This window comes from Urocampus carinirostris, chromosome 7, assembly GCF_059441175.1.
Source record: "Urocampus carinirostris isolate Australia breed hairy pipefish chromosome 7, RoL_Ucar_1.0, whole genome shotgun sequence".
Lineage (NCBI taxonomy): Eukaryota > Metazoa > Chordata > Actinopteri > Syngnathiformes > Syngnathidae > Urocampus > Urocampus carinirostris.
In genome coordinates, this window is record NC_142355.1 from 29,067,352 (window position 1) to 29,122,265 (window position 54,914).

Below are 54,914 nucleotides of genomic sequence, written 5' to 3' on the forward strand. Positions count from 1 at the left end.
GTACTTTGTGGAATTTTCCTGGGTCCTGGTCCCCTTTAACTAGGATACATACGGGATTACAGTATCCTACTGAAGCAGTAAAACACAGAACATAACGGTACACAAAGTACTGTACACTGAACATGATATGGAAACTACACATTCAGCAGGTGGGCACTTCTCCAGTGATTATTCCCCAAAAAGTCCAATCAGCACGTTTTTAGGAACCCTTTTTTTCCCGGCAGGAACAGCAGCTGGGAACGCAACACCTGTTTGAGCGGCTGGTATTTATCGGGCCAACGGTGCAGCCGACACTTCGTTTTAGTGATTTAAAATGAAGACGGGAGGATTCGGGGGCCTTTGGGTGCTGCTTCAGCTTCTGCTTGTGGCACAGGCCGAAGCCCAGCGCGTCTTTACCGGGTAGGGAATGTCGCGACTGCAATTTCCAATACGCTCGTTTCCCTTCTCCGTGACCTTTCCGGGACCCGGTTGAATGTGTGATGATGAACCCGGCTCATTTCAATGATTTATGGATCGGAATGGTCTACCGTGTAATCAGCCAAAGAAGATATCGTGATAAAAGGCTGAAATCGAAGAGACAAAAGGCAATCAAAATGTAAATTTATGGGTTAAATTATTCCGGGAACCAGAGTACTCGCTCCTGACATTTGACCAAAATGTTTGATTACGTGAAGTTTAAGAAATGCAATGGATCTGATTGAAGCAAAAGTAAAAGGTTAGTTTAGAATAATAACATTAAGGGTGATCAATGAGACTCGAGTCATAATATGAAAGCTCTTTTTTTTTTTAATTAAAGAAATTTTTCATCTATTGGTATAGTGTATTTGTTGAAACTGTATGAAATGCAAGCTTTTTGTGATTTTTCTTAATATTTTGTTATTACTATTAATATTGGTGGTTATTTTACTACTAATAATACAATTACTCTTATTATTACAATGATATAAAATAGTATTTGTGTATGGATGGTGCCCCTAGAGCAGGCGTGTCAAACAGGCGACAACGCTCGGAGAAGCGCGAGAGAAAAACGAGCTACAGGTTGAAATATGTCCACTTGATGTTGCCAAAGCCAGATGCCTCTCACAAACGCTGTACTTGAGTTTCTTTCTCTCTCTCTCTCTCTCTTTCTCTCTCTCTCTCTCTCTCTCTCTCTCTCTCTCTCTCTCTCTCTCTCTCTTCCTCCCTTTTTCTCTCACTCTCTAGCTTTCTCTCTTTCATTCTCTCTCCCTCTCTCTTTTTCTTTCTCTTTCCCCCTATTTCAATATTTCTGTTCTTATCTATTTGTTTCTCACATTCTCTCCCTCTCTCTTTTCTCTTTTTCTCTTTCTTTTTTCCTATTTGTCTCTTTGTGTCTTTTTACCTTCTTTTGCTCTCGCTTCCTTTGTTCCTTTTCTCTCTCTTTTGTCTCTCTGTCTTTTGACCTTCTTTTGCTCTCGCTTCCTTTTTCCTTCTCTCGCTACTCTCTCTCTCTCGCGCGCGCTTTCCTCTTCTCTCTTTCTCCCCTTCTCTCTTTCTCTCCTCCCTTTTCTCTCCTCTCTTTCTTTCCCCCTCTCTCACTATTTCTCTTTTTATTTATTTTGTTTCTCACATTCTCTCTCTCTTTCTCGCTCTTACTTTCTCTCTCTCTCTCTCTCTCTCTCTCTCTCTCTCTCTCTCTCTCTCTCTCTCTCTCTCTCACTTTCTCTCTCTTTTGCTTTCTCTCTGTCTCTCGCTTTCTCTCTCTCTCTCGCTCTCTTTTTCTTTGTCCCACCCTCTCTTTTTCTTTCCCTCTCTTTCTATTATTTTTTCTCTGTAATCTACTAGTCCGGCCCCCGAGAGAATGTTTGTTCTATCGTGTTGCTCCCGAGTTAAAATGAGTTTGACACCCCTGCCCTAGAGATTAGGGGATCGGACCAACCAACATGTATTATTGTGCATTTGTTTATTTGTTTTTTAATAAATATTATTGTTAATATTTTTTATCATTATTTATTAAAACTTGTTGTTATTCTGATCAAATAATGATATTTTGTATTTGTTACATACTAATATGATTTTTATCGTCTGAATTTTTGGGAGATATTAATTAGTTTAAAATATTTAATCATTACAGTACTGTAATAGCTATCTTACTGTAATACTTAATCAGTAGACAATTTTTTTATCATTACCATTGTTAAAAATATTAATGTCTGTACCCTTTGTTACATATTACTATGTTTCATACTGTAATATTGTTTGAATGAGGAAAACATTTTTTTTTTAATTTTACTATTTTTATTGTTACCATTAGGTGTAGTAGTAGTATTAGTTGTCAAGAATCCGAACAGGAGGAGAACCCAAATGCGTGACGTTTCTCACACAAGCTGTTATTTTACGGGTAATGGGGCAGTCATGCACGTTAACCCAAACGCCAGTGATTCAGTGATTGTTGGGCGGAAGACGTAAGGCAGCCGTCTGCCGTGGAATGACAAGAAGCCAGAGACTGACGAGATCAATACCATTTGCACGAGCAAATATATGACAGATGGGGTCGATACAGGACAGGAGGGGACAGACAGTATGATATCAAAACTGGATATCAAAATTAAACAGGACAAACTAGACGGGAACAAAATTGCTGATCGATATTAAACAGGACAAAATAGACGGGGACAATACCGGACAGGATACACAAGCAGGAAACCGGAAAGAGTCAAAACCCACGTCTTGTGGTTGCAGAGTTGACGGACTGACAAATGGTGAGTGAGAGCACTGAACTTAAATAGAAGGGAAGCCAATCTGTCAACGCGCACATGGGCGGGGCCAATTGGGCGCCATGGCAACCGTGACACATTATCCATTTTTAAAGAATAATGATCCATCCTATGGAAGTATTTTTTCTATATTCATTGGTCGTACGGGCGCTTGAATTCCTTGAAAATTCTTGAAAAATGTTAATGTTGCTTTTCAAGGATGAAATGGAATGAAAATGACTTCCCAAAGCGCTTTATATTGTGCTTCACATTTCCCAATAGCGGCCGTGATCTGTGCAGCCATGTAAGGCGCTAACCTGCTTATTGTGGGTTCAGTGTCTTACCCAAGGACACTTCGGCATGTAACACGGACAAGCCGGGATTCGAACTGGGATCCCTTAATCCTAAAACGATCGCTCTACCTCCTGAGCTACTGCCGCCCCATAGGATTAGAAAGTGCTGGAATTTTGGGTGAAGTGCATGGAAAAACTATACAATCTGCCATTTTTCTCAACAAATTACTTAAAAATGTCACAGACAATGCTCTCTGGTGGCTTCGCTTTGCCATTGCATTTCTTCTTCCTGTGTGATTAACTGTAGCTAGCATTAGCATGTGTAAATTGTTATGGGAAGAACTTCCTGCAACTTAAAAAGTAAGCACCCAACACCTATATGGGGAAGGAGTTGTCTCGAGAACATATTCACAAATTGCCCAAGATCTAAAAATGTTGTGTCTTGATAAATGCACACGCAAAATTTAAAATCGTGTATGTAAATCGTGGATATATTTGCGGCTCTGCAAAATCCATGATTCACATGTCAAGACCAGAACGGAATCAGGACCCAATTGCGTTACGTTTGCCACAAGTTTTATTGAAAGAAAGACGAAGGGCTGCGTCCATGATCCGGTGTTCGCTGGACGCGGGAAGCAAGTCACTCTCGCCCTTGTGATCCGAATACGGAAGGGATCTTCCGTAGCGAGCGATGGCGGTGTCAGGGACGGAAGAACAGGTCGGTAGCCTAGACAGGGAGAGCAAAAACTTGGTCGGGGTCGGAAACGAGTCGTAAGCCAGGAGGGGAGAGTAGACGTAGTCGGGATCAAAAATAGGTCGTAAGCCGGGACGGGGGAGCCGACGTGGTCAGGATCAAAACAGGTCGTAGCCGGAGACAAACAAAAACGGGCAGGCGTCAGGGTCAAAAAAGGCTTGCCTTGTATCAACAGAGGTTCGCAGACGGACTGACAACAGGAGAGTGACAAGACTGGGTTTAAATAGGGACAGGGAGCCAATCAGAGCCCGCAGCGGTTGACGCCAAATGAGCGGGCACAGGTGATTCACATCGTGAATCATGACGTCACACCATTTTTTGCTTTAAATGGGACTGGAAAACTTGGAAATTTGTCTTTAAAAGTCCTTAAAAAGTGCATGAATTTGGCCTTGAAAAGGTGTATAAACCATGAATACTTATTATTTACGTTATTTCGTTGGCGCACCTAATAAAGTGTATCTAACCATCTCCCTGTTTGCAGAAGAAAATTGCTTCACGGTCGAAAGCCTATTTAATGTCGCGCACACTTTTTAAAAGTGCCTCTCAGTTGCCATCTGTTCAGGGCAAAAGGTAATTACATCAAGACTAATTACAGCGAAACAAAGCAGTAATTAGCCAGTCATAACACCGTACTGTATTCAAAGCGCTTCACATCATCGTATGCCTTTTGATTGCGACAAAAACAAACAATTCCAATCACCCGCAGTGATCAAGTCATTCGGGTCAATGTGCAGTCGCAGGAACAGATCCAACTCCTGCGGGCGCTGGAGCTGGAACAGGAGGTGTGCAAACACACACACACACACACACACACATACACACAAACAAACACAACGAGTGTGCAATTTGGTCGCTCCTGACTCCACTGTGGGATATGCCAGCTGGACTTTTGGCTCCATCCAGTCTCCGCAGACAGTCCTGTGGACATCCGAGTGCCTCCTCCGAGTCGGGACGCCGTTAAGGAGTACCTGGACGCCCACGGAATCCCCTTCGTTGTCATGATCGACAACCTCCAGGTGGGTCCCGCCCCTTCTTGGAGTTAGATCGGCCAATCGGGGTATGATGCTTTAGAACTGCAAACTGCCTAGCAACAAGTCATCAGCAATGACAAGGGAACTCTTTTAAAACAAGAGCTACCATATTTAATCATGTTTAACACTTTTTTTTAACTTTAAAGTACTCGAAGTTTGGGTGCTCCATATACACGTTTTTGGTAGTATATGTAATATTTTGATGAGGCATATGGCTTTGTCTTGCATTTATTGTTTGGCAGGGCAGCGTTTACAGACCGTGTTCGTCTCCCCCCTAGAGGCCTTACGGCACTCCATTTTATACTGACAGGTACGACTGCCTGTAAGCAGTATCTGAAACTTATGACAAAAACGTTAGCGGGCAGACAACTCTGAAAAGTTCCAAGAGTTCCAACTTTTAGAGTTGTCTGCCCAGCCATAAAGTTGCCTGCCCCATTTTTCACAACTTGAAATACAATAAGACGACTCATCACAAAAAAAAAAAAAAAACATTGTTCCAAAGTATTAAAGATTGATCATCGGAATATATATCAGAACAACACTTTAAAATAAGGTTTATTGTAAATCTACTTATAACATTAATTGCATGTATATGGCATCGCTGTATTCCATCTGCCATCACCACGTACCTGTATTTACTCATCATCATTCATGCAATGTTTGCGTTGCGTCGTCTTCTACAAGCCATGTGAATTCCTCTTTACATGATGCTTTAAATGTACGTTTACGTTTTGTAGCAGCATAACTTTTGTTAGCTTCTTTTGAATCTTTCTTCTGGGGCTGAGGTTTTGGCTTGATTCCTAACCACTTATCCATTTTGCTTGTGTTTTCTGTGCGTCTACTTTGGAAAATTATAAGCAAATGCATTACCTTCTAACGCTTAAAGTCCGGAAGCGTGAAGTTATTCAATGCGGGCTTCTGATTGTCTGCCGCAAATTGCTTAACGAACCGAAATTCAGAAATTTCCAAACCGAACGAAGATTTCGAAATCGGATCAAAGCAAACGTTTGAGTTGAAAAAAAGATAAAATAAAAAGAAAGATTTTTTTTTTTTCTTGAAAAAAGTTGTCGGCCAACCAGGCAGAGACATTGTGTAAGATGTACACCTGAGGTAAGAGATGTCCACCCCTGGCGTCCGGGCAGACGTTATTTCAGACACTGCTATAAGGTACATTCTCGTGACCGTGCTCTATAACACAAAACATTCGATACATAAATTATCTACAACAATATGACTGTATGTTATCTTATGTGTGCAAGGATTGATCAGTCAAAAAATATTGGAGACCTCAATCATAAAACACTGGATGCAATAGGAATCGAACCTGGGTTGCGGCAAATTTATTATAATTTTTACATTATCATATGCTTTAAAAGGGAGTCTTTCATTCGTCATTGTGTCTGTGAGTTTGGGCATTTTCCTAGCAACAACGAAAAAACTATCAACGTACAGGGAATTAGCAAAGAAACATTTGTTTTTCTTTTCTTTTAGGATATTGTGGGAGTTTTTTTTTTGTGTCAACTGTTTTATTATTAACAGACCTGTTCTATTAAGGAGCCTTTATTATTGGTCTTTGTGGTGGTAAGGTTAATCATTCTGCCTAGCAACAAGGAAAAAACTAATAACTAAAAAAAGAAAGAAAAATGCCAAGAAAAATATTTTTGGGGGGGAAATATTTCCTTTATTTTTTTCCTGAATCTTTCAAAAAAAATACGTTTTTTTATTTTATTTTGTGATTATCTGATATATCCCTAATTACCAGTACTCTAAATCCATTATCACTGATATCTCCCTCACAACAGGTGAGTGGATAAATATGTGTACTGCAGAGGTAAGAAACGTTTTTGAAGATGAGAGATACTTTTTTGTCACCGGTAATTGCAAATGGCCACCGGTTTTAAAACAAACAAATAGAATGTTATAACTTTGTTTTTACTATGTGTTTTTTAAATGATTTAGAGTAATCGATCTTGAAGAAGACATTGATCATAATGACTTAGAAATCCAATATCCAAGAAAATCGCAACGACCCATCACTGGTGAGATACTTTCAGGAACCGGTCTCCAGGCTACTTATGAGTCCCTAGGAGCTATCTGGGGTCCACGTCGGTAACCCCTCCTGTATGTGATATACACAAAAATGGATGTTTAAATTTGTGTTTCAAGAAAGGGGATATTTTATCATTTTTGGGTGGAGTATGTTTTTTTTTGTCTGGAAAAAAATCGTTTAGTACAGAATGTCCACAATCAGGATCTTCTCGACTCCGAGAAAGCCGAGATGCAGGAGAACCAGAGGAATGAGCGTCGTACCGGGAGCTTCAACTTTGGGGCCTATCATCGTCTGGAGACGGTAGGCTTAATTTAATAAGTGAATATGCCGTATTTTTAAGATTATAGGGCGCACCTAAAAATCCCAAAATAGGCCAGAAATTTGAAGGTCCATGTCACGACCAGAAAAAAAGGGTTGACCCAGTCGCGTACCGTTTCTCACAAATTTATTGAGATATAGAGGAAAGGCAGCGCCTGCGATCACATCTGGCGCGGTTGCCATGGCGCCCAGCTGGTCCCAGCCGGGTGGCACTGGATTCTGGCGCGGTTGCCGCGGCGACCAATAGGCCCCGCCCATGGACACCGGCTGAGGTGCATTGACTGATTGCTCTTTTGGAGTACTTAAACGCGTTCCTTCTAACGGTGCTTTGCTGGAGCGTTTGTTATACCTGACTTCTGTGAGATTTCTGCAAGTTCTGTTCGACTCTGAGAAATGCCTAGTCTGTAAATTTGCCAGCGTTTGATCCTGTTTTGTTTTTGGTCTGATCCGTTTGTTTTTGGCCATTCTTTTCTTTAAAGTGGATTTCTAATCCACTCCTGCGACCATCGATTCCCGGATCGATTGTGCGCCCTCCTCCTCTTTCCCCAATGAATTGTGAGTACCTCTACGCGAATGGGTCCTTGTTTCCTGTTTCCCGCTCCGTTTCGTGACAGAAACAAGCCGCTCACGGGATCGTAGCGTGTTCCGAATGTGCAAGTGGATCTTTCGGAGCGGAAGATTGTGGTGTCGAAGACGGAAAAAACAGGTTGATAGCCGTGACGGGAGAGCAAAACGTTGTCGGGATCAAAAACGAGTCATAAGCCGGGACGGGAGAGCAAAACGTGGTCTGGTCAAAAAACAGTTCGTAGCCGGAGACAAACGGGGAACTCAAGGATGGGTGGAAACCGGGTGAAAAAAAGCGGGACTGACGGGAGTCAGAGTCAAAGTGCTTGCCTTGTAGAAACAGAGGTTTGCTGACGGACTGACAACAGGCGAGTGAAAGGACTGACTTAAGTAGGATGGGGAACCAATCAGGAAGCCAGCAGCGGCTGGCACCAAACGAGCGGGCACAGGTGAAATACAGTAATCCCTCGGTTATCGCGGTTAATGGGGACCAAAACCACACGCGAAAAGTGAAAATATATATATATATATTATTACTATTACTTTTTTTATTATTATTATTATTTTATTCTATTATTATTATTTTTAGACCTGCGAAGCTCTGAACCCGTGTGATGTCACTGTTCTGCCTTTGAGAAACATAAAGAGTGGTCTTGGAGTCCCCTTTTTGGTTAACATGTTCATTTTTTTTGGCTGAATAAAAAAAAGAGAAAAACGCAGAACTTGGAATGCAGCACAGACTCCGACTTTTGAATACAATCGCTCCCCTACTTACGACCGTTCGAATTACGAAAAACGGTAGATACGAACATTTTTTGGGGGAATGTCGAAAAATATCCAGACATTGCTGTAAATTAGATTTTGTATTGTGTGCACATTTTACACTACAGTACAAGACAGTACTGTAGTGCTTCTTTACGCCCCATGGTGGCGCTGTGAGAGGTCATCCAGCAGCCACCCAGAAGTAAAAAAAATTCTCTTCCTCTTCCTAGTCTGTGTGTAAACATCTCTCCTTTACCTGCTCGTAATCCCACCGCTGCCACCAATGTCGCGTGTCGTTTTGTGTGGGTAATGGATTACTCCTCGTTCATGAGAAAAATACATTTACGGTCTCTTTGGAGAGCGACAACCGTCAGCACCCGTCTATTGTAAACACACCGAACTCTCTAACAAAACTAAACTCTCCCGCTCCTCGACATTCGTCGCCCTCCTGACATCATTCATGCCCACCTCAAATTCTACGCCAACACTATCTCCAGCGCGCTGAAAACTTTGACATTTTTATTGTTTAATATCTCGTGCATTCTTTCCATATGGTTGGTATAAAGTGTAAAGAAGAAGCAAGCCGTTTCTTGTGAAATGAAAGTGGAATAAGAAAGCTTGATCCGGTTGAGAAATTGGTCAGAACGCTTATTTTCGGCCACTTTTTACCACGGAGGAGGACCTCTTTAACCGCATCTCCCAAAACTAAGTTAAACTGAACGTTATTTATCTTTATAGAGCATATTGTTTTATGAAATGTTTATTTGTTTAGTACAAAACAATACAGGTTACTTATGCAAGCCCTAAACATACAAAATATAGCACTGAAGCAACTTACGAACAAATTCAACTTATGAATGATCGTGCAGCAAGACTCGTTTGTAAGTCGGGCAGCGTCTGTACTCGTTTCTTTTTTGTCGTTGCACGTTCCAGATGTAATCATGTCAATTTATGTTCCATGAAATAAATGATTTTAATTTAAACATATTTGTTTATTTATGAAACCTTAGCTTTTACTGTAATTCCATCCATCCATTATCTGCATCGCTTCTCCACAGTCGGGTCGCGGGGATGCTGGAGCACATCCCAGCTATCTTCAGGCAGTGGGCAGGGGACACCCTGAAATGGTTGCCAGACAGTTCCAGGGCACACAGGGACAGACAATTCGCTCGTTCATTCACACCTCGGTACAATTTGGACCGGACAATTAACCTAACATGAATGTTTTTGGAATGTGGGAGGAAACCGTAGTGCCCAGGGGAAACCCACGCAAGCACGGGGAGAACATGCAAACTCTGCACAGGAAGATTGGTAATTGCATTCAAACCCATGACCTCAGAACTGTGCGGCGGATGTGCTAACCCCTCATCTGCCCGTGCCGTTTCAATTCTTCATGTCTTATATATGAAAAATATATCATAATTGCCTATTTTCAGGGGGTTGCGCTCTATAATCCAGTGCACCTTATAGTGCCGAAAATCCGGTACACATTTCCCCATGTATCAGCATTAGAATTAGCTCATGCACAAGCCTTGTGTATAACTGTTGATGTTGGTGCACAGATCTACAACTGGATGGACACGTTGGTGGCCCGCTACCCTAAATTGGTCACTAAGGAGCTGATCGGAAAGTCCTACGAGAACAGGCCCATGTATGCGCTCAAGGTAGGATTTTTAATGTCATTTGTTCTAAAAAAAATGGTTTCTAATTCTTTGTACAGTTTAGCACAGGCGGCAACAAGCGTCCTGCCATATGGATCGACACGGGCATTCACTCGAGGGAGTGGGTTTCTCAGGCTACTGGTTTGTGGACTGCCAACAAGGTAAAAAAAATACAAATATAGTTGACACCTGTGATATGACATCGATCCATCTTGAGGTGGGGATGGCAAAGGGACATTGCTGTATGGAGGGTGTCAGGACCAGAACGGAGACAGCCGGGACAGGAGAGCAAAAACGTGGTCGGGGTCGGAAACGCGTCGTAAGCCAGGAAAGGAGAGTAGACGTGGTCGGGGACAAATAGAGGTCAAAATCCGGGACGGGAGAGTAGAAGTGGTCAGGATCAAAAACGGGTCGAAGCCGGGGGAAAGACAGGAGCTAAATTAACAGGGTGCACACACTCCTTTTCCCTCAGCTCCATCTGCACTGAAGGTAGATATGATATCCCTCATGTTTGCAGTATTTTGTGACATTTTTTTACAAAAGAACTGTGCTTGTACCTAGTTTCGAAAGCATTATTTAGGACAAAAATGACTGTCAAAATGAGCCTCGACTGCGGGAGGGAGACACATTTCAGTGGTATACTTATATGGGACACATGCTTTGGCATTATTATTATTATTTCATACATATTATCAAATCATCAAATGTCGCACAGTGGAATAAAATGTGCAACAGAATTAGCTTTCGCCTAGAGAGCGGGATTACCTGTCTTGTTGAATTTTGTCTTAAATATATATGGTGTGACCTCCTCAGATAAAAAAAATCAGTATATTTGCTGCTTTATAGTCTGCAATCCACTCGAGTGCTCGCAATAACTTTTGCTTTTTGTCCAGATCGCCACCGATTACGGTAAGGACGCCTCTGTGACGTCCCTGCTGGACAGGATGGACGTTTACTTGCTGATCTTGGCCAATCCTGATGGCTACGTCTTTACACACACCAACGTAAGTTTTCTTAGTTTTTTTCCCCAATATATTTGCATTCATTATACATATATCAGGGTTCGTACGGGTGCTTGAATTACTTGAAAATGCTTGAATTTATTTAACGGCAGCTGGTATTAGTCTGTATGGTATTGTCTTGGGATGTGTTATCACCCCCATCCGCGTTGCGCCCAAAAGGACAGGTGAAAAAATCATGTTGCTGGGTACTGGAGAAAATGGAAAATTTGTTTTGTAAGTGCTTAAACAGTGCTTGAATTTGGCCATGAAAAAAGTGTACGAACCCTGTAAAGATGCCGACTGGCAGGGTTGCTCTACTCATCTTAGGTATCAATTTTTTTTTGTGAAATTATATTTTAATACATATATTTTACATTTTTGTTTTCAAGGATTGAAAAGTGCTTGAATTTTGGCTGAAGTGCTTGTGGATGCCTGGAATTGCTGCTATGTTTCACAAGTCTGCTTAAAAATGATATGGACACTGCTCTCTGGTAGCTTTGCTTTGCCAGTGCATTTATTCTTCCCTACTGACTCACAACAGCTGGCATTAGTCTGTATGGCATTGTCATGGGAAGTGTCATCACCCCATCGGGATTGCGCCTAAAAGGACACGTGCTTGCTACACCAAAACAGGGCACTATGAAAGACTCTAACCATTTTCTGTGAGAGAAGCCTTGTATATAGCTCCTTCCAACTCCCCAGTGATCATGGCAGTCCCTGCTGAAAAACAGCAACCCCAGAGCAAGTTTGAAAATGGGGATGGTGTTTTCAGGGTGATGTGCAGTGTTACTCTTACACCAAACGTAACTCTGGATTTAGCCCAAAAAGTTCAATTTAAGTCTCATCTTACCAGAGCACCTTGTTCCACATGTTATTTGTGTCTCCTATGTTGCTTCTTGCAAATTCCAAACAGGCGTTTTTATGGTACTCTTTCAGAAAAAGAATTCTTCTTGCCACCCTTCTATGAAGGGCATATTCATGTGGAGTGCAACTTATGGTTGTCTCATCTCATCTCATTAGCCGTACCGCTTATCCTCACTAGGGTCGCGGGGGGCCTGGAGCCCATCCCAACCATCTCCGGGCAGTGGGCAGGGGACACCCTGAACTGGTTGCCAGCCAGTCGCAGGGCACACAGGGACAGACAACTCATTCGCTCATTCACACCTAGGGACAATTTGGACCGGCCGATTCACCTGAAATGGTTGTCTTATGCACAAATTGCCAATATCAGCTGTCAATGCCTGCAGGTCATCCAATGTAATCATGGGCCTCTTGGTGTCTTCTCTGATTAGTTTTTTCTATTTGTTTAGGCAATAAGTTTAAAGCAGGGGTCAACAACCTTTTTAAGGCCCAGAGCTACTTTTTGTAACAAATTAGCACAAAGGGCACTCAAATAAGATATCCATTGATAAAATAACAACGTATCATGTTATCACTATGTTTCACTATGTTTCACTATGTTACTATTATGTTAATATAATACCAGGTTAATTATTGGAAATAGGTTCGAATAGACTCAGTTAACCACAAAAAAAATAATTTTACTAGAAAGTGACAATGACACAGAACTGGTGAGCTATTTTCAGAACGGCTCCACGGGCCCCTCAGCTGTCCTTCGGGGGAACCCTGTTGCCCGTGAACCCCACGTTAGACAAACCTGGTTTAGAAGGACTTAGTAGGTTTGCAGTGGTTTATTGCTTCCTCCATTTTGATTATATTGCTCCCACTGTGCTCCGGGAGATGTGTAAATGTTGCAAAATCTACTTGTATCCTATTCCTGCTTTAAACTGTCTATTCTCCAGCGTCTCTTTTCACAGCTCTCAAAGCAGGTGCATTTAGACGGAGACTTGTCATTGATAGTCATGTAGGCCGACATTGGATAATTCAAAGGTCATTAAGAGAACGTCTGGAGTCAGTTGGCTGAGCTGACAAAACAGTTTTCTTCGTTGTAAATACGAATGAAATGGTTCAATAATTTGGTTCCACTTCACGACTGTGCCTCACATGTTTTTAAATCTTAGAAAATATTTTCAGTTTTCTAACTTTGAAGCCTGAAATGCGGCAATATTACTTTTATTGGGAGGCCATTATTTTCGCTGGGGACTGTAATTGCGTTCCTGGAACATGTTCGTGCCAACACTGCCCTTGACCTGCACTTTTCCAAATGAATAATTCACCAAGCCTAAAATTGTCATCCGCACAGGATCGAATGTGGCGCAAAACCCGCTCCAAGAACCAAGGCTCCTTCTGCCGCGGAGTGGATCCTAACCGCAATTGGGACGCAGGCTTTGGCGGTCAGTAAACATCTCAGAATCCGTTTAAAAGGAGAGCTCCTCACAAACCTTCATTGGCTGGCAGGCCCCGGGGCCAGCAGAAACCCGTGCTCTGACTCCTACCACGGCCCTTCGGCCCACTCGGAGGTGGAGGTGAAGAACGTGGTGGACTTGATCAAGAATCACGGCAACTTCAAAGCGTTTGTGTCGGTGCACGCCTACTCGCAATTGCTCATGTACCCTTACGGGCACTCGTGCAACCCTGTGGCGCACCAGGCCCAGTTGGTAAGAAGTAAACAGCCTTATCTATCTATCTATCTATCTATCTATCTATCTATCTATCTATCTATCTATCTATCTATCTATCTATCTATCTATCTATCTATCTATCTATCTATCTATCTATCTATCTATCTATCTATCTATCTATCTATCTATCTATCTATCTACCTATCTATCTATCTATCTATCTATCTATTTATCCATCTATCTATCTACCCTGGTCATATCCCTTCAGAGGGGTGACCGACAGCAAGACAAACAAATACGCAAAAACAAAGGGAAAAAAAAAGGAAAAAATTAGCAAAAAACACCAAAAATTTGACCATGGCCAACCCAAATGCCAAAACACCCAAACAAATGAAGGACCTCGGCACCCAAGTTGGTCATGCTTTCGTCCCTCCAGATGAAACGGGACACAAGAAAGCGGCCGTGTCACTCGGGTCAGGGTGACACAACACATTCTTCTGTTCAACAGGAGGGCCCAACAACTTTCACTGGTTTACCCCTGCCGTATCATACAAGTGCCCTTTGAACGCGTCCAAACATCCCACTATCCTTTCACAACACCTCTCCACTCATTCCTATCACCAATAAGAGCTCTAGCTTGCACTACATTTAGACCTCTTTCCTCCAGTGCACTCAAAACAACATCCATCCACGTCAATCACGGCCTTCCTCGTGGTCTCCTTTCATTTACTTCTGCTCTGTAGATCCTCTTCAACATCCGCTCCTCATCCATCCTCTCCATGTGTCCAAACCAACCGAGTACTCTCTCATCCACTCCATTCCACCAACTGCAGCCACATTACAATCCAAGTACCTAAAGCTTTCAACTTCTTCCAACGCCACGCCACTCCATCACGTGAACACTTCATCACTTTACTCTTCCCAACATTCACACATAACTTACGCCTATCACGCACTCTTCCAAACTCCATAAGAATTGTATTATATTACCCTAAAAAGACGTCTTCAAATTACAGGTACATTAAAATAAGAATTTCAAACCTTGTTTATATATACATAATGCGCTGATAGACTACTGTCAATCATATTTTCAATTCCTCACTGAAGTCACACGAAGTGCTCGTGTATCGTAGTGACGTCTGCGTCTGTTGCGTAGATTGTACAAATTGCATGTTTTTCAAAATGTATAGCAGGTAAAGGTACTTTTCTTTTTGTTTGTATTTTATTTCTCATTTTGTTGAATGGGTTCAAGCCGGCACTTTCGTGAGGCAGAGTGTGCGTGTTGCCTAGTGGTGCATATTGATACATTCAAGGACATTTAGTAAATTTGAGTTTTTTTTTTTTGCATTTTGCAGTTAATTATTGTTTTGCATTTTCATCACTGTATTGTTACCCTGTGAGAATGTTTTAATTAGTTTAGTAAATCGGAATATTTTCATGAGGATTGGCATCCCCACTTTAAACAGGTAAAACTGTTGAAAACAATATTGGGTTCTTCATTTCTTATCTTCCATGTGAACGAACATTTTCTATTTATTTATAGTTGGCATTAAAGTAATCCAAAAGTAATCGTAAGTAATCAAGTTACATTACTTTAACATTATAGTATAGTATTGTTTTTAACAGACTCATAGGTTTAGAAATGTATGAATTTCTCACACAAGACATGAAGCGGACATGTTTGGCTGCCATCTTTTTATACGGAAGCCCGAATGACTGTTTTGCCAAGGTAGCTCGTCCAGGTGGTGCTATTAGCATTTAACGGCCACTTATCTTTTTTAGGCACGCAAAATATTTTTTGTTGATGTCATACAGTGAGGAAAATGCCATAAAGAGGGGTTGAAAAAATATCTTAGTCATAAGGCAGGGACTACCCTGGGGTTCCACTGTACTTTATATTTCTGCATGAAAAAACTATCACGTACCAGGAACCCAGTTGTGTTCGTTTTACTCAGTTTTATTTAGAAGGAGAAAAGGACTTGCAGCCACGATCCGATGATCGTCGGTCACGGGTAGCAGATAGCTGGAAAGCGGAAGTGGCCCTTCTGTGTCGAGCGAAGGTAGTTGTTGACAATGAGAAAAAACAGGTCGATGGCCGGGGCAGAGGAGCAAAAACAACAACGGGTTCAGAAAAAGGTCGGGAATCAGACGGAGAACAGGGCAGAATAGAGTCAGGAGTCACAAAGTTTGCCTAGCGTGTAGCGTAGATTCACAAACGATCCAACAAATGTTGACAGAAAAGCGAAGGTTTAAAAAAAAAGAAGCAGCCAATCAGCGTCTGCGGCTGTTGGCGCCAACGGAGCAGACTCAGGTGCCCCGCATCAGTAATCATGAGCGAATGTTGCTGTAGTATTCTCAGATTTCATGTGCTTCCTATTTAGGATTCCCTGGGCAGAACTGCTGTGCAGAAACTGGCCTCACTTCACGGCACAAGATACAAGGTTGGAAGCATCTGTAGAATCATCTGTAAGTATTTTCCTTTAACTTTATTTTCTTAGACAGCAACCTTTAAAATGACACTTACCAACAGCTCAGGCAAATTTGATATACAGTCCCCCTTGCTTATTTTTGTGTACTTTTGCACATTTTATAGGTTTAATATCACACAGAGACAGCCCAAGGATATACAAAAAACTGTTTTGAAATGTTGATTCTATTAATTAAGGCACACAAAAATCAAAACCTCTTTGGCCACCTTTGGCATCGATAACAGAAATTGAGCATTTATGATAATTGGTAATGGGCCTTCCACAACAACCACAGCAAGTCGTCCTGGTCCTGAGACAGCAAAGCGGCCCAATACTATCATACTGCCATCACCATGCTTTACAGTTGGTATCATGTTCTTTTTGTCAAATGCTGTGTTGTTTTTATGCCAGATGTAACAGGGATCACATACCTTCCAAAAGGTTCAATTTGTTACTCATCAGTCCATAGAATGTTTCTCCAAAAGTCTTGAGGATAATTAAGATGTTTTTTGGAAAATGTGAGATGACTCTTTGTGTTTCTTTTGTGATAGCAGTAGTTTTTTGGGTGGGGGGGCGTTGGGAGTTGTTTTTGTTTTTTCGGCTAGTGTATTTCTTTTAGTGGATTCATGAACACTGACCTTAACTGCGATAGGCAGGACCTGGAGCTCCTTGGATGTTTTTCGAGGTAATTTTGTAACCTCATGGATGAGCCTTCATCACACTCTTGGAGTAATCTTATTTGGTCGACCACTCCTGGGAGGGTTTGTCACTGTTCCCAGTTTTCTCTATTTGTGGATAGTGGCCCAGACAGTGGTTTGCCGGAGCCATACAGCCTTGGAAATGGCTTTGTGACCTCTTTCGGAATTAAATATTTCAATCACTTTTTTTCTAATTTCTTCTGGAATTTTTTGGCATCATGGCATGTCAGTTTGGGTGTGGTTTGTGGAATTAAACTCAGCTTTCCCAAAACTTAGTTAATTTGTGATTTAACAAGAAGGGGGTGCAATTGATTTTTCACATAGGACCAGATCATGTTTTTTTTGCCTTAAGAAATTGGATCAACATTTAAAAACTGCATTTTGTTGGGTATTCTCTATCTGATATTAAAACTGTTTTGATTATCTGAAACCTTTGTGAGCGATAAATATGCAAAAAAAAACTAAAATCGGGAAGGTGGTGCAAATACTTTTTCACTCCACCTAAATGTGCCTCTAGACCAAGCCAGCGGCGGGAGCATCGACTGGTCTTACGATCTCGGCATCAAGTACTCGTTTGCCTTCGAGTTGAGGGATACAGGACGCTACGGCTTTGTGCTGCCGGCCAATCAGATCATCCCCACCGCTTCCGAGACCTGGCTAGCTCTCAAGTACATCATGGAGTACACACGGGATCATCCTTACTGATTTATATCAAGCTGAAAACTACATCAAAGAAAGGAGAAATTCATGAAACGAGAGATACATATAGAGCAATAAAGCTTTGTATTGTATGAGTGCTGTTTTCTTTCCTAGTGGTTGAAAACATTAAAAACCCATAGTAATATAGCTTTGTGTTTAAATTATTAATATATGCTTAGATATTTCTAATATATGTATTTATGTATTTTTTACTTGTGTATTTTCGATGCACTTTTGGGAATTGTTGTACAGGGTTCGCACAAGTGTTTAGAATCCTCAAAAATGCTTGAATTGTAATGTTGTGTTTTCAAGTTCTTCAATATTGGATGAAAATTCTTGACATTGTTGCCATGTTTCTCAACAAGTCTGCCTAAAATGACGGTAACACTGCTCTCCAGTGGCTCCACTTTGCCATTGCATTTCTTCTCTCGTGATTAACAGGTGCTGGCGTTAGTTTGTGTGGCATTGTCCTATGAAGTGATATCACCCCCTACTGGTCACTTCCAAAAGACCAGGTGCATGCTATACCTAAACAGGAAACTATGAACTGTGTGTTAGTGCGATGTAGGGCTGCAACAACTAATCCAAAAAAATCAATTAGAATGGAAGAATAAAAGCATTGGCAACTAATTAGATGATTGATCCGTTGTATCTGTCACGAGGCGTGGTGGAAAAGAAAGGGGTGACCGGACCAGAACGGATGCAGGAAGGGAGAACTCAATTGCGTAACGATCCAAAAACTTTTATTCACAAAAAATAAAAGTTGTCCAAAACTCTGGGACGTGGCAAAACAAACAGTTGATTCTTCCAACTCAACTAAACAGGACAAGGCATAACAGAAAGGACAAAGTTTTAAACTAAAAACAGGACAAGGCATAACAGACCTGGGATTGTGTAGATAAGTAATGAACCACCCCCCGCAGAGCCCACAATGCAGCCTTAAATAGTAGACACACAATTAGTAGAACTGCTTCAGCTGTTGCCCCGAGGGCGGGGCAGACTGGTCACCAAGGCGACCGTGACAGAGCCCCCCTCTTAAGGGACAGCTCCTGAGGTCCCAAAAAGAAAAAATTACTACCTCACGCCCCGGAATGTTGACGCTCGCGATTGGGGCAACCCCGCTCCCTCCTCCGAACACGCAGGAACGGGGAGAGGCAGGCGCCATCTGCGTCGGGCGGATCGGAATCGGCGCTCGGCAGGGAGGGGGTCTGGTGGGCAAACTGGACAGGCGAAATCAGGGCAGAATCAGAACAGGTAAACAGGACAGGCAAAATCAGAACAGGTAAACAGGACAGGCCGATGCAGGAGAGTCGCACTCAGGACAGTCGCACTCAGGACAGGCCGATGCAGGAGAGTCGCACTCAGGACAGGCCGATGCAGGAGAGTCGCACTCAGGTCAGGCCGATGCAGGAGAGTCGCACTCAGGTCAGGCCGATGCAGGAGAGTCGCACTCAGGTCAGGCCGATGCAGGAGAGTCGCACTCAGGTCAGGCCGATGCAGGAGAGTCGCACTCAGGTCAGGCCGATGCAGGAGAGTCGCACTCAGGTCAGGCCGATGCAGGAGAGTCGCACTCAGGTCAGGCCGATGCAGGAGAGTCGCACTCAGGTCAGGCCGATGCAGAAGAGTCGCACTCAGGGGGTTCAGATTCAGAAGAGTCGCACTCAGGGGGTTCAGATTCAGAAGAGTCAGACTCAGGGGGTTCAGATTCAGAAGAGTCAAACTCAGGGGTTTCAGATTCAGAAGAGTCAGACTCAGGGGGGGCAGATTCAGGAGTGGCGATTCAGACAGGACAGGCGGAATCAGAACAGGCAAGACATGAGAGGGTCAAAATCAGAACAGGCAAAACATGAGAGTCAAAATCAGAACCGGCAAAACATGAGAGTCAAAATCAGAACCGGCAAAACATGAGAGTCAAAATCAGAACCGGCAAAACAGGAGAGAGTCAAAATCAGAACCGGCAAAACAGGAGCAGCGGAGTCGGACTGGCAGGCAGCGTAGTCGGACTGGCAGGCAGCGTAGTCGGACTGGCAGGCAGCGTAGTCAGACTGGCAGGCAGCGGCGTCGGCCCGGCAGGCAGCGGCGTCGGCCCGGCAGGCAGCGTAGTCGGACTGGCAGGCAGCGTAGTCGGACTGGCAGGCAGCGGCGTCGGCCCGGCAGGCAGCGGAGTCGGCCCGGCAGGCAGCGGAGTCGGAGTCGGCCCGGCAGGCAGGGGAGTCGGAGTCGGCCCGGCAGGCAGCGGAGTCGGAGTCGGCCCGGCAGGCAGCGGAGTCGGAGTCGGACTGGCACGCAGGGGAGACTGAATAGCAGGCCATCGGCACGGGAGTCGGGCAGGCAGGCATGAGAGTCGAACAGGCAGGCGTCAATTCTTCCCGGGACCCCATTCGAGGCACAGCAAGGGCCACGACGGGCGGGGCCGTGGTTCGAACGGGCAGGGAAGGCCAACTCAGTAGGCGCCTGCCAAACTGCGCTCTCCAGCTCTCCCCAAGTCGCGCTGGGATCGTTCGCTGAGTTCTATTTGGGGCTGGTTCATTCTGTCACGAGGCGTGGTGGAAAAGAAAGGGGTGACCGGACCAGAACGGATGCAGGAGGCAGGAAGGGAGAACTCAATTGCGTAACGATCCAAAAACTTTTATTCACAAAAAATAAAAGTTGTCCAAAACTCTGGGACGTGGCAAAACAAACAGTTGATTCTTCCAACTCAACTAAACAGGACAAGGCATAACAGAAAGGACAAAGTTTTAAACTAAAAACAGGACAAGGCATAACAGACCTGGGATTGTGTAGATAAGTAATGAACCACCCCCCGCAGAGCCCACAATGCAGCCTTAAATAGTAGACACACAATTAGTAGAACTGCTTCAGCTGTTGCCCCGAGGGCGGGGCAGACTGGTCACCAAGGCGACCGTGACAGTATCACGTGTTTGATAGCCCCCAATTACATCAAATTAATGCAAATAAGTGAAGACTTCCGTTGAGACGCTGTGAGCTGTAGTACCGCTTTGGTCCTGCAGAGAGCACTAAGGCCCTTTTCATAAAAAAGTTATCTTTCATTTTTTTTTAAATCCCTCATATTGCACATTGAATCATTACAAGCAAAATTGGCATACAAGGTTTAACTTTATAGTGTCTGACAGTTTCATCATGAAACAAAGTCAACAATTTCCAAGGGAACAGACAGTACATTTAGTGCGCCCCAGTGGTAAAATAAACGTAATCGGGAAAAAAACAGTATTGATTTGAATGATAAGCAAAAATACACGAACTATCATATAAACGTGCATTTATTTTACACAACATAAGCCTTACCTTAAGGGAGCTGACATAATTGTCGGTCATCTTGCTGCTAGGGGTCCCCAAGAACCTCAAAAAGGCTGGACAAAAAAAAAATCCCAAGAGTTAAATTGTTTTGGTCACTTTGAGAATCCATAGTTTGTATTTGTCTTTGTGCTTTTCAGCACTTGTTTTTGGTTGCACTACACACCAGAGCGACATTAAGTGGTCCATTTAAACACGCTGTTCCTTTACATAAACGCAGTCAACACTGTTATAGGTCCTTTTAAATGGACAATGTGTAATCCTTAGTGCCTCCTTATGGTACTAAAACCTTCATTTAGTAAAAACCAAAACAAAACATTGATTTGAGTACCAGGCAAAAATACATAAAATATCCTACAAATATTATTTTCTATTCAAAAAAAATATCATGAGTCGAGAACTTTGTATTCCTTTTACATCGTGGAATCCCAAACTAAAAGTCGCCGCCATGTTTGTCAGGCATCTTGACCATGCCCATACAAACTGTCGTATTTTCCCGTACAAAATACAAAATAATCGTACACCATATTTTTTTTTCTGAATGATGCATGATGGGAAATCCCCAGACAGCAGACGGATGCGCACAGTAGCATCAAACCGCTCGCTTCGTTTGCAACGAAAAAAAACGATACCGAGATAGAGGCTTCCGCGGCGAACTCCTTTGACTTGATTGATTTGCCGTTTCGTGATAGTCGGTGTATACCGGATGGTACCCATCATTGACAGATTTCCTTGTACGTCATACTCGTCTTAAAATGCATAAAAAGCGTACTTTGTACAGCAAAACTGTACAGGTTGACAGGTATGTCTTGATGCTATGCTGTGCTCTTGGCACTGGTTGCACAAAAATTACACAATACAGTGCCATCTAGTGGTCAAATGTTTCACACTGGAGCTTTATAATGTGAGAAAAAATATTCCGGCAAGACAAAAAATATAACCAAAGAAAGAAAAATGATTGAATGAGTAACATTATCTACAAGGTACGCAGACCAACCATTTCCTGCGGAGAAAAATGTTTGTAACCAAAAAAGATAATAATGAATAATGAATTTTGTTTATTTTTGTTCACAGCTATTTCATTTTTTAAAAATCTAACTTAAAAAAAACACTTATTTGATTGAGTAACATCACCTACATCACGGGTGTCAAACATGCGGCCCGCGGGCCAGATCAGGCCCGCTAAGGGATTGAATTCGGCCCGCGAGACAACACTCGAGAAGCGCATGAGAAAAACAAGCTGCAGGTTGAAATATGTCCACTTGATGTTGCCAAAGAAAGGTGCCTCCAACAAAGACAATGTACTTGTATTTATTTCTCTCTCGCTCTCTCTCTATGTCTTTTTAACTTCTTTTGCTCTAACTTCCTTTTTTCCTTTTCTCTTTCTCTCTTCCTACCCTTTGCGCTTTCTTTTCTCTTTTTTCTCCTTCTGTCTCTCTGTTTCTCTTTGGATTTCTTACTTCCTCTCCCTTTCTTTCCCCCTCTCTCACGACTTCTCTTTTTATCTCTTTTGTTTTTCACGCTCTCTCCCTCTCTTTATTTGTCCCACCTTCTCTCCTTTTCTCTCCCTCTTTCTCTTGTTTCTTTATCTCTCTTTTTCTTTCTCTTTGATCTACTAGTCTGGCCCCCGACAAAATGTTTGTTCTATTGTGTGGCCCCAGAGTTAAAATGAGTTTGACACCCCTAGGTCCTACTTAGTACTCTGCCATTAACCTTGAAAACAAGTTAAGGGGGAAAGGCATTTGTTTTCTCTTATCGTACACTTTTATTCAACATTTATTATTTTCATTAAAACAAATCCATTAATCCATTAATTTACACTGCATTAAACCATTGCCTTAGTACAATATTAGCTATTAGCTCGCTAATGTCCTATTACACTTCCGGGACTTTTCCCGCCACTCCCGAATTGTACAGGACTGTACTGTAATGTACATTTGGCACTTGACTTGACAAACTCCATTGAAGAATTGGAAGACCCAGAGTAGATTCCACTTTAAAAATGGGCTACCTAAAACAACTTGTTGTTGAAGACTTTAAAACATGGCGTGGAAAACAAGTCATTGGACCATTCAAAGATTTTAACTGTATTATTGGACCAAATGGCTCGGGTAGGTACCGTCTTTCTTTGCCAAGTTTGACGAAGCTAAGCTAACTTGGCGAAGCTAACTTGTGAGTTAAGCAAATTGCTGAATGTACTGTACACACAAAATTGTTTTTTTTTATATTTATTTACGCACGTAAATTGTATCTCTAATTATTCGATGCTTCAATCAAACTGTATATGTTTGTAAGAAGATGTTAAAACGATATTTTCATGTCAAATATTAACAAATCGGACACGTGGCTAGAGCTAGCTTGCATAGCTCGTGTTAGGTTGCAATTACAGTAAGAATAGAATACTCATAATTGCAGTTTATTACAATGGTGTGTACTTTGTTTAGGAAGTAATTGGACGTGTTACTCCTGGATGAAAATGCAATTAAGATATGTAAAAAAAGTTGTAAAAATAATATTAGAATATAAAGGTAATATATACATGGTTGTATACTGGCCTAAATTGGATGTACATTCTTCATATTTTTAAAATGGACTGGCAATGAGTATATTTATTATCAGTAATAGTGAACTAAGGACTTTCCATTGCATTGCAAAAGCTACTTCCTATTTTTCTTTATCTTCAAATAAGCACACAAAACTGGCGAGGGGGGAGCTTGCTCCTTTATTTGTTTTGCTCCTTTAATTCTTTATTTTTTGATGCATTGTTGCTGCTGTCATTGCACTCGTTCCCGATCAGCATATCTTCTAAATATGACTTATTTATTCAAATGTTGTTATTACCCCATTTTTTTTCTTCCAAGTGCTTAATTACGATATCCTGGAGTGCCACATCGAATCTCGTAAATAAAGTTCACTGTGTTATAACCAATGAGAATAAAGACTTCTGTTACATTGTAATAAAAGCATATCATTCATAAATCTATTACAAAATTTTATCCTAATCTCTTTATTTCAAAAAGGAGGGAAAAGTATAAAATATAAATAAATAAACAAATACCGCACAGAGTTTGCAGGTTCTTCCCGTGCCTGTGTAGGTTTCCTCCGGGCACTCCGGTTTCCTCCCACTTCCGAAAAACATGTCAGGTGAATTGTGAATTGGTTTCAAACTGTTCCGGGGTGTGAATGAGTGAGTGAGTTGTCTGTCCCTGCGACTGAATGGCAACCAGTTCAGGGTCTCCCCTGCCCCACTGCCCGGGATGGTCTCCAGCACCCCCGCGACCCTATTGAGTATAAGCGGTGCAGTGGATGGAGATATATATATTTATGTATATATGTATGTGTGTGTGTATATATATATATATATATATATATATATACTGCGTAGGTTCTAATCCAGCTCCAGACTTCCTGCGCGGAGTTTGTATGTTCTCCCCGTGCTTGCGTGTGTTTCCTCCGGGCACTCCTGTTTCCTCCCACATTCCAAAAACATGCATTTCAGGTGAATTGGGCGGTCCAAATTGTCCCTAGGTGTGAATGAGCGAGTGAGTTGTCTGTCCCAGAGTGCCCTGCGATTGGCTGGCAACCAGTTGAGGGTGTCACCTGCCCACTGCCCGATGATTGCTGGGATGGGCTCCAGCACCCCCGTGACCCTACTGAGGATAAGCGGTGTGGCTAATGAGATGAGAAGAGAGACACACATATATATATATATATATATATATATATATATATATATATATATATATATATATATATATATATATATATATATATATATATATATATATATATATATATATAATAGAGAGAGAGAGAGAGAGAGAGATTTCTATGCAGAATAATCTTTATGTAATATATTTCAGTCATGAATATTTTTATTTTTAGCAATAATTGTTTTATATTTAAAAAACAAAAAGTTTGATATTAAAAAAAACAATTTGTATTATTATTGTATTATTTTAAGGTGGGGTGCGTTGTTTGAGGTGTCCCTAAAACGTTGAAAGTATGTGGTAACAATGCCGATCTGAGTTCAAAGAGCCTTTATATATATTTTATCCACCTTGCCTATCTACTTTTATCTTAGTCTTCACACTGCTGTTCCAAGGCACACAACACATTAGAAATTGGGGGGGAGTAGAAGGGTTTAAGAGTGATTTCATGTTTGTCCTTTTGACTCGTTTTTTTTGTCACTGAATCCTGAAATGGTTAAATAAGAAAAGGCTGCAGAGAGTAGCAAAATTCAAGTTGCAGACACCTTCTTTAACTTCTAATAACAGAGGCTGTTAAATGATTAAAAGTGATTTTTTTTGAATAGCTAAAGATAGCTCCGTTAACCAAGATATCTCAACAAAATCAGGAAAGTCTAATTTGATGGACGCTATAAGCTTCGCCTTGGGGGAGCGGGCAAGCTTTTTGCGAGTGAACCATCTCAGTGACCTGATCCATGGTGCCCATGTGGGACGGCCAGTGTCCAACAAAACCTGCGTGGCCCTGTTCTACCAGCACGACCGGGACCAGGAGATGGTGTTCTCTCGGATGGTTTCAGGTCATTGTAATTTGACTTTTGAGTTGAGAAGAATCTCGTTTTCTAATTTGTTTTCATTTTCTCAGGTGACTCCTCCGAGTATCTTATCAATAACAAACGAGTTACCCTCAACCAGTACACTGAGGAACTCACCAAGATCGGCATAATCACCAAAGCTCAAAATTGCCTGGTTTTCCAGGTAGTAATAGTATTGCGTTCAGTGGAGGAGGAGGTGTTTGTAGAACATGTTGTTCACACATTTGTTACCAGGGGACGGTGGAATCCATCGCTTTGAAAAACCCCAAGGAGCGCGTCAAGCTTTTTGAGCTCATCAGTCAGTCAAAGGAGTTTGTGACTGAATACAACCAGAAGAAGCAAGCAATGGAGAAGGCCAAAGAAGACACCAATTTTCAATTCAACAACAAGAAAGCAGCGACTGCCGAGAAGAACAAGATATCTGATGAGAAATTAGAGGTGAATACTGCACAATTCACTCTACATTACTTCAACATAGAAATACAATATACTTAAACCTGATTGTATTGAAGTTTTGTCGCTAAACTTACGATAAATAACATTTATTGTATTTACAGTATTATCCGGGGATGCGACTTGTATGTAAAATTAACACATTATTATATCATTAAGTTTTACGTTTTTATTAGCGGTATATTATTTCGCGTTATTTTCATACTAAACTGTTAGGGGGCTCTGTAGGCCTGATTTGATAATTTAATCATTGCCAGTAATTTTTAAAAACAACTGAAGGGATCAGAACGAATATGGCACGAAAAGAAAATCATAGAACGGAAAGAGGAAGTAGCGCATTGTCTACCGTGACACAAAGGATTTAATTTAATTTGATGCAGTGATTTGGAGTGAAACTGATAGTTTGGTAATAATTTTCTCCATACTGGAGTTATTTGAATTACTCTTAATATTTTACGTCGTTACTGACATTATCAGGGATTTCAATAATGTAATGTTCATATACCTTACATTTATTCAGCCTGTTGTTCTCTATTTCATTTTATTTTTTTATTTGCTTCTCAAGATGACATGTATGTTTTTGGTTTTGGATTTTATCAAATAATTTCCCTCCAAAATGGGACTTATACTCAAGGTGCCACTCACATATGTTTTTTCCATAATTATGCATTTTTTGGCTGGTGTGACATATATTCCGGAACGACTTTTAATCTGGAAAATATGGTATTTGTGGCATTGTTCGTGTATACCACCTTTCGTTCCTTTTTGACAAGTTCACTGAATTCAAATAGCAAGACCGATAGAGGTGATTCACAAAGTGCTATAAATAGAATGACACCAAACATACAATTTTCATATCCTTAAACAATATTGACTTCCCGGAGAAGCCTTTTAAAACCACAATATTATAAAAACACAATATCAGCGATTAGTCACTGGGTTAGTATTAAAGCATTATTAATGTGATTTTTTTTTTCCTTCACCAGGCTCAGAAATACCAGGACTTGGTAGATGACATTCAACAAAAGCGTTTGCAGCTGAGCCTTGCTGATCTATATCATAACGAAAAAGCCATCAAAAGCACATGTAACATTCTGAGTGTTAAGCAGGAGAAAGCTACCGCTCAGCAAGGTCTCGTGCAAGACGCGGAGCAGACCTTGAAAGCCCTTAAGAAGGAGCATGGGAGCCTCGTTAGAGAGCAGCAACAAATGGAGAAACAAATCAGGTAGGCTTGCATCATTTTGTCTTGATATATATATGTATATATATGTGTGTGTGTGTGTGTGTGTGTGTGTATATATATATAATATGTATATGTATGTGTGTATATATATATATGTATATATATATGTATGTATATATATATATGTATGTGTATATATATATATATATACATATGTATATGTGTATTTATGTATGTATGTGTTTATATATTTATATATATATATATATATATATATATATATATATATATATATATATATATATATATATATATACATAAATAATAATAATAATAATAATAATAATAATAATAATTATTATTATTATTATTATTATTATTATTAACGTAAAATAATATACCGCTAATAAAATCATAAAACTCAATGATATAATAATGTGTTAATTTTACATATGTATGTATGTGTATATATATATATATATATATATATATATATATATATATATATATATATATGTATGTATGTGTATTTATGTATGTATGTGTTTATATATTTATATATATATATATATATATATATATATATATACATAAATAATAATAATAATAATAATTATTATTATTATTATTATTATTATTATTAACGTAAAATAATATACCGCTAATAAAAACATAAAACTCAATGATATAATAATGTGTTAATTCTACATACAAGTCGCATCCTGGGCCAATCTAGGAAAAAATATGATGTAAAGGTAATTACTTAATGTGCATGTATGTGTGTGTGTATGTGTTCAAATCCAGCTCCAGACTTTCTGTGCGGAGTTTGTATGTTCTCCCCGTGCTTGCGTGGGTTTCCTCCGGGCACTCCGGTTTCCTCCCACATTCCAAAAAAAAAACATGCATTTCAGGTGAATTGGCCGGTCCAAATTGTCCCTAGGTGTGAATGAGCGAATGAGTTGTCTGTCCCCGTGTGCCCTGCGATTGGCTGGCAACCAGTTCAGGGTGTCCCCTGCCCACTGCCCGAAGATGGCTGGGATGGGCTCCAGCCCCCCCGCGACCCTAATGAGGATAAGCGGTACGGCTAATGAGATATATATATATATATATATATATATATATATATATATATATATATATCCCCTGCCCACTGCCCTAAGATAGCTGGGATGGGCTCCAGCACCCCCGCGACCCTACTGAGGATAAGAGGTGCAGATAATGAATGAATACATTGTATATGTGTGTGTGTGTGTGTATATATATATATATATATATATATATATATATATATATATATATATATATATATATATATATATATATATATGTGTATATATATGTATATATAAATGGATACAATTCTTATTTTATTGTTATTATTATTATTTTTTTGTTCAGTGCAGACACCAAAACCAATTGTGAAAGCATTTGCAAAATACAAAGCGTTCTTTAATGATTCTCACGCCTAGGGCCCAGGAGCAGGTGCTGTACCAGTCTCAGGCTAACTTCACTAAAGCCAAAGTCAGCACCTCCTTTCATCTCAAAAAGATTGACGAGCTTCAAGCATCTGCAAAAAAGAACCAAAAAGTCTCAGCACGCATGGAGAAAGAGCTTGCTGAAGTTCATCAAGAAAAAGAAGAGCTGCTGAAGACATGGAGTGTGTATGAAAAAAAATTTCGGGAGCAGAGACTATCCCAGGGCATGGAGGTAGAACTGGACGAGAATCAGGTGAGTGTGCCAGAGGAACTGAACCCAGTTTGAATTAAAAGTTATTTTGATGTTTGCTGGGCCTGCCTAATAGAGAGAGCACTACAAAGAGCTGAAGGAGCTTGCCAGGAAGCAAAGTGCATTGCTTGGGATTGAAGCTGAAAAGATGCACAGGGATGTCAAGGCAGAGTATGACCAGATGGCCTTCGACCAGCGCAAACACAATGATGTAAAGGTAACTGCTTAATGTAAAGGGCAATCTTGTGCTTAAAAAATGCTGAAAGTCGCCAAAATTGTGTACCCTAAACCCAAGCCTATACATACTGTATAAAAAATATGAACTTCAATGAATATTGCTTCATTGTTAGGCTGGACTCCAGAATACCAAGACACAGTTGGATGATTTAACCCAAAGAAGAGAGAAGCTTGAGGAGTACACCAAGACCTGCAAGTACGTTATAATACGTTAGCTTTTTACATAACAAAATGCTTTACATATACAAGTTAGTTACAGTCAGTCTTCTCTGTACATGGTATGATAGACAAAACTGGAGACGATTAGTAGAATTTTAAAACAAAGACTGTCCAATATTAAGTTTAAACAATCAGACCTTTGTGATGTTATTAGGTCATCGCTTGACAGCTTCAGTCAGAAAGAGGAGACCTTGCAAGCGCAGCTGCAGAATAGCAGAGAGCGCACTGTTCAGGTAAAAGAGGAACTTAGCCAGGTTCTGGAGCAGCTTGGGGATGCCAGTCTGGACAGCCAGGAGAGCAAACGTGAGCGAAAGCGCAGAGAGATTCTGGACAAAATGCATAGGCTCTTTCCAGACGGTGTGGTAAGATACATCATGATGATATGAAACGAAAGCGGAAACTGGAGTCATCAGTCAGGTGTTTGTCGTACCAGTATGGCCGCCTGTGCGACTTGTGCAGCCCCATCCACAAGAGGTACCAGCTTGCTGTCACTAAGGTATTTGGCCACTTCTTGAAGGCCATTGTGGTGTCGACAGAGAAAGTAGCCCAATCCTGCATCCGCTTTCTCAAGGACGAACGGGCTGAGCCTGAGACATTTTTGCCTATTAACTACTTGGAGGTAAGAGCTTCCCTGTAGGATGCTTTGGCAAAATAAACTTTGAGACAATTTTAGTGGGGGTCAGTTAAGGAGATACTTCCATCTGTGAGAAACCTATTCTCAATATGTAGGACGAAATTCTGGCTTCATACAGCTTGAATTGTCTTAAAACCTGAATTGCGTATCCTTAATAATAACAATTGGCATAACCAGGTCAGTCCCCTGAATGAAAGATTGAGGGATATACCAAGAGCCAAGATGGTAGTGGACGTTTTGCTCATCAAAAACGCCACAAGTATGCCAGAGCTGAAGATAGTGTTGCAGTTTGTTTGTGGCAACACTCTGGTGTGTGAAACCATTGAGGAGGCCAGGAATTTGGCCTTTGATGGGAAACAACGTCTCAAGGTAAACATTATATTATGTCAAATGCAGAACATGCACATAAAGGACTGCTTTCATTTTAAATCGGTTACTGTAGACAATATCACTGGACGGGACTCTGTTTTATAAATCTGGTACAATCTCTGGAGGCTCCAGTGACCTGCGCACCAAAGCTCGTTGCTGGAACGAAAATGACATCACCAGGCTGAAGAATAAGAAAGAGCAGCTGACTGTTGAGCTTCATGTAAGTCAACATATTCAAGTTTATCACACTTTTTGGCTGTAGGGAGTCCTCACTGGTTTGATATTCCAAGAACCAGGCCATGATTTAATTTTAATCAGACATATTTGTCATATGTACAATAAATACTGTAGAAATAATACAATCGCCAATTGAAATTAATGATAAGGAATACATATTAAAATTAAAAGTCTAATATACAATAATATAGTCAGAATATTACAAAAGTTATTTCCCTAAAAGATTAATGATTGTATCTTAGTGTGTCCTTTTTTAAAAGGGACCAAATATTAATTTACTGCTAACAATTATAGCTGTGACTTTCAGGTTTCTTGTCTGATGATCTGAGTTTGAGACCCAGTGATGTAAAGAATGTATATTCTGTTGCAGGGACTAATGAAGCTCATGCGGAAGGAGTCCGACCTGAAACAAATTATTGCTCAAGCTCAGGGTGTAGAGACTCGTCTGAAATATTCCAAAAACGATCTGGATACCCTTGAAAACAAGAGCATTCCAAAATGCCTAGAGGTAAAATATATTGTCCTAAATTATGTTAGGGAAGTTGAAACTTTTCATGGCGTGTAATGACAACAGTCGCCCCATGTGCTTGGCAGTTCAGCGTGTTGTTGTCAACTATTTTTCTTTCATATCATTTCATTTAAGATCATTTCACGTATGGAAAGTGAATTGGCAAACTTGGACTTCCAGATCCAATTGCAAATGAAAAGTGTTGAGACAAAGGAAGATGCCCTAAAAAATCTCAAAGGCCAGATTGAGCAGGTATCGTAAATTTAAAGTTGTCAAGGAAAAGTTTATCTTGGTAAAATACTTAATAAATATATACTTTTTAGACAGAGGACATGGTGTTTTCTGACTTTTGTGCTGAGATCGGTGTGGACAACATCAGAATATATGAGCAGGATGAACTGAATCTCCTAGAAGAGCATGACAAAAAGCGGTAAGAGCCATTAATACAATTACAGTTTGACTTAATTATGCACACATTTTTCAATGTACTGCAAATACCTTTAGTTTAGAGCTGGAGAACCAGTGCACTCGCTTGAATGCCAAGATGGAATATGACCATGGAGAAATACAAAAGATCACAAAGAAGCTCAAGGATATACAGGCCTCCGTTGACCAGGAAGGAAGAAAAATGGCAGACAAAAAAAAGGTTAGAAGTTAGTGATGAAAAACTTGATAACAGTCCCAAAAGGTTGATGATCATCTGAAAATACTGATTAAAACAATGAGCTATTATTATTTTATTTTTGTTTTAAATCAACAAATGATCGTTTAAATTATAATATAATCAAGGTCTGGGTAAATACAGTAGAGGTGATTTTGATTGGAGATGTCACCTGCTTAATATTTTGACTTACCTTTTAGGAGGAAAAAAAGCTGCACATGGCTGTTGAAGAAAATGACAACAAACTACAGGAGATGAAGGAGCAACTACAAGTAAAAAAGAGGAAAATAACATCCGCCAAAAGTGAGGTGGATGAGAAAATCCTGCACCTAAAAGAGTTAAACAAGTAAGACGAAACACTTGTATCACTCCTGCTCCTGTTGGAATGTATTCAAAGGGCATCTGATATCTAAAATGAAGAAATGGCCTTTAAACTTAGGGAGTTGGTGAAAATTCAGCAGGAGGTGATGAGTGCGGAAAGCTTCCTGGAACAAAAACGTTTATTCCAACATAACGCACTACTGGCCTGCAAAATCGAGGGTCTACCAATTGTTTTTTTGTCAGGTGACCTGGATGACATCAGCCAAGTGGAGGTAAACTTAGAAATTTAGATTTAATAAGAACAGTATTCTGATTTTTAACACAGTTGTGTCGTATTCACAGTACTTTAGGACATGTGCATGTATTAAATATGTATTCAGGGTATTCATCTTGTGAAAAATATGACAGTATTTTGAATGTACACATTTTGTACATTTGTGAATTAGTAATGGGCATAACACTTTCTTAAGTAAACTGTATTCCAAACAAAATAGTTCTTTAACAAGAACTGTTCATAATATTTATTCATTATTTTAATTGACCAAAATAGCAGTCTACTTACTTTTCCCATCTTCTGTCTAATTTCTACCACAATTAGTATTCAGATTATGTAGAGCCATGTAAACGTGCACAATAGTCCGAGTAAAGTCTTAGTCTGATTGCAATGGTTTGGTTACTCAGAACCCAAAAAGTTGAAAGCCAAATTGGACCCAAAAACTAATTTGTCTGGAGCTGCAAAAAAAATAAAAGCAAAAAGCGCTATATAAATACGGATCATTCACCATTTATATAAGGCTTATAATAAACGCAACACATGCTGTTTGACCTTGTTGGATGCAGAATGATGCACAACGTGACTACTCTGTTGCAGGATACTGCCTCAAGTTTATTTTCGTGACTATATTGATGAGTTACGGTATGTTTCATTGCTTTGATAAAATTTAAGAAATGCAATGAAGAAATGCAATTTTTTTGTCATTTTAATTTGAGGCTTCAAGAAAGAAGAAAAATAGAACGTGCGTAACGCCCCCCCCTATCTAGGTAATAAAATGCAGCATACATTTATAAAAATAGAATAGCAGCCTTTTGAAGAGGCAAAGTAAATAAAATCACATTAATACAGGTTTTAACCCCTTACCGTTCTTGTAAAATATTTGAAATTCCAATCCAAGACGTACCCAAACTAAATTGAATTTTGTTCTTAAACTGCTTGGTGAATAAGGACGGTTTTGAAAGGTAACACTACGAAGTTTTGTCCCAAATTGCAATCACTGCAAGTGCTACTAACAATTAGTAATCTGAGTTGAAACACACAGAAATAGTTTTTATTCTCGCCTAAAAAAATTATTTTGCAATCAAAAGCCTGCTTATGAGTGTAGCATGGGCCTCTTAGATGGAAAACAGGTGAGACAATAGCTTGAGGCCTTATACATTTTTCTATGGATAGGTTTAGGCGTTTCCAAAACTAGCCATCTGGAGATGGCCACAGCCCTCCAAACTTCTGTTTGTGTACTTTACTTTGGCCAATTTTTAGACATTGTGAAAGAGTTTTAAATGTTTGACTTCTCTTTCTTGATGTGAATCCGTAATTGTGCACACTTGCGCATAAAAAAGTAATTAGTGATTGGCTTTGTGCATGTTTACCTTCAATTCTGATTTGAATACACACCCTAAATTTGTACATATTTACTTTGGGAATTCAATGGCTAACCAATGTGTTAATCCACATTTGAATCGGTCACTATTGACTCAAGATTTTTGAAGCCGAAGTAGGTCATGACGTTGTCTATAATACACTCTCTCATAGGTTGTCACAGGCTAAGGAACGTAAAAAAAAAGGCTTGCAATTGGTCAAGAGTGATGTCAATCACAAAGTCAGGAAGATTAAAAATAATCTGATAGGTCTGTTTTTTTTAAACATTGCAGGAATGGTTTTAAGGTAGATGGTTTTGTTTTTCTTATCTGCCGGCGTTATCGAATGTTTGGAGTAAATATCTTATACGGTTGCATTCACTGGACTTTCTTTAATGTAACCATACCATATTTGCGGGGAATCGTATCATGAGCTGACTCCCAGGAGACATAGGTGAGCAGTACTGGCTTTATAGTTTTCGGATATCTTGTTTCAGACTGATCGTAATGTTTCTGTAAGTATTATATTTCTAAATGCTCATCTTAGAGTTTAAGATTTCCAATGATATGTGGGATAACATATTTCTGTGTCTGGAACATCATGAAGACACAGCTTTGTTTACCAGCGGTCTCTCATTACGTTAAGGGGTCATAGGGTTAAGTTTGAATCGTTTGCAGTTACTTTTTTTCTTTTCACCTTTGAGGTCCATGGCAGATCACACACACAGGCCATTTTTCTACCAGCCAGGCTTGTGGTGCTGCCAGTTTAAAAAGGGGCGGTACTTGGGCCGAGCAGCTCGTCCCTCACACAGGGGACACGGGAGAGATGAAAGCAAACTATGTAGAAATGTGCCTATACCAGCTCATAGTTAGACCCCTTGTTGAAATGTAGTATTTATTTTACGTATTTTTAGAGCAGGGCTCAGGAATCTTTTTGACCCAAAGAGCCATAAAAGCTAAAATACTTTGATCGTTTTATTTTTGGGTTATTTTTTTTGTTTGTTTTTTGAAAGTGTCTCACCATCCAACAAAACCACCAAACCCTCTGTCTAGACCAGACATGGGGACTTGAGACTTAGTGACTTGGACTCGAGTCGACTCGAGTCGCTGTTTTTATGACTTGTGACTTGACTTGGACTTGGCAATCTAAGACTCGGGACTTGACTTGTGACTTGACTTGCCCAAGAAAAAAATACTTGGGACTTACTTGGGACTTGAAGGTGAAGACTTGAGACTTACTTGAGACTTGCACATGTGTGACTTGGTCCCATGTCTGGTCTAGACAAAATATTATTCTTCAATGCATTTTATTTCACGGTGTGAAGTTAGATAATTTCATAAAATCTATGAAATAATTGTTCCAGACCCTGTGTTCCTTATCAATATAAATGTACAACTTTATATCGGTCTTCCTCCCATAGTAACTTATAAGTGTTGAGGCTCATTTTGACTGCCAGTTGTGTCCCAAATAATAAAAATGGTGTAAGCAAAGTTCTTTTTGTAAAAATGTCACAAAATACTGCAATCGAGGATTTCACCGTATTTACCTTCAGTGCAGTCTGATCAATTGTGTTACGCATTGCTTGTGCGCACACAGTATCCCTCATCTGGGATATTTTTATGGCCCAAAGAACAGGTAATTGTCCCAAAGCATTTGTAGTGCAGAGATGAACTATATACACAAAATGAAGCTTACTTGCTAAAAAAAATGTTCATGTGGGACATTTCCATTTTATTTTCTGCCCCCATGGTGGAAGTGCCACTGTTGTATCCATCTATTTGTAGTGGAGGCCACAATTGTATCCATACATATATCGTGTTAGTCCAATCTTCTGGCATGCTACATGGGAGCACAACTTGTTAACAGACTGGGCAAACAAGGTACTTAGTTGAATTTAGTGAGAGACATGATTAAAATAATCCTTTATTTAACGTCAAATTTACATGCAGAAACGTCTATTAACATCGCTTGTGCTTCGCCCCCTTGCGATCGGAATATTCCCAAATCCATGTATGTATATGGTGTTACCTGTTTGTATCTTGGTATGTAAACAATTCATTGAAATTGTTTTGTACCAAATTTCAAACCTGGCGCAGGAAGTCTTTCGCTATAACAAAGATTGCAAGACACCAGTGCCAAAAAGGAGCAGTATGAGTTTTTGTGGTTAAATTGAAGGGAATGTGTTTGGGTCTCTCCAGTTGACTGAAGCATCTACAAGTACTGAAAACACATCGCTTATCTTTGAGATTGAATCCCAGCTTGTTATTGACTACTCTTCCCTGGAACCTGAAACCAGGGTAATGTATAAGCACTATGCTTTACTTAACAATATTTGGTATCTAATTTCTCACAGAGTGATACATTTGTGGTATTGTGCGTGTGTGCATATTTGTTTGCAGGAAATACAAACAGAAGAAGTTGACAACTATCTGCGGAGCCTGAAGGAATCACTCCAAGCTGCAGAGGAACAGTTGAAACGCACGGCTACGCCCAACCTTAAAGCTGTACAACAGCTGAGGGAGGTGAAGAACAGGCTACAGAATGTGACCCATGGTATCTTTACTTTTTTTCAGGAGGTTGGGGATTTTCTCATCCTTTTTGTGACAGCATTTGCAGGGTTCTTGTGGTTCCTAGAAAAATGTATTCTTCTAAAAAGAAGGCCTTGATTTGGCATTAAAATGTCTTAAATCCAATTTTAAAAAGCCTTAAAATGTGAACACACGGATAAGAAGTATATCATGTGCCCACAATAACGGAACTATCAAAACTGTGATGTAGTTTCAGTTGGCCTTTTAGAGCAGACACACGTCTTATATTTTCCCACAATACACATAGTAACATTGGACAATTTACTTTAGACCATGGGAAAGTGTAAATTGAAAGAGAAGTAGCTGTCTGATGGCCGTTTTTTTCACATCATTTTTGGATAAAAGCTGTACCAGGAAACGTGTGAGGCACAGTGTATTGTGTGCAATAAATAGTTGTGTTTTGTTTGTTTCAATTGGGGTTTTTTTGTCGACTTGGTCTAAAATTTGAATTTAAAAGGCTTTAAAAGTCTCAAATTTAACTTGCCTTAAGCTGTAGGAACTGTTCAGCGTACGATTTTATAAATGTGTGTCTTTTCCTACAAATAAGCCCATTTACGTGATATAGCTAACAAGTGGAATCATTTGGTCAAGAAAAAAAATCTTTCTGACTCAGCATTCAGAGCCTGCACCTTTACTACAATGAAGTGCCAGCAAGAATTTGAAGAAATTAAAGAGAAGCGTTTACACCTCTTCAGCCAGTGCTTCGATCATGTGTCCGCTGTCATCGATTGCATCTACAAGAGGATATGCCGCAACAACAGCGCCCAGGTGAAAAGACGACTCAACAAATTTGGACACATCAGCAAACGATATCACAAGTTGTGAAATGTGTTACAGGCTATTCTGTCTGCTGATAATCCCGTGGAACCATACCTTGGTGGCATCAACTACAACTGTGTGGCTCCTGGAAAGCGTTTCGTGTCCATGGAAAATCTGTCAGGCGGGGAGAAGGTCATTGCCTCCCTGGCGTTGGTGTTTGCCATCTACAGGTAGAACCACTGACGCACACACAAAAAAAGTCTAATGTCAGTTCAAAGTCAGTATTGAATTATAAACCTAGTGGTGGGTAAAGTACCCCTTGTCTGTCTGCATGTGTATTTCTTCTTTAGTTACATCATCATGATGCTGTATTTTTTATTATTGATTAAGCTTTTCAATTTTAATCTACCGTATTTATTTGTGTGCAATGCACATTTTCTTGCCTAAAAAAGAACTAAGAGTTTGGCTGCGTGTTACTCTATACACAAGGTCCTACCATATTGGCGCAATGATTGATCAGTCGAAAATATTACTGACCACAATCGCAAAACATTGAATGCTACCACGTCTCTCAATCCACAAAACACCTAGGGTCTATTTTTAGTAACAATATACAAATCACGTCCGTGGATGTTCTATCATAAATGCGGTAATTTTCGATAGCTCGTGCGCAGAGGCCAGGCGCCTTTTCATTTCTTTCCTCGACTTGCTTACACTGAAACGTGTTTTAAGCATTGCTGTTTTGCGCAATTACTAGTATCTAGAGCAGGGGTCTCCAACCGTTTTTCAAGCTGAGAGCTACTCTTATTTACTTATTAGTGCAAGGGGGACTCAGTTTGATATGCATTTGTAAAAACGTATCATGTTATTATTATGTTGTTACTATGTTATTACCAGGTTAATTATTGGAAGTAGGGTTAAATGAAGAACCACTAAGAAAATAATTTTACGAGAAATTCACAAACACCCAGCACTGGTAAGCTATTTTCAGAACAGGTCTGCAGGCAACTCAGCTGTCTTTAGAGAGCACCCTGGTGCGTGCGATCACCCCAATGGACACCTCTGATTTAGGATTATAAAATTTTAATTCAGTCTTTTTTATTCTTTTAAAGATACATTGGTACCTGTTGGATGGCAACGTTCTACATATGCAGGGATCAGAATTTTCCGCGGATCCGCGGATTTCCGCTGTTTTTGAACCCCAAAGGCATTCCAACTTTTTCTCTTGCGTAGCAAACAAATTCAAAATCCGACTGTCTCACTCTTTCCTTTATTGCTCTGGCGCACCCTGGCGGCCGTTAGAAAAATTGGCCGCATTGTTGCTCAAGCTGCAGGGACTGAACTGCATTTGAACTTATCTTGCAGTATTTACAAAAAATCAGTTATGTGGGCAAATTATTTTAATCTTCTAAAAAAATGTTACTTAAATGATAAATATAAGCATGGTTTTGGACAAGTAAATTGCCTAAAACCCAGGAGCTTGGGGGGGGGGGGTGCTCCGCCCTGCTTTATTCCTGGACCCTGGCTATTTCAGCTGAAAATGAAAATCTCCATTCTGATCCCTGAATACATGTATTAATCTTTTTCATTGCATATAAGTGTTTAAAATAAAGTCAATAATAAGAATTTATAAATGTTTTGTCGTTTTACTTTATACATGATAAACATTTTCAACTGCAGTTTTTAAAAATGTGAAACCACGCTGCCATGTCTCTTTTCACTAATCACGAGAGCTCAACAGTTTTTTCATCATTCAGTATACACTATACTTTTCTTATTTTAGTTTCTGTCCTGCTCCCTTTTTGATTCTGGATGAGGTGGATGCTTCCTTGGACAACACCAACATTGGAAAAGTAAGATATTTACAACAAGGGGGTTCATTGTTTGGAAACTGGCATGAAAGCAAATTAATGTCATTATTTTTTGTTCCTTGTGCCAGGGCACTAGTGGCTGGGAGACCATTCAAACTAAACTTGTTACCAAAAAAGTGTGTTTTCAACGGTGGCAACACTTTTTTTCATAGCCGAAAATATATACTGTAGTTAAGGTCCCGGTGAGTTTGGATCATAATGGCCTTCCAACAAGAAAATTTCCAATAAAGACATTCCACTTTTTCTCAAAGATATTTACACACAATAATAAGATCTAAAAAAAATATTAAAAATAATTTCAATCTGTAACAAATGAAAACAATAATGAAAATAATAAACTTGGCTCAAAAGGCATAAATTCCCCCCAAATTACATGTAAGGTGCATTCCATTGCCGCTTAAGCTTCAGTTCAACAGTGGTGAAAGTCTCCCACATTGCACAAGCCACTCGTTCTATTTTCAATTCAAATTAAGTATTTCACAATTCTATCTCTCTATCTACCTTGGTCATATTTCTTGAGAGGGGTGACCGACAGCAAGACAAACACATACAATAACAAAGAAAATAAAAATGGGAACAAAATAGCAAAAAACACAAACATTTTTGGACCATGGCCAACCCAAATTCTTGATTAAACCGCAAAAATGATCAAAACATGAAGTAGCTAACCAATCAAATTCCGGGACAGATGTACATCAATCTCAAAATATTGGTGTGTGAATTTTGAGCCCTGCATAACTAATTAGAAAGGAGGTACCATCCATACTAAACTAGTACGAGCCGCATGGCGGGTTTCACAAACCATCCTCTTGCTGGCCGCAGAAGATATCTTTGCTTTAATCACCTACTGTCATGATTGCTGATTCAGGGCACCTGTGACTGCCCAATTGGTGCCAACAGCCCTGAGAGTTGATTGGTTCAGAGACTCCTTTTAAACCCCCGGCTTTCAAGAAGACGCCGTCAGATTGTCGCGAACTGATGCTCCCAGCTAGGCAAGCTCAAACCTTCAGACATTTTTCCTGCCCTGTTTTCTCCTAGCTGATACCTGTTGCCGACCTGTTTCTGGACCCGTTAATGCCCTTTTCTGCCATCCCGACATCCGACCTGTTTTGCCCCGCTTCCTGCCTGATACCTGTTTTGCCCCGCTTCCTGCCTGATACCTGTTGCCGACCTCGTTTCTGAACTCGATACCGCCCTTACTCTCCCGGCTAACGACCAGTATCCCTTTAGTCTATGATTATCCTCGCTCGACACGGAAGTACCACTTCCGCATTTCAGCCACTTGCTAGCCGTGTCCGTCAATCATCGGATCGTGGAAGCAAGCCCTGCTCTCCCTCGTTATCAATAAACCTGAGTAAACGAACGCTACTGGCCCCTGTCTCTGTTTCTGGTCCATGACACCTTCTTTACAATAATAGTCCCCAATATCGATTGGTTAAAGCTTTGCACCTTAACAAGTTTCACGCACGTTCAAGCACCTCAAGTTTTAGGGTGGTTGAATCCACTCCTCTTCCACCCTCTGCTCAATCTTGAATTTTTCCAGGAGAATGATACTGAGGAGCGGATTCCCAGCCCCCCTCCCGCTTCCCCTTTAAAATGCCGCTAACGTTAGGCTGGAGATATATTGGGAGAAATATAGTTTTCTGCAGAAGCACACGGTCGTAAGCATATTACTCCACACCGCATGCAAACAGGAATGAATGGTTGGTGAATGTGTGTTCTTGACTCTAGCCAGCTCCCATGAGGGGTATATGGCTTTGGTTTATAGATAGATAGATTGGTACCATCTATCCTTTTATCCATTTATCTATCTATCTAACTTACGAGAGTAACGATCTGTGCGCCTTCTTTGAATTTCTAGGTAATCACAAGCTTCATTTCCATGAGTCGTGATTTTGTCTCTCCCTTAGGCATCACTCCAAGTCTTGCGATCTATTGCTAATAGATTTTATATTTTACTAAACATAAGAGATTCTGAACTGAACAAAAATAGAGAAAGGCATCATGGGAGGGAGTTCAATCAATAACATATTGGCATATTTATGATGCCGAACGCAAACTGCTAACAGACCAGCATCTTTAATCATGTCAACCCATAGCAGACAGGTATCTTTCGTCATTTGCAAAATCATACACACAAACACCACAATGTTTGAATGTTTGAAGTTTTGGGCTGTTTACGTCATATGGAAGAGAAATGCCATAAACAGGGGGCAAAAATATATCTCATTCCACACTGTATAGTAGAGATGCTGTTAACCCAATGATTTGCTCTATATTTTTCTCTTACAGGTGACGAGCTTCCTGAGGGAGGAATCCAGAGGGAAAATGCAGTTTATTGTTATCTCTCTGAAGGATGATTTTTTCTCCAAGGCTGACACTCTCTTGGGAGTTTACCCCACTGTAAGAACACAAAGTTAAAATCGATTTGTGAGCATGTTCATTTGACATTTAACTTTTGCCTGGGTTTACGTGTTTTAATTATGCTACCCAGATTTCAGGTAAAAGGCCAAACAGTCGGGACAAGATTCAAAAGATCAAATTGGAGCTCAGTCAGTCATGTATTCAAACCAGCGATACTCTTAAGTGACCCGCTGACTGTTTAGGAGACGAGTTTCACGAGAATAGCCTTTTTTGGTATATTTGTCATATATCAGGCGCTCCGGACTTTAAGGCACATGGAATTAAAACTACAGTCAGAGCAAGGGTTGCATTAAATATAAAAATGCATTTAAATTAAAATAACTTATTTTATCGAACATGAATGAACCTTTCGACACCTGGTTTTACCACTAAAATTTATTTTAGCAACAAACAGTAAACGTATAAGCCCACAGGAGGGCACTCAAAGACCACTCTACATGCTTCTCTATATCAGGGATCGGCAAACTACAACCTGCGAGCTGTCAGGCGTTTTCATCCAGCCCTCCACACGAAAATGGTCAAAATATGACAATATAAAGAATAGTTAATAAAGTACTACTAATAAAAACATATTTTAGTGCCGACCTTGTCCCCATTGTCCTTGTATGTTTGAACACCGCACATACTACTACAGACATACTACAAAACTATCAAATCTAGTGCTTAAAAACAGGGACTGAACACATTATTTTGCTTTCTTTCTGGAAAGAAAAAAATACAATACAAGTACTACAAACTTACTACGACAGTAATACTATTATACAAAAATGCTACTACAGAAATATCACAAAGGAAATACTATAAAAACGACTACAATAATATTACAAATATACTGAAGAAATTGTACATAAGTACTACAGAAATACTACAAGTATACTACTACAGAAATACTTCAAAAATAACTTCAGAAATACCACAAAAACACCATGACAGTAATACTTATGATAGGAAAAATACTAAAACAAAAATATTACGACAGAAGTATTAAAAAACTACTACTTTCGTTTTGTACAATTCTCATGAAATCACAATTGTCTACAAATATGAAACTGGCTCATATATTTCCCCCCAGTTTGATGGCTGTACATTCAGTCGGATTCTGACGTTGGACCTGGGGCCCTTCCCTGACCGAGAGGAGAATGGCCAAACACCTACCCAGCCTCAAAGCCACGGGGACAGCTTGCAAAATAGTTCTTCCTCACTCGAATTCCTTACAACTTTTTAGTGAAATTGTTTTAACTTTGAATTGTATTGTTCACCCTCCATTAAATTTAGTGTTTCAAAATAACATTTGAGGGAACGTTGTTCTGGAATTAATATATTGAGTAGTAATTCTTCTTGAGGTGTGCATTTGTTTTTCCACCCGTCAGTCTATTTTCTTGGAATTGGGCTTAAAAAGATAATTAAAATTAATGTACTCGTTTTGGCTTCATTTGGCCACCAGATAGCGCAAGCTTCTTCCTAAGCTCTTGACGACTTGATGAAAACAGAATGTTCCTTAATCCTTGTAACTTTGTGCAATTTCTAAACTGTGCTTATTTTTAGATTTTTGCAATCAATAAAAGTGTTTTCACATTTTTTTCCTACTTTCCTAGTTTTTTTTCCGGAGAGGACACGTTTCGCTGGGTACGTCATCCATCACGTGACAATTATTTACGGAAGTACACTAAAAATGTCTTCCACATTCGAATATGGAAAAAACGAATAAGAGAAATTACAAAGTATCAGTAAATAACGATGACCCAAGTGTATGAGAGCTTGAAGATTTACACCAAATGTTTCGTAGGTTAGAAAATTAGCCGCTTTGCTACGTTAACTAGAAAACCAAGCTTGTGATATTATAAATGCATGCTCAATTTTGAGTCAAGTAACGTTCTTTGAGTAGAAAGGAAAATCCTGGACGCTCCTAAGTCTCACCCGATAGTGGATCACCCAGTAACTATCAGTTATCGAGTGTGTGTTAACAGCTTTTGTTCAATCGTTAGCTAGTTAAGTTAGCATCATGGGCGCCGAGCAGAGCGGAGATGCGGAGCACAAGCATTCTGACTTCAGTTCGTCAGGTGGGTAAGATTTTGCCTTATTTTTTTCTTCGCTAACCTTCGTGCTGTGTGATACGTTTGCTTGTGTTGCTACTGAATAAAGCGTTATTAGCGGTGCTGCAGGCGATTACCTTGAACCAGTTGTGTCAACTTTTTCTCTCTGTTATATTTCTCCTTTCTTTTACTCTGTATTGTTTTGGCTTAATCTACTTTAAATTGAAAATTTCCCAATGCTCATAGCATTTGCAAAGACAAACAAATGATGTGTATATTGGTACTGTGTGCTGCAGTACCAAAAGTTGTAAGATTACAATCGTGAATAATGCCTATGTTCTTCTGGGTATTTTACTTTCAAAAACCAATATATTTTAGAACACAATTAGCCTTCCATTGCAATAGGATTTACTACGAATATGACATTATATTTATGATTCCAGTGTTGAATATTTGCTTTTTGCCCAAGAAAATGTTTTTTTTTAATTTTGACCTGAATTGTGATTTGGTGAGGGGGAAAAAATAACATACTTTTTTTCCTCCCCAGTGGTTCCCTCCCCTGCGAAGCAAAAGGCAAAAATGGATGACATTGTGGTGGTGGCTCAGGGCACTCAGTCCTCAAGGAATATCAACAGCGACCCTGATGTCATTAAACTTCAAGAGATCCCCACCTTTCAGCCACTCTTGAAAGGTGGGCGTCTATTGAAAGCCGCATATAGTCTTAAATCCTGTTGAAGTGTTTTAAGTCACAAAATGGAATACGACGACTGTATAAAATGAGCCTCGTTTTGTCTTATTCCTGGTCAGGAGTTCTGAGTGGCCAGACTTCCCCCAGCAGCGTGTGTCTGGAGAGACTTGATCCAGTGCAGGTTTTGCAGCTGTGCACCCGGTACCAGGACCACTTGCACCAGTGTGCAGAAGCTGTCTCCTTTGACCAGAATGCCTTAGTCAAGCGCATCAAAGAGGTAAGCTTTACAAACACTGCCCAAATATAAAATCCATCTAAGGCAGTTGTACTGAACATGATTCAATTATTGTGAAAAGTGTCTCGAGGCTTAGACCGTCATGGTGACGGACCAAGTTAAGCTGCGGCTTATTACCGTCAGCTAATTTTTTCTTTCGTTTTTTTCTCAAATGTTTTTTAAAATTGTTCATTTGAAATTGATTGTAACTTTGTATTTAATAGAAAGAGGGTGAAAAACAAAAATGTCAATCCAGGATTCTCGTGGATCCTTAAAAAAGCATTAAAAGGCGTTAAATTCATTATTTTAAAAATAATGCCGTAACTAGTATTAAAACGTCTTAAATCAAATTTTTGAAGTTCTTAGAAATGTGAACACACTAATGATATTTATTTTGGTTTAAACTAAAAAGATAAAGTAACATTGATGAATCTTCTTTCTTAATAATTCACCTTTTTTTTTTTTAATGTTATATTGCGGTACCACAATAACGGAACTATTAAAACCATGTGTGGTTTCAGTCCGGCTTTTCGGAGCTGACACATGTCTTAGGTCACATTGCAATACACATAGCAAGTTCGGTCAGAAACATTCACTTTGGACCATTGTGAAGTGTCAAATTGATTAACAAGTGGCTGTCTGACAATCGTTTTTCAGCTGTGACTTAAAGCTGTGCCAGATAATGTCTACAATGCACGATGTACATATGTCCAAGAAATATTTGTGTTTTTCTTTTCTTTTTTGTTTTGTTTATTTCAATTGTGTGTGTTTTTTGGGTCAATTTATTTCTTAATTTGATTTCAAAAGGCATTAAAAATACATTAAAAGTCTTGATTTTAATTGTCTTTAAGCTGTAGGAGCCCTGCAATCAATCAATCATCTTCATTTGCGACATTTTTATTTATTGGTTGTTGATTTTTAAAAAAGAAAAGGGTTCTTTTAAAAAAGGTTATTTTAAATTTCCCGTAATTACTTATTACTACATAACACGTTGTATTTTATCCTTATGTTAAAAACGTTTTCGTTTTATTAACATCTGTTTTTCTCAATTTGCCTTTGTATATATATTTTTGTTCAATTTTAATTACATTTAAACATTTTTCGTTCCCTAAACATTTAAATGTTTAACTGTAAACATCTTTATTGTGTAGACAAAATGTTATCAGCCAATTACTCCTCTAGGTAGAGCATTTTTTTTTTTTTTTTAAACAGTGAGGAATTCGGGTTGTCTGCAGACATTTTTCAAAGAAAGTTATTTGAGCGGAGTGGCACAACAAATAAAGTTTATGAAACATATCTAGGCAGAAATATCACAAAATGTGCATTTACTGAAATTATTTTGATCTTTTTTTTCCTCCAATTCCTTGCAACTTTACGTATTGTGACATCTGTACTGCCCATAATGAATACCAAAATATTATGTTTTAATGAATGCCAACAGGACAGATAGAGGGATGATTGTGCATACTGGAAAACTTTGTTGATTCTCACTTTATGTTGATCTCAACATAACTCAGTTTGTGGAGTTTGGCGGTTGATGCCATAGCTCTGTAATAGGTTCTTTACGAGCTGGCTTTGTGGTTGCACTCCAGATGGACCTCTCGGTGGAAACTCTTTTCAGCATCATGCAGGAGCGCCAGAAACGCTACGCCAAGTATGCCGAGCAGATCCAGAAGGTCAATGAGATGTCCATGATCTTGCGACGCATCCAGATGGGCATCGACCAGACGGTGCCGCTGATGGAGCGCCTCAACAACATGTTGCCGGAGAGCGAGCGCCTGGAGCCCTTCAGCATGAGGCCCGAAGCAGAACCCGGCGCCAAGTAAGCCACAAAACTATGCCCTGGACCCGAGCTGAGGGCTGCATACATTTGTTTTGTTTTATGTGTATGTGGAGCTTCTACCCTGGATTTAAGCCTCTTGAAGCTCTTGGAAGTGCAAGACATGGATGCAAATAAACGTTTCAAAACTGGAACTCGGTGGATTTAAAAGCAGAAGAATCAAAGATTGAAACTTGAGCAAATGGCACACCCTGTTTGGGCCCAGGTAATTTGTGTTTCTGTCTATGAGCTGACTGCTTTTTTATTTGGTTATTTTGACCGTACAAGTGGGATTTTAATTTATTGTATGTTTATCAGTGTTTTTAAGTGACAACTGAAACATGTTTAAGATTTTATTGTCTACAAAGCCTCTTTATTCATCTCGTGTTTTAAGCCTTACATAAACAACGTAACCAAGATCAAACCCCAGTGCAAAATATTTGACCACCCGATGGCCCTGATGTATACAAAAACCAGTGCCAAATGAGCACAGCCTAGCAGCAAGATGCCAGGCAAACGTGGCGGCAATGTCAAGGTAGGGATTCCGCTATGTAAAAGAAATACACATTTTTCAACCTATCATTTTCTGAAAAAAATAACATTCTTATGATAGTTCATGGGCAGCTGAGTGGATAGCGGGTCTGCGGCACTGTTCTGAGATTATGGGTTCAAAACCAGCTACCAGCCTCTCTGTGCGGAGTTTGCACGTCCTCTCCGCTTCTGCTTGTGTTTCTTCTGGGCACCCCGGATCCCACACATTACAAAAAGATATGTGCAAGGTTAATTAGTGACTCCAAATTTTCGCTAAGTATGAGTGAGCGTATGGACGGTGCTCTGTCCCTTTGTGCCCTGCGACTGGGCGGCAACCAGTTGTGGGTGTCCCTTTACCACTGCCCGAAGATAGCTGTGATGGGCTCGGCACCCCCACGACCCTAATGAGGATAAGCGGTGCAGATATCAGATGGATGATAGTTTGCCTGGTATTCAAATCAATGCTTTTTTTTTAATTGAATGAAATGGTATTTGTACCTCTAGGTAAATATACAGTAAATATTACACACTGTCCCTTTAAGATGGAACTACTGGCACGATAAGAATGAAAAAAAACAATGAATAATCATGTGAAAAGTTGCATTGTAAAAATTAAAGTGCCAAAATAAGGTGCCACTTGGTACTTTTTGATGCTATGTTTTGATTGGCTGGACTCCTTAACCACTGGCATGACTGCTTTCTGAAGAAATCACTGGTTTTGTGTTTGTTAAATCCATGGCTATATTATGTTACATTGGCAGATGTACGATAATTATCCCAACATATTCAAATAATATCCCCCCACCCCCCAAAATAATAATAATAATTGGTCCCTGAGCCATTATTGTCAATATAATTTTCTTTATACTGTCAACTCTTTTCAAAAATGTATTTACCAAAGCTGTAGAATGTTGTAAATATAAATAAAGATGAAGGCACACTTAATCATTATGATTTCATTGTTTTTCTGGTTTTATTCTTTTAACATTATGCACATAAATACCGGGTTTGTACAGGTTATTAAAATCTTTACAAATGCGTGAAATTCAATATTTTCAATGTTTTGGGTGAAGTGCTTGAAATTGTTGCCATGTTTTCTGGCAGTCTGACTCACTATCGCAGGGGTCGGGAACCTTTTTGACTCAAAGAGCCATAAAAGCAAAATATATTAATTTTATTTTGGGAAAGAGCCATATATTATGAGACAAATTTACTATAATGCTAAACACGCGCCCCAGACAAAAATGTAGTCTTCAGCACATTTATTTTTGATGATTTGATCAAAATTATGAAAAGAGAATAATGCCAGAGCCCGTGTCCCAAAATCAACAAACATACCAATTTAAACTTGTGTCTTTCTTGCAATTACTCAAGATCGGTTAAACTCACTTTGACCCTTTTTTTTCATACATATTGGTTTCAAAACCAGATGTAAGCAGTTATTTTGTAAAAACGTCCCAACATTCTGCAAAAAGGGAGCCTGATGTGCTTATCTATGGTGCAGACGGCGTAGGGCGAGAGATGGGATGGAGTGCTTGCACTTTTTGCATAGCTCCACCCAACCCTCCCACTCACCCAATCAAAAAACTTTAAGTTCTCTTCCTGTGTTTTGGCGTATTTACAGTGTGTTCTGTGGATTCATCATAAGGTATCTGAACACTGAAGACAGATAATATAGTGAGGTTTTATATAACGGATTCTTTAGCGATGTACAGCCAGAACGAGTTTTTTTTTTCTTTTTTTCGTGTGACACCTTGACTGTAGATTGTAGTGAAAAACGTGCCCTATATATTCTGCCAAGCACTGCTCCAAAATCAGCTTTGGTATGGCTTTGTGTGTACCCGAACAGGATTAGTAGCTTACGTTTTGGACGAGATGGAGAAAATTAGCATGCAATCAAATTTGTCTCCGAGCCACAGGTACTCATAGAAAGAGCCATATATGGCTCGCGAGCCATAGGTTCCCGACCCCTGCACTATCGCATTAAATGTAGAAAAATAAATGAAGTCTGTTCAAAACTGACGCTGGCACGCTTCACTTTGCCATTGCATTTCTCCTATCCTCGTGACTAACGGTAGCTGGCATTAGTGTGTATGGTGTTGTCTTGTGAAGTGTCCTCCCAAAAGTATGAAATTCATAGGCATGAGAAAAATAATACATAAAATGTATGATTTTGGTGTTTGTAATTATTTTAAGGCCGTCTTTAACACCTAAAAATACAAATAAGGTAAAATACATCAAAAAACTAGTTATTGTAGGATTAAAAAGATAACAATTAAAATAATCATCCATATATATTTTTATTTTCTTTTTTTTTCACCATGCAGTGGAAAGCGTATTAAAGACTTTTTTGTCTGGAAATCAACATTTTTCCTTGGTAAAAATACAGTAATAATGTATCCTGACTGGTTACAACAAATTAAAAAATTAAATTGTCCTTTTCCACAACGTGAGCAACCGGCTTATTCTTGCCTCTTTATTTTCAGCGCTTCAAGGCGTTGCAGCAAAACAGTTCCGTCGGCGCTTATCGGCCTCAAAGCTGGTGTGAATGAGGATTTAGAGGATTTAGCTGAGAGATGAATGATGTTTTAAAGCTGCTGTGCTTCCCCTCGGGGAGGTTTTGGCTGGTGCCGGTCTAAGCTTGTAAGTGTCCCTCTGTCATTTGAATTGTCCTTTATTTTTCAAGGTAGGAGACCTTTTTCTGGAGGTTGTGCAAAAAAAAACCAGTGGTCATACGTTAGATTTGGCACAATCTGGCAGCAGAGAAATTCAATTCATCTTTAAAGCTCTAATGTGTATTGTATAGCAACCCATAGTGGCGTTAGAATCATTCCTTCGAATAAAACTATTAATTTTTTAAAAAAGGATTAAAACCTGATGTACATATCTCATACACATGATTGCTCTTAAAATAGTCATAGGTGTAGAAAATTGTAAATAACGTATATTACACAATTTGAGACGTCATCTAGAGAAGCTTATATGTTTGGCTGCCATTATACTACTACGGAAGCCCGGATGAGCTTGTCCCCATGGTGCTTATAGAACCACTTACTTTCCACAGCTGAGCTCTGCATGTGCTAGTCACCCAGTCCTGTCATTCAGACTTCTGGTGCTATTTTTCTCCTGTTTCCTGTCCTACTCACTCTTGTAAGCCATTTTACGGCTTTCTGCTTGCCACTATTGTTACCTCCTCCATGTAAAGCTTATTACTGCCTTATTAGTAGCTTTTGCCCCTAAAGTTATTCACCATATTTTCCACACTATAAGAAGCACCCCCCAAAAATTGGTAATATAGTTTACAAATATTAGGTGCTCTGGACTATAAGATGCATGGAATTAAAGCTACAGTGAGAACTAGGGTTCCATAAAAATAATGATTACATTTAAATTTAAATTATTTATTTGATAGAACACAAATTAACATGACATCTAGTTTATTATCAATAAACTACCAATAAACAGCAGCTTGCACACCCCGACGGAGCTTTTATCGTCACCGGCGACTTTAATCAGGCATGCTTAAGGACTGTACTTCCCAAATTCATTCAATACGTGGACTGAGCAACCAGGGAAAAACACTGGACTGTGTGTACAGTAATATCAAACACCTAGTTGGATTCGGCCATCTCTGTCTGTCCCTTACCCCACTCCGGAGGAAAACAAAGCCTGCAACAAGGACAATACAAATCTTCTTTGTTCCTTTATCTTCTTTGTTTTCTTTTATCCTCATTGTAAAATGTGAACCTGGAGACCCACGTCCAATTTCGTTGTCACAATATGTTCAACCCATTTTGTAACAATGACAATAAAGCTATATTCTATTATTACTAGAACGGATTCTAGCAACAAACAATTAACATGTTAACCACAATAGAGCACTTAAAGATCACGCTATCTGTTTCTTAAAAGCAGAACAGTTACCATATGCAGTATCATCTAATTGTACCTAGGCATATCCAATTTTATTCACCATTTGGAAAAATACTTGAATTGAGATATTTCAGACCAGTTTTGTGATTTCAATGCGATTTTCGATTTGAAAAGAAAAGTGCGTTTTCTGTGCTCGTTTTGTTTTTTGTGTTACATGCTTTAACCTTAAGAAAATAGCTTTTGGGTTCGTAGGTGCGCCTGATAGTCCTGAATACAGTGGAACCTCGGTTTTCGAACGCCTCTCAGTTCGAACAAATCGGTTCTCGACCAAAAATTTAGAGAAATTCTTGCTTTGCTTTTCGTTCAAAAAATCGGAGTTCGAACGCCGGTACGCTAGGGTGCGATGCTGAGCGGAGTACGGGTGTAGATCGTGTAGATTGCCCCCACCCCTCGTGAAGAACTGTTATGACGTGCGCGCGCACTTCTTATTGCTTTTGCTTTAAATATCGGTGAACGGAGTGTTTTAGCCCCTAATTATGCCTCCGAAGAAGGTCTGTGCAAGCAGCAAAGTTGCTACAGGTGAAAAAAGAAGAGTAGTGCGTACAACTATTGCATTTAAGAAATAAATAATAGCAAAATGAAGAAGGTGTGCGAGTTTCCCTTCTTTCGAGGGAATAGAGCATGGCTTCAGCAGACCACCACAAAGGTAAGAAATCCTATTCATAATTATTTTCTTTATCCTTTAACCGCTCACCACTTGTTGTGGAGACCCAGGTGCTAAACGACGTGTAAACTAACTGATTTTTAAAATTTTACACGTTCATGTTAGCGTAATCTTTCGTACGGAAGATTACGCTAACGCGAACGTACGATTAGCCTGGGTTAGCTTCATGTTTACGTTCATGGTAAACATTCAGGGTGTTGGAACGTATTAAAATGATTTTACATTACTTTTAATGGGGAAAACGATTTCGGTGATCGAACAAATCAGTTTTGGAACAGGGTTCTGGAACGGATTATGGTCGAGAACCGAGGTTCCACTGTATATGGTTTTCAAGCTGGCTCTGACCAACTCCAGCTAGTTGCTCTTTTCATACGTTTCAGGGTTTTAACAACAGCATCCATGTCCTGTCGCTTGCTGAAATTCCTTTTTGCTCATGCTAGAAAGTATAGAAGTAGGCTTCTGAATTTTGTGAAGTGGTATCATTTGGGTTACTATACAGTAATCCCTCGGTTATCGCGGTTAATGGGGACAAAAACCACCCGCAAAAAGTGAAAATCCGCGAAGTAGTGACGCCCCTTTAATAATGCTTTTAAAAAAAATTTAAAAAAAATTTAAATTGTATTTTATTACTATAATTTTTAGACCCACGAAGCTCTGAACCCGCAAACGTGTAACCGCGGAGTGACAAAGTTCCACTGTAGTTCGAATGCACACACTTCGCACGACTTCGAGGGGTGTATTATTAAGCTCTGTCAATTTTAACATGTCATTCAAATGGAAATCATAGAAGGCTGACTATTCCTACTCAACTTTGTGTCCCGTTTAATAAAATAACTTAATTTGGGTTGAAATAGACATGGTATTATTCGTACGCCGTTTTATTGGTTGCACATATACTAAACACAATGTTTCCCTGGTTACACACTCCACTTGAAATAGCAAACAGCACATCAAACAATCTACGTGGTTCATATGCAAATGAGCACTCACACGAGCACGCCCTCCTCTTAACATCCTGCAATTTGATGCCACCACTTGAGTCTTTTGACAATAATGATAAGTGGCCTCCTCTGCCTGATTAGCAGGCAAGAGGCTGTTGAGATGATTTGAGGCGCACTTGTCGCAAATAAAACCAGACGTCGCACAAATATGGCAAATCCGAAACAGCGCAGCTATTGAGACAATGCGGATTTGCATGGAATTGTTCTTATCCCTATTTGGGAAGCGAGAATGCATTTACCAACGATAAAATGCAGAGTTTAGCGAGTAACGTTATACATGTGACGGCGTTACATAGTTAGGATGCAAAAAAAATGTAATTGTAATCCGCTACAGATACAGAAAAAAAAGTCATCAAATTACAGGCACATTTACTGGTGGTTAAAATAAGTCCTGTGGATGGATAGTGTTATGAGTGCACTGCACGAAAGGGGTCTAAATATAGTGGAAGCTAGAGCTCTTGTTGGTGATAGGAATGAGTGGCGAGATGGTGTGAAAGGATAGTGGGATGATTAGATGTGTTCTAAGAGATGGGCAGGGCAGGGGAAAAAACACTGGACCGTGTGTACAGTAATATCAAACACCTAGTTGGATTCGGCCATTTCTGTCTGTCCCTTACCCCCCTCCGTGTTACATGTCGAATTGTCCTTGGATAAGACACTGAACCCCTAATAAGCAGGTTAGCGCCTTACATGGCTGCACGGTCGCTATTGGGAAATGTGAAGCACACAGTAAAGTCTTGACTTGAAAAGCGCTATATAAATGCAGATCATTTCATTTCATTTTACCTCTACGATGCGGCAGGGGTAAACCAGTGGAAGCTGTCGGGACCTGCTGTTGAACAGAAGAGTGTGTTGTGTCACCCTGACCTGAGTGACATGGCGGCTTTCATGTGTCCCCTTTCATCTGGAGGGACGAAAGCAAAGCCGAGGTGCTTAACTTGTTTGGGTGTTTGGGCATTTGGGTTGGCCATGGTCCAAAACATTTTGTGTGTGTTTTTTGCTACTTTTCCCCTTTTTTATTTTCTTTGTTTTTGTGTGTGTTGGTCTTGCTGTCAGTCACCCCTCTTGAGGGATATGACCATGGTAGGTAGATAGATGGATAAAATAAGGATTACTTTGCAGGATTTCAGTTTTATTTGAAGCTACAGTGGCACCCCTACATGCGAATGTCTCTACATATGTTGTTTTACGTGAGCCTCTTGTTATGTCGAATGACTACAAATTTCCCAACTGATGAGTATTTAAAAAAAATATCCCTATATTAATGATAGGTCATGTATGTCTTCTTATTCAAATCAGGATGTTTTTTTTTATTAAATATATAAAGTTTTTACACACTGACTCCTTTAAAATGATATTATAAGTGAATATACATGTTTAGAAAAAAATTGATTTTATTTACACAATTTTAGCTGATACAGTAAAGTTAGTAGGTGGATGCAGACTAAACAATGGATTAGAATCAAAACTGATTTTAGTTCATCTATTTTAATGGCTTGTGATTCACATAGAAGACTGTTGCTTTAATGGCATACCCATTCTTAATTTGTGTTCCAAACGTGGATCGGTTATGGTTATACTTGGATATATATATCAATGGTTATAATGTTCTGAATTTTTCCATTAGCATCACTCGAAGCCTTGGGACCCAAAGTACAAAAGAATACAGTATTGTATCGTTCTCGCTTTAAAATCTTTCTGAAGAACACAAGATTCTGAACTGAATAAGAGACAGAAAGGCATTGTGGGTGGTAGTTCAGCTAATATCACTTTGGCATTTGCAAAATGCTGTGACGCAAACCAATAGCAAACCTGCATCTTAAATGGCATCGATCAATAGTTGACAAGCATCTTGTGTAACTCGTCATCCGCAAGAACACAGCAGAGGTTAAATTCTGCACATTTTTGGCATACAAAAGAATTTGTCGTTGATGCCATACAGAGGGGCCGAAAAAACATGGTTTCCACTTTGTTACGTGAAAACATCATAAGGTAGGGACATAGTAACTAGGTTTTTAAGTGTTGCTGCTTTGGTTAGCAACAGGAGCTTTGCATTTATTCATTCCCATGCAATTTATAAGAACTTTCACAGTGTAGTCCCCAACATTAAATACCACTTTGACTCCTATTTCACCTCCACGTTTATTGTGCTTAAATGCCGCAGCTCGTGCGCGTGATGATTGATGAGGTTGTTATTCGCCTCACGGGATGCATTTTACAGACACGGGATCTTTCTTCCGCGCTTTATTTCCTATTCATCATCCGCAGAAGTTGCCTCTCAATCCAAACAACAGAAACATTTTAACAGCCATTTCCACGTTTTAATGACCGTTACGATTTCCAGCAGCCGTCCCGCAAGGTTGCGCGCCGACTTCTTTGGTGTTAAATGCAATCTTACATAAAACGGACTTTTTAATTACTTGTTTAGAAATAGTTGCTCTCTGGAGTGCGCTGCTAGCCATTAGGTGTGAAATTAAACAGGCGAGTACAGTAAATCTTTGGTCAGGTGCCTTTGTTCGCAAATGTGCCTTTGGGTTAGCCTTATTGTATTTTTTTGTTAGTTTAGTAACTGAAACAATGACAACTGCTGTCATAAACAACACAGCATTACTGTTGCATTCTTATGTAGGCTTTCTGACGTACTGTATTTAATATTACTTATCTTAAAGATCCTTTTATTTGTTTGGAAACATTGAAATGTATCCGGTGAGCAGGGCTTATTCTAGAGACGACAAAAA

The 54,914-nt window shown here is 39.8% G+C and overlaps 3 protein-coding genes across 5 annotated transcripts; all 3 read left to right on the forward strand.

Annotated features, from left to right (window-relative positions):
* The first annotated feature begins 241 nt into the window (after positions 1-241).
* cpa4 (carboxypeptidase A4) lies at positions 242-17,627 on the forward strand. Its single transcript, XM_088340471.1, has 11 exons — positions 242-399; positions 4,468-4,543; positions 4,643-4,777; positions 7,044-7,142; positions 10,049-10,150; positions 10,207-10,308; positions 11,041-11,151; positions 13,352-13,442; positions 13,507-13,706; positions 16,052-16,136; positions 17,354-17,627. Exons 1-11 carry the CDS (start codon positions 314-316, stop codon positions 17,539-17,541), a joined length of 1,275 nt encoding a protein of 424 aa, XP_088196597.1. The 5' UTR covers positions 242-313; the 3' UTR covers positions 17,542-17,627.
* Positions 17,628-22,780: 5,153 nt separating this feature from the next.
* smc1b (structural maintenance of chromosomes 1B) lies at positions 22,781-42,819 on the forward strand. 2 transcript variants are annotated; one of them, XM_088340472.1, is made up of 25 exons: positions 22,781-22,961; positions 25,208-25,396; positions 25,462-25,574; positions 25,646-25,849; positions 26,851-27,089; positions 28,517-28,775; positions 28,849-28,989; positions 29,123-29,205; positions 29,383-29,590; positions 29,662-29,847; positions 30,040-30,231; positions 30,305-30,451; positions 30,839-30,976; positions 31,112-31,228; positions 31,300-31,406; positions 31,481-31,622; positions 31,838-31,983; positions 32,077-32,230; positions 35,790-35,888; positions 35,991-36,144; positions 36,793-36,947; positions 37,017-37,168; positions 38,722-38,791; positions 41,102-41,212; positions 42,306-42,819. In XM_088340472.1, exons 1-25 carry the CDS (start codon positions 22,853-22,855, stop codon positions 42,456-42,458), a joined length of 3,768 nt encoding a protein of 1,255 aa, XP_088196598.1. In that variant the 5' UTR covers positions 22,781-22,852; the 3' UTR covers positions 42,459-42,819. The 2 variants fall into 2 exon arrangements, with proteins under 2 accessions (XP_088196598.1, XP_088196599.1); XM_088340473.1 differs by lacking the exon at positions 25,208-25,396.
* A 70-nt stretch (positions 42,820-42,889) lies between these two features.
* Positions 42,890-47,532, forward strand: borcs5 (BLOC-1 related complex subunit 5). Of its 2 annotated transcripts, XM_088339344.1 has the most exons (5): positions 42,890-43,293; positions 43,814-43,957; positions 44,074-44,231; positions 45,821-46,050; positions 46,125-47,532. In XM_088339344.1, exons 1-5 carry the CDS (start codon positions 43,236-43,238, stop codon positions 46,183-46,185), a joined length of 651 nt encoding a protein of 216 aa, XP_088195470.1. In that variant the 5' UTR covers positions 42,890-43,235; the 3' UTR covers positions 46,186-47,532. The 2 variants fall into 2 exon arrangements, with proteins under 2 accessions (XP_088195470.1, XP_088195471.1); XM_088339345.1 differs by having other exon boundaries at positions 45,821-47,532.
* Positions 47,533-54,914: the final 7,382 nt, after the last annotated feature.

Coding starts and splice junctions, on each gene's coding strand:
- smc1b (XM_088340472.1), top strand. CDS start 22,853: ATGGGCTACCTAAAACAACTTGTTGTTGAAGACTTTAAAACATGGCGT. Junction 27,090..28,516: donor CAAATGGAGAAACAAATCAG/GTAGGCTTGCAT, acceptor TCTCACGCCTAG/GGCCCAGGAGCAGGTGCTGT. Junction 38,792..41,101: donor ACAACACCAACATTGGAAAA/GTAAGATATTTA, acceptor TTTCTCTTACAG/GTGACGAGCTTCCTGAGGGA.
- cpa4 (XM_088340471.1), top strand. CDS start 314: ATGAAGACGGGAGGATTCGGGGGCCTTTGGGTGCTGCTTCAGCTTCTG. Junction 10,151..10,206: donor GGCCCATGTATGCGCTCAAG/GTAGGATTTTTA, acceptor TTCTTTGTACAG/TTTAGCACAGGCGGCAACAA. Junction 11,152..13,351: donor ACGTCTTTACACACACCAAC/GTAAGTTTTCTT, acceptor TCATCCGCACAG/GATCGAATGTGGCGCAAAAC.
- borcs5 (XM_088339344.1), top strand. CDS start 43,236: ATGGGCGCCGAGCAGAGCGGAGATGCGGAGCACAAGCATTCTGACTTC. Junction 43,958..44,073: donor CTTTCAGCCACTCTTGAAAG/GTGGGCGTCTAT, acceptor ATTCCTGGTCAG/GAGTTCTGAGTGGCCAGACT. Junction 46,051..46,124: donor GAAGCAGAACCCGGCGCCAA/GTAAGCCACAAA, acceptor GTGTATGTGGAG/CTTCTACCCTGGATTTAAGC.